Source organism: Pelodiscus sinensis, chromosome 2 (assembly GCF_052426305.1).
Source record: "Pelodiscus sinensis isolate ZL-2025 chromosome 2, ASM5242630v1, whole genome shotgun sequence".
NCBI lineage: Eukaryota > Metazoa > Chordata > Testudines > Trionychidae > Pelodiscus > Pelodiscus sinensis.
Genome location: NC_143053.1, coordinates 128,387,017 through 128,459,105, shown reverse-complemented (window position 1 = coordinate 128,459,105; position 72,089 = coordinate 128,387,017). Strand labels below are relative to the sequence as shown.

At 44.1% G+C, this 72,089-nt stretch overlaps 3 long non-coding RNA genes and 1 other non-coding gene across 5 annotated transcripts; 2 read left to right on the top strand and 2 right to left on the bottom strand.

Moving 5' to 3' along the window:
• Window positions 1-19,764: 19,764 nt before the first annotated feature.
• Window positions 19,765-43,647, bottom strand: LOC112547758 (uncharacterized). Of its 2 annotated transcripts, none has more exons than XR_003091570.3 (5): window positions 43,574-43,647; window positions 43,387-43,436; window positions 38,402-38,515; window positions 36,706-36,873; window positions 19,765-19,884 (listed from the first exon to the last, which is right to left on the bottom strand). It is a non-coding gene; the product is annotated as an uncharacterized LOC112547758 (long non-coding RNA). The 2 variants fall into 2 exon arrangements; XR_012901755.2 differs by lacking the exon at window positions 19,765-19,884 and adding an exon at window positions 26,397-26,770.
• A 2,030-nt stretch (window positions 43,648-45,677) lies between these two features.
• On the bottom strand, window positions 45,678-55,535 carry LOC112547761 (uncharacterized). Its single transcript, XR_003091571.3, has 3 exons — window positions 55,348-55,535; window positions 52,529-52,734; window positions 45,678-46,127 (listed from the first exon to the last, which is right to left on the bottom strand). It is a non-coding gene; the product is annotated as an uncharacterized LOC112547761 (long non-coding RNA).
• LOC142827204 (uncharacterized) lies at window positions 46,074-59,991 on the top strand. The gene is made up of 3 exons (XR_012901754.2): window positions 46,074-46,207; window positions 59,243-59,520; window positions 59,826-59,991. It is a non-coding gene; the product is annotated as an uncharacterized LOC142827204 (long non-coding RNA).
• A 3-nt stretch (window positions 59,992-59,994) lies between these two features.
• On the top strand, window positions 59,995-60,133 carry LOC112547776 (small nucleolar RNA SNORA76). Its single transcript, XR_003091589.3, has one exon. It is a non-coding gene; the product is annotated as a small nucleolar RNA SNORA76 (small nucleolar RNA).
• Window positions 60,134-72,089: the final 11,956 nt, after the last annotated feature.

Below are 72,089 nucleotides of genomic sequence, written 5' to 3'. Positions count from 1 at the left end.
TTCCCCAACATATTGTGTCTGGCAAACCTGTTGTTCACTACCAATTTGCTTGTTACAGAAGTTAGGCTTACCAGCCTATAATTCTCAGGATCCTCTCTAGAGGCATTTTTAAAAATCAGCATTACATTTCCTATCCAGAGATCACCTGGAACAGAGACTATTTTAAGCAGTAGGTTACATACCGTTTAGTAATTCTGCAATTTTATATTTAAATTCCTTCAGAACCTTTGGGTGCATATCATCTGGTCCTGGTGACTTATTAATCTTCTTATAAATATTTCTGAAAGTTTGTTTGTTTGTTTGTTTGTTTGTTTGTTTGTTTGTTTGTTCTGAAAGATCTCGGAAACGGTAAGAGCTAGAAACACCAAATTTTGCACGGATACTACTGATTTTGTAACTTAAATAACTGGATTGGTTATATCTCAAAGTTGGTTCCCCCAGTTTCCCCAGAGCCCTAATTAGGCCCACTGATAATTCCAAAAGAACTCTGAAACGGTAAGAGCTAGAAATGCCAAATTTGGAGGGGATACTCCTGATTTCCTAACTTCAATAACTGGCTTAGTTAGATCTTGAAGTTGGTTCCCCCAGAGCTCCAATTTGGCCTCCAGAGCCCCAATTGGGCCATGAATTAGCTTTTAGTAGCACTTGATCATAGTCATTTGCTGGACTCTTCTGATAAGCATATGACATAAACTGCAACTACGATATCCTTTCCCTATGATAACATAAAAAGTACTAGCTATGTTAATTTCTTAAAGTAATATATAAGAAAAAAGTATTTCCAATAAAATATGCTATGTTAACGTCATCGACGTAGTTCATTCATCACACCTTTTACTATATTTTCCCCGGGAGACGCCGGGTATTTATGCTAGTATTTAATATAGTCATGTGCTCCAAAACCTCCTCTTCTGCCACCTCTGTCTGTGATACACTCTCAGATTTGTAATCTAAAAGAAAAGTCTCCAGTGTGGGACTATCCTTGACATTAAAAGGAATGTCTCTGGTGTGGGAATATCCTTCATATCCTCTGCAGTGAAGGTTGATGACAGGAATTCATTTAGCAACTCGGACATGTCCTTATATTCCTTGACTATTACGTTAGCACATCCATTGGTCCAAATGATTGGTTAGTAGAGTTCTTGCTTTTGATATATCATACATACTCATTCATAAGCCAACTTTTTTGGAAAAAAAATCCCGCTGTGAAGAGCGGGGTTGGTTTATGAATGGGTTCTTCCCAAGCTGCTGGGAGCAACGTGGGCTGAAGGACATGCTGGCTGCTGACACAGAGCCTTTCAGCCTGCACTGCTTCCCAAGCCACAGCCTGAAACAACAGCTCCTTCACCCTGTCCCAATCCCAGCAGCAGATATCAGGGACAATTGGGGCAAGTTTGTGAGATGCCATGGTTACACTGCAAGCAGCAGGGGAGGTGCTATGCCCTTTCCTTATTGTGGGAAACTAGGAGGAAACAAATCAACAGGAGCATGTGCTGTCCTGGAGAGGACTGCAAACCTATGCAGTGCACAGGCTAACCCCAGGATGCTTGCTTGGCCACAGGAACAAGCATTGGGCAGTATCCAGCCTGCTTGTTATGTGCTCCCACCCTGGGCACTGTGTGGTAATTCCAACTAGCCCCATCCTTCTGCATGCTGCCCCTGCACTTACCTGCAGTGGCAGCTCCTGCTCCCACACAGCCAGAGACCCACCAGGTGGGCTCCTGTGTGCAACTCCTGGGGGAGTGGCACCTACCTGCAGCAGGAGGAGTGGCACAGGGTAGTGGGGCTGGAATGGCTGGGATGGGAGAAGCTGGCTGGCAGTGCACAATGCTATGTGCACACCCTCACCCTACTGACCTGTGTGGCCCAGCCCCGAAGCTGCCTTCCCAGCCAGCCCAGCCAAGGCAGAAGCTGGAGGCAACCATGTGTAGATCCGGCCTGGGCCCTTTCTCCCTCCTATGGCTGTAATGTTTTGTTCAGTGTACTGCACATTTCAGAGGTAGGTACAACCTCCCTTCCCCCTGTGTTTATAACACAGAGGTTCTACTGTACAGCCAAAACACCAGCAGCAGGGATTGGGCAGAATATTGCCCTTTAATTGGTGGCTGCAGTCACAGAGCCTTTCAGCTCCCATTGGCTGGAACAGCTAACAACAGCCAATGGGAGCTGAGAGGCTCTGTGTCTGCAGCCTGCAGTCCTTCAGCCCTCACTGACGCTGATGAGCTGGTGATGGAAGTCTGTACTCTGGAGTCAGCTTATAAACATGTCAGTGATGTTTCACCATTTTCTCTGTAAGTTTGGAGGGTCGGCTTATAAATGAACAGGCATATGTTCGATTATAAATGGTGTACTTAAAAATGTGCATTTTTCCCCTGTCTTTTACTAGTTGCTCTTCTAATTTTTTTTGCTTGCCTAATTGCACATTTTCATTAGACTCGACAGAATATATTCTCCCTTATATTTTCAGTAGGATTCGACTTCCAATTTCTAAAAGATGGCTTTATGTTTCAAATTTTTTTACTCTACTGTTTAGCTATGGTGACATTTTATTGGTCCTCTATTTGTATTTGGGGGTGTATATTCAGTTTGAGCCTCTATTATGATGTTTTTTTAAACATTTCAATACAGCTTGCAGGTATTTCATTCTTGTGACTGTTCCTTTTAATTTCCTTTTAACTAGCCTTCCTCATTTTTATATAGTTCTTTCTTTTAAAGTTAAGTGCTGCTGTAATGCGTTTCTTTGGCGTGTTCCCTCTTATAATGATGTTAGATTTAATTACATTATGGTAGCAACTATTGAGCAGTTCAGTTGTATTAGCATATTGGATTACATCCTGTGCTCCATTAAGGACTAAATCAAAGATTGCCTCTCCCTTTGTGGGTTCTAAGACAAACTGCTCCAAGAAGCAATCATGTATGTCTTAGAAATTTTATCTCCACATCATGTTCCAGGAAATGAAGAAATAGTCCCATTTTCATTGTGTTTTCTGTTTTTGTAACATCTGAACATTTCACAATCACCATCACCAATTCACTGTACTGGAGAGGTGGTAGGTAGAAGATTCCTACTGCTATACTCTTTTATTCAATAATTACATTTCTATACATAGAGTTTCTGTGTCATGCTTTAATTCATTGAAGTTTTTTTAGTACATTTGACTATGTTTTCTTTCACATCAAGTATGTCTACACAGCTGCGTTATTTTGGAATAACTGATGTTATTCCGAAATAACAAAGAACACATCTACAGAATAAGCCATTGTTTCGAAATAATGGTGAACTGGAAGACTTCTTATTCCGATTCCTGTAACCCTCATTTTATGAAGAGTAAGAGAAGTTGAAGGAAGAGAAACTGAAGTATCTGAAGTTGCATAACTTATTTCAATGTTTTTTCCTGCTGTGTAGACGTGCCCATGTAGTACCACTCCCCTATTGGCATGACTGTCATTCTTACATATTTTGTACCCTGATATAACTATGTTCAATTGATTATCATTATTCCACTATATTTCTGTGATATCATTTATATCAATGTCTTAATTTATTAACAGGCCCTCATTTCAGCCATATTAATATTATGAATTCTAGCATACTTTAGTGTAGGTTAGTGTGTTACGGATACAGGATAGCAACAGCAGTGTCAGATTGCTGCCCAACTTGAGGAGGAAGGATACGTTTTCCCCCACCTCATCACCTACTGATGCCTGATATCACAAAGAGGGTTTGCATCTAGAATATCTTATCTATCTAAATAGGTAATGACAATCTGTCTTCAAATACCTGTTGACTAAGGCCAATTTTAAACATCAGAGCCTAAGATTAGGCATCTAAATATCCATATCAGGCATCTAGGTACCAATTTATATACCATAAAATAGACTTCCGAAATGATCACTGCTTGTTTTTTTCTTTATTTAGGGACCAAACTGTGGAATTAGACACTTTCGAAAGAGAAATGTAAATTAGACATATTGAAATTGCAAAGGAAGCTGGGATTTGTAAACCTCATTTATTGAGGAGTACAGGATCTTTCAAAAAAGGCTTTTCTTTTCAAAAAAACTGTGTCTAGACCGCGGTTTCACTTTCAAAATAGAGTTTTTCAAGAAAACACCATGATGTGATTAAACAAATGAAGCATGGAAAATTCAAATCCTGGCTTCATTTGCAATTTTGATATGTCTAATTTACATTCCTCTTTCGAAAGAGGGATGTAATTTAGACGTATCCTAAATTTCAAAATTAGACCCAAAATGATTGCATACCACACTGACTGAAACCATTTTCTCTCCAAATTATGAATGTAGTCCTTTAGAAATTAAAGCCACTTCAAGAAATCAAGCCTAAAAAACAAGCTAGGAAAAAGATATACTCAATCTGTAAAAGAATTGTTATTGTGTTCAGTGCCTCAGCTTTAAGCTATTTAATTTGTATTCCTGCAGCATTTTTCATGCAATCTATAATGATTTTGTTACATATTTGGCTCCTAAAACATTGCATTATGCTTTTAATTATTTACGTTTGGAAGCAAATAGTGCTGTCTTCTCAATTCCTGTGAACTAACTCACATCAGCTGAACCGAACTGCTTACCAAAGGATTTTTTAAATTAATATATGCATGCAGGTTATCAGGACTGCCCTTATCATTGAAGAAATGGAAAAGACAGAAGGTTAGTACTGTAGCTACAAGCCCTATCTGAAAAAACACTTGTGAGGTTTCCTGGGGGGAGGGGAGGAGGTTAAAAGTAGCAAAAAAACCCACTGAAAGTAAAGCAACATTTTTTTCGTAATTTAGCTAAATCTCTGTTAGATTACACTAGATAATGTGTTGGATCAGTTATGTATAATATATAGACATGTAAGTCTTAAACCTAAAAGGACTCTGCATTCTAAACAGCCACGAAAAACAGTTTCAGTTCTACTTGTAGAACACTAGCAGGATTAGGCCTGTTACAGAATTGTTTTGGTTTTCCTAAGCCCCTATATTCTGCGTAAAAAACCTGTCTGTACCATTGACTCTCTACACTGAGGTTGCACAAGGGAACTGCAAGAGATTCTTCTCCATATTTAATAGTGCAGTGGTTGAGAGCACTGTCGTGTCCCTGATAACTAATAGACATCTGTAGTTCCATTAGCAGTCTGGAGCAGCAAAATTATGTGATGAATACATCCCCAGACCCTAATACCAGTTCATATGGTGGATTCCACCTTCTCAGTGGTCTCTTATATTTCTTGCATATTCAGACATCACAGAGGGAAGCACATTGTCATTGATAGCACCATCAATACTTGAAAGTAGGAGTGCAGAGGGGACTATAAGGTGGGTGCACAATGCCTGGATAACCATTCTCAAAAGGTAGTTATTAATGGTTCACAGTCATGCTGGCAGAGCATAACAGGTGGGGTTCCTCAAGGGTCAGATTTGGGACTGGTTCTGTTCAATGTCTTTATCAATGATTTAGAGAATGGCATAGAGAGTACGATTATTAAATTTGTAGATGATACCAACCTGGGAGGGGTTGCAAGTAGTTTGGAGGATAGGGTCATAATTCAAAATGACTTGGACCAACTAGAAAAATGGTCTGAAGTAAATAGGATGAAGTGTAATAAGGACAAATGCAAAGTATTCCACTTAGGAAGGAACAATCAGTTCCACACATAGGCTATGTCTACATTGGCAAGATTTTGCGCAAATACTTTTAACGCAAGAGTTTTTGCATTAAAGTATTTGCGCAAGACAGCGTCTACACTGATATGTGCTTTTGTGCAAGAGATGTGCTTTTGCGCAAAAGCATCCATGCCACTGTAGATGCTTTCTTGCTCAAGAAAGCTCCAATTGCCATTTTAGCCATCAGGTTTTTTTGCGCAAGAAATTCTTGTTGCCTTTCTACACTGCCCTCTTGCGCAGAACAGTTGCACAAGAGGGTTTATTTCTGAGCGGGAGCATCATAGTTCTTGCACAAGAAGCACTGATTTCACACATTAGAATGTCAGTGTTCTTGCACAAGAACTCCCTGCCGGTGTAGACAGGCAGCATGTTTTGGTGCAAAAGCAGGTGCTTTTGTGCAAAATCATGCCAATGTAGACAGAGCCATACAGACTGGGAAGTGACTGTCTAGGAAAGAGAGTAATGCAGAAAGGGATCTACAACTCCAAGGCTATGTCTACACTCGCGGCTTCTTGCGCAAGTAATATGCAAATGAGGCTAAGCGTGGAATATAGCCGAACCTCATTTGCATACCTAATGAGCCACCATTTTTTTCAGAAGAGGCTCTTGCGCAAGAAGGAGCATCTACATTGCCCCTTCTTGTGCAAGAAAAACCCTTTTGAGCAATGCCGTTCTTCCTGAAAAGTAATAGATGTAACAGCATTGTGCAAGAGGGTTTTTCTTGCGCACGAAGGAACAGTGTAGATGCTCCTTCTTACGCAAGAGCCTCTTCTGAAAAAAATGGTGGCTCATTAGGTATGCAAATGAGGTTCGGCGATATTCCATGCTTAGCCTCATTTGCATATTACTTGTGCAAGAAGCTGCAAGTGTAGACATAGCCCTAGTGTACCACAAGCTAAATATGACTCAAGAGTGTTGTGAGAAAGACAGAAAAAGTCATTCTTCCTCTCTATTCTGAGCTGATTAGGCCTCAACTGAAGTATTGTGTCCAGTTCTGGGCACCACATTTCAAGAAAGATGTGGAAAAATTAGAGAAGGTCTAGAGAAGAGCAACAAAAATGACTAAAGATCTAGAAAACATGACCTATGAGGGAAGACTAAAAGAATTGGCCTTGTTTAGTTTAGAAAAGAGAGGACTGAGAGGGGACATGATAGCAGTTCTCAAGTACCTAGAAGCATGTTACAAAGAGGAGGAAGAAAACATGTTTTTCTTGATCTCTAATGATAGGACAAGAAGCAATGGGCTTCAATTGAAGCAAGGGACGTTTAGGTTGGACATTAGCAAAAACTTCCTAACTGTCAGGGTAGCTAAACACTGGAATAAATTGCCTAGGAAGTTTGTGGAATCTCTATCTCTGGAGATATTTAAGAGCAGGTTGGATAGACAGCTATCAGGGATGATCTGTCCGGTGTTTAGTCCTGCCATGAGGGCATGGGACTGCACTTGATGACCTCTTGAGGTTCCTTCCAGTTCTAGAGTTGTATGAAAGTCCATTCCCCCGTGAAATAGATTCTTTTCTCCTGACTTTGCTGGGAGTTCCATTTTCACTGATGGAACAACAGATCAGTAATAAAAAATTATTCCTCTGCAATGTTTAAGCATTTATAGTTAATAATGTTTGAGCAGTTCCAGTCTAAGAAGCCTTTTCTCTACTCCCTATGGGTACGTCTACACAGCACTGTTATTTCAGAATAACTGACATTATTTCGAAATAACAAAGTACGTGTCTACACACAAGCAGTTATGTCAAAATACTGTCCATCTGGAGGCCTTCTTACTCTGACTCCTGTAACCCTCATTTTATTAGCATTAAGGGCAGTCGGAAGAAGAGTGCTCTCTTTTGATATAAATGCTATGTAGACATACCCACATTCAAAATAAGCTATTTCAACTTAAGCTACGCAATTAGCGTAGCTCAACTTGTGTAGCTTATTTTAAGTTTAGCCCTGCTGTATAGATGTACTCTGTATGTGCATAAATCCAGTGACATTAAGAGGAGACACATGCAGTGTGCAGAGAACAGAATATCTGTTCAATTCTGAGTATTTTAGTAAAATATGAAAACATGCTCTGGCCAGACAATGGCAAATCCAAACCATAAATAAGTTGATTTAGGAAAGGGTTAGTCACTTAAATAACAATGCTAAACAAGATACAACTAGGACTTGCAATTACCCTAGTTCCTTTCTAGCATAACCGCACATTTGGGAGTTTTCCAGGGAAGCAGCATGGGTGACTTTCAACTTTTCTATTTAAATGGCTAGAATGTTTCTCTTTAAAAACATTTAATTTTAATCCAAGCAAGATGCCTAAATCCTTATATATACCTAAGCTCATATAGAGCTTACCAGAAAACTGTGAAGAGCCTGCTATGTGAAGTAGTCATTATTGATTTATTTAAAATGTATGGTAATTCATGTTAACAAAGAAGAAAGTGGCAGTCATATGCATTTGTAATACGAGAAATTATATTTTAGTATTAATGTACCATACAGTAAAATGCTCCTGACTTAGGTACATCAGACTCATTTCCATATAGTAAAGTTATTGAGCTTGAACAGATATTTAGAATGAGGAATGTGCAGAACTCCACAGAGAAGGATTCATGCTTGTTGCAGGATGCTTCTTGAGATACCCAAGTTTGAGAATCAATAAAATTTCAACAGCAACAGAGATAAGAAGCTCATCCATCTAATGCCAGAAACCTAAAGTGAAATTCAGACTCTCATTAAAGTATATGGTATGAGATGATGCTCATCTAGCATAGAATTTACTTCTGTTTTTCACAGCAGTTGGAAAATGTATACTCAGTATAGCTACTTAAATATTACTGGAGCCAATTTTCAAACTTGAGTACATAAAAGATACTCAAGACGGATACATTTTCAAAATGCTGTGGTGACATAGGTGCTTTTGAAAATGTCACACATACACCCCCATCTGAATTTAGGCAAGTAAGGCATCTGGGTGCTGAATTAGCATTTATGTTGCATGAGTACAACTAGAAGGAGAATTTGGATTGCATTACTATAGCTATACAAGGATTGCAGAGGTGTGTACTGAATGCATGAAAAGGCTTAGCTGTAATGATGATTGTTATTATTAGACCTGCTTATATGATATCTAATGCCATAGCATCTGGATATACTTAAATTTGGGTCAATAAAGAGCTTCTTAAAAGAGGAGCAGTTATAACATTACTCTTGCAGCACACAAGTTTAAAGCAGAGCAAATGGATAGTCAGCAGTAAGCCCAGGCATTCACATTAATTTGAAAACACATTTACCAGTTCTATGTGAATGTGATTTGATCTACAATATACTCTTGCTCTGTGTAGTACAATAAGAAAAACAGAAAGGAATGTTATAACTAATTGAAATTGACCAGCATTATTTCCTTTGTTCTTTACTCTGGTAGTTATTTAAATGACTGGCCTGAGACTGAATTATTCTAATTTACTTGAAATCACATTCAACAGCAGCTCAACAATGTGTTGACTTCATTACAATTTGACTTTTTGCCATGAGGAATTTTGTTGACTGGAGAAAAATTGTGGTTTTCCTTTGGATCTAAAACAGTGAACTTTTGCAGATTAATCTTTGGTTTCTGAAGTGGGACTAAAGTTTTCTTTAATCTTCTTGAAGCCAAAATCCTAATATTAGTTTGCGGGTCTATGTTTTTCTATTAAAAATATAGAGAGGGCAATATAGTGGAACCACTAGCCTACAATTAACATGCAAAGAAAATGTTTTCCTGGAGATTTAATATAATTCTAGTGACATGATTTTCAGCATAGAAGAGAACATTCGTAAAAAAATCAATATAATGAACTGGGGGGAAAGGTGATGGAAGAATTACAGAACAACCAAACTGTTAACTTCAATAACTTATTACTTGATTTAAACAATATCAGTAAATAATTTCATATTTACAAAATAGATAATCATGTACAGAGACATTCATCACATTAGGTTGCTTCCAGCTAAAGGACACTTTAATTCTATGATTATAGAAATTAAAGCGGGAAAAACTTATTATGTTTTGTAGTACCTGATCCTGGGAGGCATTGAGATGCATTGAAAACTACAATTATTCAAAGCCTCTTAAAATGAAGCTGTAACTGGGCTCTAAATAATATTATAAACACATTGGATAAGCTTTTCACTAAGAGTAGGAGTCTCAATTAATCATAGTTAATTCACATGATTAACTCATAAATTATTCATAATTTTAAAAATTAACCATGATTAATCATACAGTTAAACAACAGAATACTACTTGAAATGTCTTAACTATTTTGAATTATTTTCTACATTTTCAAATATATTGATTTCTATTACAACACAGAATATAAAGTATACAGTGTTCACTTTATATTATTACTTTCATTACAAATATTTCACTATAAAAATGAGGAACAAACGAAATAGCATTTTTCAGTTCACCTCAGACAAGTACTGCAGCGCAATCTATAGTGAAAGCATAACTTACAAATGTAGATTTTTGTTTGTTACATAAATGCACTCAAAAGCAAAAAAAAAAAACCCAAAAAACCCCCCAAAAAACATGCCTTTAAGTCTGCTTAGTCCTACTTCTTATTCAGCCAATCACTTAGAAATACAATTTGTTTCCATTTATGTCACCAGAAATTTACAACAGGGTTTCACATGACACTTTGGTAGCTGGCGTTGAGAGGCCATGTGCCAGACACACTAAACATTTGTATGCCCCATCATTCATCAGCCATTGTTCCAGTGGACATGCTTCCATGCTGATGATGTTTGTTAAAAAGTAATGTATTAATTATATTTGTGATTGAACTTCTTAGAGGAGAATTGAGGAGAATTATCTAGCTCCTATTCTGTTTCAACCACATTATGCCATATGTTTCATGTTATAGCACTCTTGGATCACGATCCAGGACATATTCATTTTAAGAACACTGTCACTGCTTATTTGACCTAATGCAAAAAAGGTGAAATTTCTTAAAATAGTTACAGCACTACACCTAAGGTTTAAGAATCTGAAGTGCTATCCAAAACCTGAAAAGGACAGGTGTGGAGCACTCTTTCAGAAGTTTCGAAAGAGCAGTTCCTTTATATAGAATCATAGAATCATAGAATAATAGGACTGGAAGGGACCTCGAGAGGTCATCGAGTCCAGCCCCCCGCCCTCAAGGCAGGATCAAGCTCTGTCTACACCATCCCTGACAGATGTCTATCTAACCTGTTCTTAAATATCTCCAGAGAGGGAGATTCCACCACCTCCCTTGGCAATTTATTCCAATATTTGACCACCGTGACAGTTAGGAATTTTTTCCTAATGTCCAATCTAAACCTCCCCTGCTGCACTTTAAGCCCATTACTCCTTGTCCTGTCCTCAGAAACCAAGAGGAACAAATTTTTGCCTTCCTCCTTGTGACACCCTTTTAGGTATTTGAAAACTGCTATCATGTCTCCCCTTAATCTTCTTTTTTCCAAACTAAACAAGCCCAGTTCATGAAGCCTGGCTTCATAGGTCATGTTCTCTAAACCTTTAATCATTCTTGTCGCTCTTCTCTGTACCCTTTCCAATTTCTCCACATCTTTCTTGAAATGTGGCGCCCAGAACTGGACACAGTACTCCAGCTGAGGCCTAACTAGTGCAGAGTAGAGCGGCAGAATGACTTCACGAGTTTTGCTTACAACACACCTGTTGATACAACCTAGAATCATATTTGCTTTTTTTGCAACAGCATCACACTGTTGGCTCATATTCAACTTGTGGTCCACTATGACCCCTAGATCCCTTTCCGCCATGCTCCTTCCTAGACAGTCGCTTCCCATCTTGTATGTATGGAACTGATTGTTCCTTCCTAAGTGGAGCACTTTGCATTTCTCTTTATTAAACCTCATCCTGTTTACCTCTGACCATTTCTCTAACTTGCTAAGGTCATTTTGAATTATGTCCCTATCCTCCAAAGAAGTCGCAACCCCACCCAGTTTGGTATCATCTGCAAACTTAATAAGCGTACTCTCTATCCCAATATCTACATCATTGATGAAGATATTGAACAGTACGGGTCCCAAAACAGACCCTTGAGGAACTCCACTTGTTATCCCTTTCCAGCAGGATTTAGAACCGTTAACAACAACTCTCTGACTACGGTTATCCAGCCAATTATGCACCCACCTTATCGTGGCCCTATCTAAGTTATTTTTGCCTAGTTTATCAATAAGAATATCATGCGAGACCGTATCAAATGCCTTACTAAAGTCTAGGTATATGACATCCACCGCTTCTCCCTTATCCACAAGGCTCGTTATCTTATCAAAGAAAGCTATCAGATTAGTTTGGCATGACTTGTTCTTCACAAACCCATGCTGGCTATTCCCTATCACTTTATTACCTTCCAAGTGTTTGCATATGATTTCCTTAATTACCTGCTCCATTATCTTCCCTGGGACAGACGTTAAACTGACCGGTCTGTAGTTTCCTGGGTTGTTCTTATTCCCCTTTTTATAGATGGGCACAATATTTGCCCTTTTCCAGTCTTCTGGAATCTCCCCTGTCTGCCATGATTTTTCAAAGATCATAGCTAAAGGCTCAGATACCTCCTCTATCAGCTCCTTGAGTATCCTGGGATGCATTTCGTCAGGACCTGGTGACTTGCTGACATCTAACTTTCCTAAGTGATTTTTAACTTGTTCTTTGTGTATCCTATCTTCTAAACTTACCCTCTCTCTGCTTGTATTCACTACCTTAGGCACACCACCAGACTTCTCGGTGAAGACCGAAACAAAGAAGTCATTGAGCATCTCCGCCATTTCCAAGTTCCCTGTTACTGCTTCTCCCTCCTCACTAAGCAGTGGGCCTACCCTGTCCTTGGTCTTCCTCTTGCTTTTAATGTATTTATAAAAGGTCTTCTTGTTTCCCTTTATGCCTGTAGCTAGTTTGATCTCATTTTGTGCCTTTGCCTTTCTAATCTTGCCCCTGCATTCCCGTGTTGCTTGCCTATATTCATCCTTTGTTAGTTGTCCTAGTTTCCATTTTTTATATGACTCCTTTTTTATTTTGAGATCATGCAAGATCTCCTTGTTAAGCCAAGCTGGTCTTTTGCCATATTTTCTATCTTTTCTACACAGCGGAATTGTTTGCTTTTGGGCCTTTAACAACGTCCCTTTGAAATACTTCCAACTCTCCTCAGTTGTTTTTCCCTTCAGTCTTGCTTCCCATGGGACCTTACCTACAAGTTCTCTGAGCTTATCAAAATCTGCCTTCCTGAAATCCATTACCTCAATTGTGCTGGTCTCCCTTCTACCTTTCCTTAAGATCATGAACTCTATTATTTCGTGATCACTGTCCCCTATACTGTCTTCCACTTTCAAGTTCTCAACTAGTTCCTCCCTATTTGTTAAAACCAAATCCAGAACAGCCTCTCCTCTGGTAGCTTTTTCAACCTTCTGAAACAGAAAGTTGTCTCCAATGCAGTCCAGAAACTTATTGGATAGCCTGTGCCTCGCTGTATTAGTTTCCCAACATATGTCTGGATAGTTGAAGTCCCCCATCACCACCAAATCTTGGGCTTTGGATAGTTTTGTTAATTGTTTAAAAAAGGCCTCATCCACCTCTTCCACCTGGCTAGGTGGCCTGTAGTAGACTCCTAGCATGATATCACCCTCGTTTTTTACCCCTTTTAGCTTAACCCAGAGACTCTCTACACAGCTATCTCCTACGTTCATCTCCACTTCAGTCCAAGTGTGTACATTTTTAATATACAAGGCAACCCCTCCTCCCTTTTTTCCCTGTCTGTCCTTCCTGAGCAAGCCGTACCCTTCCATACCAACATTCCAATCATGCGTCCCATCCCACCAGGTTTCTGTAATACCAATGATATCATAGTTGTATTTATTGGTTAGCAATTCCAGTTCTTCCTGCTTATTACCTATACTTCTCGCATTTGTATATAGGCATCTAAGATACTGATTTGATCTTGCCTCCCTGTTGTGCCCTGACCCTCCTTTCTCCTTGCCATTATAGGCCGTAGTCCCCCCCATTTCCAACCCATCTCCCAGTCCCGCACATTCAGCACTTACCTGTGGGCTTTGCTCACCTGCCCCCGACAAACCTAGTTTAAAGCCCTCCTCACAAGGTTAGCCAGTCTGTGTCCAAACAAGGCCTTCCCGCTCCTGGAAAGGTGAACTCCATCTCCACCAAGCAGTCCTTCCTGGAAGAGCACCCCGTGATCAAGGAAGCCGAATCCCTCCTGGTGACACCATCGTCGCAGCCAGGCATTCACCTCCAGGATGCACCTCTCTCTGCCCGGGCCCCTACCTTTGACAGGAAGGATAGAAGAGAATACCACCTGCGCTCCAAACTCCTTCACCCGTACTCCCAAAGCCCTGTAGTCACACTTGATCCGCTCAGTGTCACACCTGGCAGTATCATTTGTGCCCACGTGGATGAGTAGCATGGGGTAGTAGTCAGAGGGCCGGATAATCCTCGACAATGCCTCCGTAACATCTCGGATACGGGCCCCTGGCAGACAGCATACCTCTCGAGATGAGCTGTCAGGGCGACAGATGGGTGCCTCCGTTCCCCTCAGAAGAGAGTCTCCAACCACCACTACCCTACGTTTCCTCCTCGCAGTGGTGACAGGAGACTGCTCAACCTTGGTGGTGCAAGGCCTGGTCTCCTCCACTGTGGGGGGTGACTCCTTGTCTCCTGCTGAAAGTAAAGTGTAACGGTTATGTAACAACACAGTGGGAGGGTTAGGAGCAGGGGTGGAACACTGCCTGCTGCCGGAAGTAACCAGCTGCCAGTGCTCACCCTGTACCACTGCCTCCTCCATAAGTGGCTGGTCAACAGTCCCACATCCTAGGACAGTGACCTCCGTGGATTCCACAGGAATACTGTCCAGGAATTCCTCATGGCTTCGAATGCACCTCAGCCTGGCCACCTCCTCCTGTAGCTCTCCCACCTGCTGCCTGAGAGATTCCACCAGCAGGCACCTTTCACAACGGTTGTCTCCCCCAGCCTGGAGATCACTCAGTGGGAATTGCAAGCCACAAATACAGCAAGACCACACCAGGACCTGGGTAGAGGCATCCATGCTCAGGTTCTCTGTCTGGATACAGGCACAGGTGGAGGAGACAGGAGAAGTACTGGCACAAGCACTTCGGGTCTTCATCACCATCAGTCACTCCCTCTGCCCAACTCCCTCTTGCCTAGGTCAGGCCTGCTCCCTTCTGAGTCACACAGGGGAAGGCTGAGCCTGAGGCTAATCAGAGGCAATCAAGGGAACAATGGCAGGCTCTCAGTCCCAACTGCCACAGAAGCTGAAACTGAAACTGCTAGCATTCACCTGGAATCAGACTCAATTCACACTTCAAACTGTAAAATTCAAACAGTCAGGCACACACACACACTCACACCACAGCTTGTACTCTCACCGGGTAGCCTCTTCGGCGGTGGGGTCGCTTTGCTCTCCCTCTTCAACTCCCCTGTCTGCAGTCCCCTGTCCACTTCGCTCCCCTGGTCGCACTGCTCTGGCTTTTTAAAGCCTGCTTGCCTAGGTCAGGCCTGCCCCCTTCTGAGTCACACAGGGGAAGGCTGAGCCTGAGGCTAATCAGAGGCAATCAAGGGAACAATGGCAGGCTCTCAGTCCCAACTGCCACAGAAGCTGAAACTGAAACTGCTAGCACTCACCTGGAATCAGACTCAATTCACACTTCAAACTGTAAAATTCAAACAGTCAGGCACACACACACACTCACACCACAGCTTGTACTCTCACCGGGTAGCCTCTTCAGCGGTGGGGTCGCTTTGCTCTCCCTCTTCAACTCCCCTGTCTGCAGTCCCCTGTCCGCTTCGTATATAGAAACTATAACACCCAAACCACCAAAAAAGAAAATCAACCTTCTGCTGGTGACATCTGATTCCAATGGTACAAATGAACATGCATTGGTCCACTCTGCTTTGGATCATTATCAGCATTGACATTAGTTCTCTGAAATGTGGTGTAAGTTTAAAGGGACACACAAATCCTTAGTGTCTCTGGAGGGATAAATACCTTGCTATGCCAGCTACAACAGTGCCATGTGGACGCCTGTTCTCACTTTCAGGTGACATTGTAAACAAGAAGCAGGTATTTCATCTCTTGAAAATTGTAACCAAACTTGTTTGTCGATTGACTTGTTTCAATTGGCTGAACAAAAAGAAAGACTAGGAGAACTTTGTGCTCTAAAGTTTTACATTGTTTTAATTTTGAAGACAGTTATTTTGGTACATAATTCTACATTTTTAAGTTCAACTTTCAGGATGATGAGATTGCATTACAGAGCTTAAAGTGGGTGATTTGAAAAATACTATTCTTATAGAGAAATTATAGGCAATCAAAAATAAAGTGAGCACTGTACACTTTGTAGTCTGTTTTAATTGAAATCAACATATATGAAATGCATAAAACAGTCAAAATAGTTAAATAAGTGGCATTATCTTATTGTTTAGACACATGATTAATTGTGATTAATTTTAATTACACAATTAATCCCTATTAATTTTTTACTGGTTGACAGTCCTACTTCTTAGATTTCCTGCAAATGAGGAACATAAGAGTGTAGATTCACCTTACTCAATATTTACCATTTGGCTCAATAAATCTTGATGGCTCACCTTTTCCAAAGTCAATAAGTACTTAATATTCTTGTAACAGATTAGGGAAAGAACTCTGTGTTGCTGCCATGGCATTGTAATTAAATGAAGATGGTGAGCCTGATTCTCCTTTCATTTACACCATCATAAAACAGGAGTAATACTATTGCTGGCAGGAGCTACTGCTCTATGAAATGTGTGTGATAAGAAAATTGGGCACTTTAAACTTATTCTTAAGATTTCAGAACAAAAATAGAAACATTTGGTCAAACTTTAATTTAGTTGTTTTTATTTAAATTTTACTTGTTTATTTTTTTTCATTTTAGTTTCATTTTAGCTCAATTCTTGGGACCAAGTTTGGAAGGACTGTCAGGTAGCAGAACTGGCTTCTAGCATGGGGTATGTCTACACTACCACCCTAGTTCGAACTAGGGTGGTAATGTAGGCATACCGCACTTGCAAATGAAGCCCGGGATTTGAATTTCCCGGGCTTCATTTGCATAAGCCGGCCGGCGCCATTTTTAAATGCCAGCTTGTTCGAACCCCGTGCCGCGCGGCTACACGCGGCACGGGCTAGATAGTTCGAACTAGCAAGCCATTCCGCACTCGTTCCACGAGGCGTACAGATAGTGTGAAATGGCTTGCTAGTTCGAACTATCTAGCCTGTGCCGCGTGTAGCCGCGCGGCACGGGGTTCGAACAAGCCGGCATTTAAAAATGGCGCTGGCCGGCTTATGCAAATGAAGCCCGGGAAATTCAAATCCTGGGCTTCATTTGCAAGTGCGGTATGCCTACATTACCCCGCTAGTTCGAACTAGCGGGGTAGTGTAGACATACCCATGGTTTGCCTATTGGCCATGATGAAAATAATGAGGGGATAATGTGGAGCACTGCTGTGCAGATAAACAATCACTGTATGGTCCCTTAAGAAACCCAAATTTTCAAAAAAGCCTGCTATCAGAGTACATGAGAGCAGCCTTTGGGCTTTTCTAATTTATACTAGTTGGCTATGTCTAGACTGGCATGATTTTCCACAAATGTTTTTAACGGAAAAGTTTTCTGTTAAAAGCATTTGCAGAGAAGCGCGTCTAGATTGGCATGGACGCTTTTCCGCAAAAAAGCCCCGATCACCATTTTCGCGATCAGGGCTTTTTTGCGCAAAACAAATCTGAGCTGTCTACACTGGCCCTTTTGCTCAAAAGCTTTGCACAAAAGGACTTTTGCCCAAACAGGAGCAGCATAGTATTTCCGCAAGAAGCACTGAATTCAGACAGTAGGAAGTCTGTGTTCTTGCGGAAATTCAAGCGGCCAGTGTAGACAGCTGGCAAGTTTCCACTGCTTTTGCGGAAAAACTTGCCAGTCTAGACACAACTGTTGGCTATAGTAAACATAACCAACTGTCATAAATTGGGCTGCTTTAACTTAAATAGGAAACTAGGGTCCATAACCATGCCCTTTACATGCCCTTCACAGTATTTTAGACCACTTTCACAAACTAAGAATTCTCTCAAACATAGCTATAGTACCACAGATGAATAAAACTTTCAAACTATCCACTTCATTAGTAATTAGATTCTCCCACTCTGCAATACAGATCATCTTTTTAAGCAGAGTGTGTAATAGGTGGATGCAAGAGCAGGAATTGTGTGCCACTCTGCATTTACATGTGCTACATGTAGAGAGAAGGAAATTGGGGGCAACTCAGCTCCTGTTGATTCACTGACACCTAAACATGGATGAGAGGATTTTGCTGCAATTTGGATTCCTGCCAGGATCTCTGTCAGTCTGGCATGTAGCGAAGATGTTACCCTGGCGTGCATGTTTGTGTCTCTGCACCAGTCAGCTGTGACTACTAACAATGCCAATACAGGAAAGAGAGTAAAAAAGCAACAAAAATAACAAAAGCCCACAGCCCAGGATAAAACCCCCTGACTCTTGGAGACTTTCAAAAGTCACAATCCAAATTTCATACGTGTTCCCAAACTTTCTAACAGCCCTAATTAAAAACCGTGATCCAAATAGCCATCAGCAATATAGGCCATATCCTAAGCTCATGTTAATAAACATCGCTCTATTTACTAAAACAGAACTACACTTATTTATATAAACTGAAGATCAGGCCTGAGAGAGTTAGAATTGGCAGACCATTTGCTGTTGATAGAGATTTTTGCAGTCTATTTAACTTTTAAAAGAATCAAAGGAATATCACGGCACTGTATATACAATTAAAATTGCCTATGTTGTATGTCAGTAATCAATGCAGGACTGGACTAGAAAATTAAATGACAATACTTTTGGTTTGAAGAAAATTAATTGACAGCACTTTTATTAGCGTTTAAAGTGGTAATATTTTAGTTTCTATATCTATACTCATACCCAGACACTGTACTTTAAGCATAGAATACTTAATATTGTTGTTATTGGTATATGTGTGTGTAACCGCCATGGGGCAGATTTGAACCTGGGATTTCTGAAGTGGAGCATAGGATCCTCTATCCTCTGAGCTAAAAGCCAGCTGCCTCCTAGCCCATGCTATAGAGGTCTCTTGAGCTTAATTGTTGCTGTGGTCTAGGTACCACTTGCACTGCTCAGTAACCACACTAGGGGTATGTCTAGACTACATGCATCTGCCAACAGAGGCATGTAAACTAGGCTACCGGACATAGTCAAAGAAGCCGGGATTTAAATATCCCTGGCTTGATTAAAATAAACATGGCTGCTGCACTGTGCCAGCTCAGCTGATCATCGGCACAGCGTGGTAGTCAAGATGTGGATCGGTCGACAGGGGAATCCTTTGTCGACTGCTCCTGTAAACCTTGTTTCACGAGGCATAAGGGAGTGGTCAACAAAGGCTTCCCCTGTCAACCAATCCACGTCTTGACTGTTGTGCTGTGCCGACGATCAGCTGAGCTGGCACAGCGCAGTGGCCATGTTTATTTTAATGAAGCCGGGGATATTTAATTCTCGGCTTCTCTGACTATGTCGGGTAGCCTAGTTTACATGCCTTTGTCAGTAGAGGCATGTAGTCTAGACATACCCTAGGTGTGTGGGTTACATTTGCATTGCTTAAATGTGAAATATTAAATTGGAAATAGGGAAACTCTGAGGTTGGAGGTAAGATTTAATTTACACTGTCAAATAAATATGTAGCATGACTTTTGTTCCTTCTTGCTAGAAGTGCAGAGGACATCAGAGTTGTTTATGCAATTTGTGTGTGTGTGTGTGTGTGTGTGTGTGTGTGTGTGTGTGTGTGTGTGTGTGTGAGAGAGAGAGAGAGAGAGAGAGAGAGAAGAGTATACGGCTAAATTTTCCCTTAATACATATTTCCTGTTAAGATTTTCAGTGAATTTTTCAGGCAGGAAAATTTAACTGTCTGTTTCGAACACAGATAGAATCAATACTGGTATCTTGTATACATGCCTTACTTCCACAATTGAAAAAAAAACCACATTGTGTCTATGTAATTACCTTTTATTTGTACAAGTATGACAGCAGATTTGGGATCACAATTTATTGTCACAAAGAATTTAAATTGGCATTATGCCCAGTCTTCATCTACTCAGTCTGAACATTTTTCCTCTATACTCTGTAAAGTAAAGGAAAAGAGCAAGGGAGAAAAAAATTACTTAGCAAGTGCACTCATTGCTTATAGCATGCTTCTTAATTCAGAGATTATTGAAGTAATCAATAATATTTATTAAAAAAACTTAAAAACAAGGCAAGTGAGGAGACCAAAACAATAAAACATTGAAAACCTATAGAAGTCTTTGGGTGCATCAAGACTAGCAAGATTGGCTTTTGTGCAAAACTTGCCAGCTGTATACACTGGCCGCTTGAATTTGCGCAAGAGCACTGATGTTCTACTGTCCGAAATCAGTGCTTCACGCGCAAATACTCTCATGCTCCCATTCAGGAAAAAGCCCTCGTGCGCAAATGTTTTTGCGCAAGAGGGCCAGTGTAGACAGGCAGCTAATATGTTTTGCGCAAAAGCAAGCTAAATGGAAAAAAGCCCTAGTGGCCGTTTGGAGGCTCCATAGCTGCAGACAGCTCCCGGACTTCCTGGTAACCTGAGCCCCCTTAAGGCAGATGCAGCCTGCAGAGACCACGAGGTAGATGCACCTTTGCCACGCTCTGCTGAGAGCTGTGCCACATGGCCCCTGCCATCTCCAACGCCACCCAGAGCACAATGGCAGCTCCAGGGGGGGATCAACCACCTGCACCCCCAGCGCAGGAGGCCTCAGGGGGCAGAAAAAGAAGGGCCCTGTCCTGGTTCTTGGGGGAGCTGGAGGCCCTACTGGACCTCTGGTAGGAGGAGGGGGCCCTGCACAGCACCCACTCCCGGCGCTGGAACACGGACATATTTCACCTCATGGCCCAGGCGCTCACCCAGCAGGGCCATCCAGCTCGGACCCTGGAGCCAGTTGGGGCTAAAGTAAAAGAGCTGCGCCTGGGTTATGTCTGGGCCAGCGAGGGCCAAGGGGCAGGAGCCAACACCTGCCCCCACTACCAACGGCTCCACCGCATCATGGGCCAGCCAGCACCGCAGGGACTGTACGTCCCTGTGGACACCAGCACCCGCCCCCCCCGTCACCAGGACCACCAAGGCGGGGGAAGGAGACACCAGCAGCGGGTCAGAAGACGAGACCAGCACTGTCACCCTGCAGGCCCCCTCTGGCAGCCCCGACGTCTCCCGTGCACCCTTGGAGGCCGGGGAAGGATCCACCGGTGGGGAGAGGGGGGCGGAAGAAGGGGTACAGCAGGGGTACATACCTCCTCTTCAAAATGGTTCCGGGCTTCTGCTTTTGTGCAAAAGCGTCTCACCAATGTAGACACACTTTTGGACAAAAGCTCATTGTTGTAATGATAACTCCAGGACCAATCTAGACGCACTTTTGCACAAATACTTTTAACGGAAAAACTTTTCCGTTAAAAGTATTTCCGCAAAATCATGCCAGTCTAGACACAGCCTTTAAGTTTAAGGGGTTCTTTTTGATCCATTTAATAAGAATTTCTAACTAATAACTAGCACTTTCATAATAGCATTTTTTGTCCAGAGATCTGCAAGACCTATTGTATTAGCGAAGAAGCCTATGAGTTTGGCAGGAAATGCTATCTGCACTAGGCTAGGGATTGAGTGTGTAACTCACCAAGTTCTGTCAGTCAAGATAGTGGCAATGTACCAGGCATGGTGACACACATTATACAGATGCAGTTATGGGAAACCCACCAGTTGCAGGCAGTGGTATAACAAATGAGACATCATGTGTGTATCACAGTTCATAGACTCATAGACTTTAAGGTCAGAAGGGACCATTATGATCAACTAGTCTGACCCCCTGCACAATGCAGGCCACAGAATCTCACCCACCCCTTCCTAGAATAATCCTCTCACCTATATCTCAGATATTGAAGCCTTCAAATAATTTGAAGACCTCCAAGATGCAGAGAATCCTCCAGCTGTTATCTGTGTCCCATGCTACAGAGGAAGGCAACAGCTGATGAAGCTACGAAAACTGCCATTTGGGTACTGTGACAGGGCAGGTTACAGGCTTGATCTGAAGGGAGAGAAAGGCAGCTCTGGAAAATAGTGGTGGCCCTGGTTAATTAGGAGCAGCTGAGACAGGGCAGCTCTGAAGCAAACAAGGGTCCGCTGAGCTGACTTCAGCCTGCCACAGGATCTCTTTAAAAGCCTTCCCTGTGGGGACGAGCAAGAAGGAGAGTGGAACAGGAGCTTGGAAGGAGGCGGAGAAGAGTTACAACTGATAAGGTTAGAGCATTGCCAAAGGAGCGAGAAGGTGAGGTGCTCCAACAGGGAGTGTTTGGGCTCCCGTGCCCCAAACAACCAGAGAATCCAATTGGTAACTGGGGAGGACTGGTAACCCAGCCCAAACTTACCAAAATCATCTGTCCCAACACCCATTTTTGCTAAGAAACAGACCCTCACAAAACGCTGAAAGGGATAAGCAAAACCTGTGCTGCAGTACCTAGACCGCAGATTGTGGACTGAACAGGGGCCTGGGACCCTGGAGTGGGACTGGCCCTGTCACAGTACTTAACCGAACCAACATGAAACCTAAACACACAAAAGTTCAGCTAAATCACCTGAATCCCCTATAAGTGGAATTAACATTTATATTAAGTAACAAATATTGCTGCTAAGTATGGGTATGTCTACACAACAGCGCTAATTCGAACTAACTTAGTTCGAATTAGTTAATTCGAACTAAGCTAATTCGAATTAGCGCATCCAGACTAAAAAATTAGTTCAAATTAAAGTTTTGCTAATTCGAACTAGCATGTCCACATTAAGTGGACCCTGAACCGGGCTTAAGGATGGCCGGAAGCAGTGCCGGCAGGGCATCAGATGAGGACTTAGAGCGTGGAGCTGCTGCCTCAGGCTAGCCGAGGGCTGCACTTAAAGGGACCCGACCCCCACCCTGGACAGACAGTTCTCAGGGGTGCCCCGCTTGCAAAGCAGTCCTGTTTTGTAGTGCCCTGAGTGCCCACACTGGGCACATCACAGCACTCAGCCATCAGACCGGCTGCACTTGCCGCAGGCTGCCATCTGTGGAGAGGGTGCATTTGGGGGGCTGCAGGAGAGCTTCCACCCCCAGAAGCCCGCAGAGCCAGCCCAGTCCTCCCCATCGGGGGCTCGTACCCCATTCCTCCCTCACCTCCTTCCACTTACCCTTCCCTAGCCCCCCTTCCTGATGTACAAAATAAAGAAAAAGTGTGGTCAAAAATAGAATCTCTCTTTATTGAACAAAACTCGGGGAGACTGGGAAAAGGAGGTGGAAGAGGGGAAGAGAGAGGGTGGAAGAGGGGAGGGCAACTACAATGATCAGAGATTTGGAAGAGGTCCCATATGAAGAGAGGCTAAAGAGACTGGGACTTTTCAGTTTAGAAAAGAGGAGACTGAGGAGGTATAGGATAGAGGTCTATAAAAGCATGAGTGGGGTGGAGAGGGTGCATCAAGAAAAGTTCTTTATTAGGTTCTTCATTAGGGTCGGGGGTCTCAGTGGACCACCTTGATTTTCATGCACACCTGCTCCTGGGTGGCCAGGCTGGCAGCTTTCCTGTGCCTAGTACGGAGGTCGTGGACAAGGTCCACGATGTCCGCACTAGACCAGGCAGGTGCCCGCCTCTTGCGGTCCCGGGAAAGCTCCCGGGAGCCGCCAGCCTGGTCCCGGGAAGAGGGGGAGGGCTGGGGGCATCAGGTGGCTGGCTCGAGCCGTGCCAGGTGCAGGGTCTGCTAACTGGGTGCTGGCAGGCTTGCACCTGGCACGGGCATCGTAGCCAGCCCGTGCCCCTTTAAGGGGTCCGGGGCCGGGAGGGGGGCATACGAGTTTCCCTGGTGTTGGCCAGAGTGGCCACCAGGGAAAGCTGGGGAGGGCTAGCCTCCCACTAGTTCGAATTAAGGGGCTACACATCCCTTAATTTGAACTAGTAAGTTCGAACTAGGCTTAGTCCTCGTAGAATGAGGTTTATCTAGTTTGAACTAAGCACTCCGCTAGTTCGAATTAAGTTCGAACTAGCGGAGCGCTAGTGTAGCGCCTATCAAAGTTAATTCAAACTAACGTCTGTTAGTTTGAATTAACTTTGTAGTGTAGACATACCCTATTATTGGTTTAAATGTGTTCCCTGGGAGATGTCCCAATTAAATAGATTTCTAAACTAAGTATGTCTCAATTAATCATAGAAGACTTTGAGTAACTCTAAAAAAAAAAGTATGCAGCAATTTAGATACACAAAAGTCCACTGAAAATAAAACTGGTAATGGATCAATGATTATTTTTAACACCTTAGAATGCTAAATTAGCATTTATTTATGAAGAGTAATTATCTGAATGTATTCACAGTGTCTAGCTTGATACCCAAATGTGGATTAGTAGTCTTCCTTGATGTTGATTGCTCAAATATTTCTAAGAGTTTTCTTCAGGACAGGAAGTTAACATATACAGCTTGGATCTTCGCTTAAAAAGTGACATTTGCAAAAGGACCATACAGCGCTCCAAATCTTTTGAGTTGTTTTTGGCACTGATCTCTGCTTGATTTCTGTGAATCTCCTAACTGAGATCTGTTTTGGAATCCAGCCAAGTAGAATCTGTTTTGAATAGCCACACCACTACATGTATTTCCAAGAAGAATCTGCTGTCATGTTGCCTGGTGTGGGACATAGCTAAGAGTGCCAACCTTGGGTCAGACTGCCAGAATACAGGACACGTACCCCAAAGGGATGGAATACTCTGCCGTTAGACTTTACCCAGCTAGTAACAAATGTGTCCCTACAAAATACTAACATAATTATAATGAAGTCACAGACAGGCCCCTTCAGGCACTCTAACCCCTCATGAACCACCCAGACATGCTAGACTTCTATGGTAAATGATTAATAAAACCAAATTCACAATTAAGTTCTTCTAGTTCTAAACAACCCGACATTGATCCTGGACAAAATGAAATTCGGATATTACCCAAAAACCATGCTGATAGATATCTTTTAGCTAATCTTTAATACATTAAAAATTATCTATCTAATCCTAATGGATTATTCAATGGTTAAAATGCAATATAGTCTACAGTTGATTTCAGAATTTGTATATCAGGATAGTAGCAGTGATGTGAAATCTGCTAGTTTGTTGTAAGTCCCTGGTTCATTCCTAAGGTCCTTAATCCATTATTCAAACCTCTCCTTTTGTTAGAAAGCATACTCCAGAGAAGTGGTACAGGAAATAGGCAAGGTGACGATGTCATAATCTCCAGTTTATATCCCCCACCCAGCCCATGCACATGAAATGTCTTAAACATGGAATCAGCGATCACATGTTCTATGTTCCTTGCTGAATCATGAGGCCTCCTTTGTCTCTGTGCTTTCTGAGGTGTCCTCTGGAAGAGCCCATTGGAAAAGTTTATTCCCCGTAAAGGTCTGTTAATCACAGATGTCAAGCTTGATATACTTCTTTCTAATGGGTATTATCCAGGAACACAATGGCTGCATCTAGACTGGCAAGTTTTTCCACAAAAGCGGCTGCTTTTGCGGAAAAACTTGCCAGCTGTCTACACTGGCTGCTTGAATTTGCGCAAAAGCACGATGTTCTACTGTCGGAAATCAGTGCTTCTTGCGCAAATGCTTTGAAGTTCCCATTCGGGCAAAAGCCCTTTTCCGGAAATCTTTTTGCACAAAAGGGCCAGTGTAGACAGCTCAGGACTGTTTTGCACAAAAAAGCCCCGATGGCGAAAATGGCAATCGGGCCTTTCTTGTGCAAAACCACGTCTAGATTGGCACGGATGCTTTTCTGCAAAAAGTGCTTTTGCGCAAAAGTGTCCGTGGCAATCTAGATGCTCTTTTCCGCAAATGCTTTTAACTGAAAAACTTTTGCGTTAAAAGCATTTGTGGAAAATCATGCCAGTCTAGACATAGCCAATACGTTTGAGGTACAAACACATAGCACGGATTGATCATATACAATGAGAATACCAGAGGATATTGTGAAGATGAGGACTTTAACAAGGTTTAAAACAGAGCTAGATATATTCATGGAGGTTAGGTCCACCAGTACTAATTAGAGAGAATGGGTAGGAATGGTGTCCCTAGCCTTTGTTTGTCAGGGGTGGAAATGGGTGAAAAGAGAGGGATCACTTGATGATTACCTATTTCTGTTCCCTCCCTCTGGGGCATCTGGCATTGGTCACTGTTGGCAGACAGGCTACTGAGCTAGATGGACCTTTGGTCTGACCCAGTATGGCCATTCTTATGTTCTTCACATATGTAAATTAAGATAGCACTGCTGAATACATCTACAATTTTTCCAGTGATGCCTTACAAGGCATATTTCATGTAAGATTTATCACAATTGTGCAACAATCATGAAAAATCAGTGGCAATACATTAGTATAACATGGTTATCTTTTTCTTCTAGAGGAGCGTCACATCTGCTCCTGTACTTGGCTATTGGCAGGGCTTGACAAATCACTGAATCTACTTGCCTATGGCGAGTAGATTTCAGCTGGTCTCCCCATTCACCGGTGGCGCGCACGTGCGCAATGCGGGTCTTGCGAATGCACAGTGTAACTGACACATGGGACATGTAACTGCCACATGGGACAGCAGAACTGGATAATCTGTGATGGGGAAATCTGGCAGCTTTTAGCAGTCCAGGCATTCCTTAGCTTCTCTCAAAATAGAGGCAAGTTACTTGCTATCAGAAAATTATTAATGTATTTCCTTAGCTCAACAAACATAGACTTCTTCTTTGATTGATGTCCCCATAAGTGCTCCATAGTAGATGTCATGCTCATCCTGGTACCACAGATCAGAGACTTTGAGAGCAGTGATTGGGCGGGCTGTGCATCCGTGAGTGAAGAGCGTTGCTCCCGCCTTTGAAATAGCTCATGCAGCCTGCTTCTCCTCAATTCCTTCTTCACCTCCCTTGGCCACAGACAGAGCTCAGTCCTCTCTTCCTCAGTGCACTCTGCAGAACAAAGCAGAACCACTTTATCAGCTTAGAGAGTTTACCTTCTCTTTACACAGAAAAAAAAGCCACCACCACCAGCTTTTATCGCCACATAGCAGCAAGCTATGGCAAGCAAAACAAAAGAAAAGGAAACAGAAACCAGTGACCTACAAGCAGTCTCAGCCGCTTGTACAGTTATAGATAGCTTCTGGCAGACATTCCAAACTCTTGTAAGGAGAAAAGTTGTGGCAAATGCTGAGAATGTATGCCATCCTCTGATGCCCACAGCAAATGAATATGCTGTTTGGGGGACACACATGTAGCTCAGAAATGTGTGCATTGCTGTAGCCTCTCAACCAGAGCTCACAAAGAAAAGGAGCTCACAGTGTGCATGCAGTCTATGGATAGAGCCCTGGACCCCCATAATTATCAAGGGGGCAATAAAGGCTCGAGTGCAACTTCTCCTCAGGACAAACATCTAAACCCTTCTCAGAGAACATGCATGGAAACTAGACCCTCACTTGCCCACTCTCTCCCCTCAAGAATTAGCAAAGGAGATGATCCAGGAACTTCAGGCATGGCAAAGTCTTGAGCCTCCTCAATAACGATCTCAAAGACGTGTTCTAAACATCCCCTGAAATCAGCTACCACAAAAAGGGAACCTAGCAAGGGCCCTGTGGTAACAGAGGCACCATTGGCATTAAGGGCACCTGGCTCGCCGCTGGCACACTCAAGATCACTGGCACATTGCCAACCTATGGCACATTTGCCTGTGGCCCAGAAAACCATTACGGCTAGCTCCAGCCACCCCTTAGTACTCCACACTAACTCTAGATCAGTTGGGGTCATGGCAACACCCATATCACCATCACAAGTGTTGACCCTCATAGCAATGGGTTACAAGCCTGCATCTCATCACTTTTCCTCAGGTCGCAAAACACAAGCACCAGCAGGACATGACAGGAGGTCAGGACCCTGTTCCCTTCTGAGCCTTCACCATGACACCATTCACGATCCTTACTATGAACAAGGGGCTCACCACTGTCACTGTCCTTATCACAAATTCAGTGCCTACCATGTGGATACAGGCAATATGTTCTCCTCACAACACTCCTCCTCAGATAGGGCGCACACACACACACATTATAGGGCATACAGACCACCCAATTACCAATATCCTCCATGGCACACTGATTGGCAATACTATGACACTCATCACAGCCGATGGTCCCCCTATCATTACTGGGCACCACGACACACCTCCACTGTACAATCTACACCCGCACAAAGGTCACTGCCCTCCATGCACTCAGATGCAGCACATTCCCCATCTGAGGGCACGGATCTAGAGGAAGGACAGATTGAGGATGACCCAACCATCCACTGATTTGATATTGCACCCAAAGATAATTCATCCTCTGCTCCTGATTAAGTGGTTATTCCAAATGATCCAACACCTACTGATGATATTAAGCAGTTCCGGGACCTAATTAAAAGGGTGGCTACCAGTCAGGAGGCAGTTTTATCAGTGGTTCAGGAGAAACACCACACTCTCCTAAAGAATTTACAGCTCTCTGCAATATCCAAAATTGCAGTGCCTCTAGACGAAGCAATCTTTGAGGCAGCTGATGAAGTCTGGCAAACACCTGCCACAGCCCCTCCAACTAATAAAAGGGCTGATAGGAAGTATTTTGTGCCATCTAAAGGCACGGCCTTTCTCTATCTGAACCCTCAGCCAAACTGCTTCATGGTTGATGCTGCCAATCAAAGGTCCAAGAACCCACAACATAAAACACATACACAGGAAAAGGACCACAAACGCCTCTATGTGTTTGGAAGAAAAGTGTACTCTTCATCAACCCTCCAGCTATGCATAGCTAACTATACAGCAATGCTTGCTAATCATGATTTCAAGAATTACACGAAATTAACAGAACTGATGCAGAATCTTAAGGAGGGTCACACTATCTCCCATATGGCACTGCAAATGGCCCTGGATGCCACAGAAACTGTGGCTAGGTCCACCACAACATCTGTGGTGATGAGATGTTCAACTTGGCTCCAGGCCAAAGTAGAGGACCTGCCATTTGATAAAGCACAATTGTTTGCTGCAGGTACCAGTGAATCACTGCATTCGAGCAAAGATTTGTGCACTACCCTACGCACATTGGGGATGTATACTCCCCCTTACCGAAAAAAGCGCTACACATCCTATTGAAGACACAGGGACACAACCTTCACTAGACAACACCAATACCAACCCTTTGAGCAAAACCACTTCAGACCTCGAAACCAACTAGAAAGAACCCCAAACAACCGCTCTTCTATGACTCAGGCCTCGATGCAGCAAGTTTGAAAATCTGGTCGAGGGTCTGCCCAACCTCCCCCCAATTACAGTACCAGGCGAGCACAATTTATTTCACCACCGTTTGCGCCCCTTCTATGATCAGTGGGTAGCAATCACTATAGACCGATGGGTCTTAGAAATCATCATCCATAGTTATTCTATCCCTTTCATGGCAATTCCTCCAACCTCTCCACCCTCACTCTCCCTCTTCAGAAACCTCTCTCACGAGACTGAGCTCCACCAAAATAGGAGCCATAGAGTGGGTCCCCAAAAAATACAAAGGGAGGGGGTTTTACTCACACTACTTTCTCACCAAAAAAAAGAACAGGAGGTTGGAGACCCATCTTGGACCTGTGCCAATTAAACAAATACCTTCGCAGGCAATGCTTCAGAATGGTCGTGCTTGCCACAATATTTTCAGCACTGGTTTGCAGCCCTCGACTTTCAAGATGTGTATTTTCACATCACAATACACCCCACACACTGGTGCATCCTACGATTCATGGTAGCCTCAGACCACTTTCAATACCGAGTGCTTCCATTCAGACTCTCCTCTGCCCCCACAGTCTTTTCCAAGACCCTTGTGGTGGGTGCGCCATGTCTAAGATGCCATGGGATCACAATATTCCCCTATCTAGATGATTGTCTTATCTGAGGTCCCTCAGAATGGATTATCAAAGGCATGATCATATTCACAAAGAGTATGCTTCAGTTGCTGGGTTTCATTATCAATAAGCAGAAATCTATAGTATGCCCAACACAATCTTTGGAGTTCATAGGGACTCGTATAGATGCCACAACAGCTCAAGCCTATGTCCCCAATCACCAGTTTGACAATATAAATCTCATTATGACCATTACCACCCACTCAATGGTACCCATCATAACATGCCTCAAACTTATGGGGCACGTGGTGACTACCACATATGTGGTGCTGCATGCCAAGCTGTGCTTCTGTTGCTTCCAACATTGGATCTCTTCAGTGTATACACCAGCCAGCTGTCAGATCCACAGACGCATTTCCCCTCCCCCAAAAGTCCTCATCTCCCTACAATGGTGGACACAGGCACATAACTTCTGCAACGGGGTGCCTTTCCACCAGGATCAGCCGTCCAAACAAATTATGACTGATGGGATGGGGGGCACACTTCCAACAACAGTTTGCACAATGGAAATGGTCTAAGGACAAGTTAAGACTGTATATAAATTTGCTCAAGCTTCGAGCAGTCCACAAGATGTGAAAGCACTTCCTCCCTTACATCCAAGGCTCTGCTATATGGATCCTCACTGACACTATGACAACTATATTTCTCATCAATCGCCAAAGGGGTGCGAGATCCCAGTTGCTATGTGTAGAGGAGATCAGGCTTTGGAAATGTTGCCTTAACCACAATATTACCATTTCAGCAGAATACCTGCCTGGAGACAAGAACATTATGGCAGATACCCTCAGCTGTAACTTCCTCACAGAACACAAGTGGGAACTACACAATCAGATCACCCACAAGCTGTTCCACCAATGGGGGCAAACACAGGTAGATCTCTTTGCCACCAGGCAGAACTTTAAATGCCCCCAGTACTGCTCACAAGCGGGCATAGGACATGGCTTCCTTGGTGATGCCATGCTTCTCACTGGGGGGGGGACACCTATTATACACCTTTCCACCCATTCCTCTCATTCCCAGAGTCCTCCAAAAGATACAGAAAGATGGGGCCCGAGTGATCTTGATAGCCCCGGCCTGCCCCCAACAGACATGGTTCACATATATCTTTATCACCTGTCTCTATGACCTCCCTACCCACTTTCAAACCACCCAGATTTGCTCATCCAGAACCAGGGTTCAATAGTCCACCCCAGACACAAACGCTACACCTGACGGCATAGTACCTATCTGGTTCTTGGAAGTGAAGCAACAGTGCTCCCAACAAGTGAAAAATGTTCTGTTGCATAGCAGGAGACAAATGACACACAAGACTTACCATGACTTACCAGAACACAGCAGTTTTTTTGACTGCAGAAAACCTTGTTTTTTTGAGGAATAAAGCCTTTTTTTTCAAAAGTGCTCTTTCGAAAAAAGGCGCTATGTAATGCAAACTGTGCTTTTTCGAAAGAGAGCATCCAGACTGTCTGGGTGCTCTCTTGCGAAAAAGCGGCTTGCTTTTTCAAAAGTACTGGTTGTAGCCTAGACGCACTTTTTTGAAAGAGGCTTGCAGTCTAGATGTAGTCAAACTGTGGAGCACCTACGGGGACATCACTCGAAGAAGAAAGAGAAGTTACTCACTTCATGCAATAACGATTGTTCTTTGAGATGTGTGTCCCTGTGGGTGCTCCACTACCCACCTTCCTCCTCACTTCTTAGGTCAATAATAGCAGCCCAAGAAGGCATCAAAGAGGAAACAGAGGAGAAACAGGTGGCGTGTGGAACTTCAAAGGTGGGAATGCCACTCTCTGTTCACACATGTGCAGCCCACCTGATCACTGCTGTTAGTCTCTGATCTGTGGTGCCGGTACGAGCCCAACACCAATTGTGGAGCATCCACGGGGGGACACATCTCGAAAAACAATCATTACTACACAAAAGGAGTAAACTTCTCTATCCTAAACACAGCAAGCATTTTCTGGTTTGATAGTCTCTTTTAACATCTTCTCAAAGAAAGGTCTCTTTTCTCCATGTATTTAAGCTAGACACTTTAGAACAGTTCTATCAGTTGGCTGAGGTAAAATGCCATGTGTGCTTATTACTATGAGTTTCACTTAGACCTCTTAAACCAGAGGTGGGATTTTTTTTTTTTTGGTTTGGGTCCACTGATCCACAGAAATATCAGTCGGGGGCAACACAAGTGAGAAGCAAAAAACCTCCCTCCCTCCCAAACAAACAAACAAACAAAAATCCACCCTCATTGACGTGCCCCTGACTGAGAAGGAAAAAGACATTCTCCACATTCCCCTTGCACACCACAGCCTAGGGGGGCCAAGGCTAGTAGATTTTGTGTGCTCCAGCCGCATAGAGGGCCAGCATATGCTCCCCAATGGTGGGGGTGGGGGAGCCCCAAGCCTTGGGGGCTGGGTTCAGGCAAGCTGGGGGCCTCATCCAGCCCATGGGCTTTAGGTTCCCCAACCCGTGACTTAAACAGTTGGTGGCTGTTGTTTGCTTTTCAGTTCCTCAGGAGAATCTACTGATGCAGCTATTCCTGGACCACCCAGTGAACAAGATGTAATGAGCACCCCATTCAATCTGACACCAAGTGTTTGTTGTTCCTTCCTGACTGAGCTTCGTTGTTTATCAAATAATCATTTCCTGCAATAAGGGTAAGTGCAAACATTCTCTTCACTAATTTGCCTATGTCTGAACATCTGATTTGTTAGAAAAAGGAGTGAGAAATGCTGATGAGCTCGGTGACTGCACTGTTTGGTTCCAATTAAATTTTTAATGAAACAAAAGCAAAACCCAACTGTGATTTGTGGCTCAGTTGGATTCAGTAGTGCTCCTTTTATATCATTTCTAAACTATGTGGCCAATGAAATTAGATAAGCAATAATATGCCCCAAATCCAGAAGCTGTTCTGTTTAGTCCTGTTTGGGTGGCAATTTTTAAAAAGTTGACAAGTTTCCATGCCATCAGAGCTAGAAAAAAATAATTTTAAACCAATGAAAAACTACAGAACAAGGAGTATCAAAAACAGGGACCAGGATCCTCAGCTGGTATAAATTGGCTTAGTTCCATTGACATGAGAACAGAGAACAGCAATAGCCAAAGTCAAAAGATGCAATTTAATGTTTATTGGGGTTAGCTTCTAGCAAGAATGAATTCAGTTTCCTTCTCTCCTCCTTTTGCTCTTTTTTCCAACTTACTTCCTGTTTGCCCCCAATGTATATAGTAATATTTTCAAATATATCTTAACCAATCATTTTATTGACATTTAATTAACCAGTCTTAACATCTTGTTACATGATTATCTAACCAATTATATTCCACCACCTAATTTGGTTTACACCAAGACAAATTAATTATACAGCAGACAGAAACAAAGAAATAGAGACCATATAAATAAACTAAAGAGAAGGGGGAGTATAGTAACAAAACAATAAATAAATAGGGATTTCAAACCATCTGCTATTGATAAAGTGGCTCCTTGCCAGACAGAGATCTATCAACCTAAGTTTTCTTTAAATATTCTATGCTTTTCCCTATGCTTTTCCCTTTAACTGGAGGCAATAGGTTGGATATCCTTACTAGCAGCCCAAAATAGCCTTATTTTTTTTTAATATGACTAGTTTTGGATATCTTAGAGCTGGTATACTCAACATGTGTCTCGTGGGCTGCATGCAGCACTTTTGTTTGCGGCTCGCAGTGCCGCTTGGATTTATGAGGGGCGCAACACACAGCCAAAACAAAAAAGTAGTCAATATAATGGTCTTCTGTTGATATATGTTTTAGTAGTTAAATTCCTGGACTGTCATTGCTCATTAAAAGAGCTGTCATATGGGTGGAAATCAAGTCAATATTGTATTTTATTAATATCAGTTGAACTGACTTAAATGGGGCCTGTGTTTTGTACAGTGTTGCCTTAATCTTTATATTCATGCACATCAGTATAAAACATGGGCATATATTTGCATATATATTTACATATATATGCAATCACACTTAAGCTGTGACCCTCGGCAGGTGCTATGAGTATCATTTTGGCCCAGTTCTCAGCTTTCCCACTTGCTTGCCTACCTCGCTGAGGGACAGCAAAGCGTTTTCCTCTCCGTCTGCTTTGGTTGCTCTCCTTTGGGACACCGCAGCACTTGGCACATAGAGCCAGAGCCGCCTCTGGGCACTCTGGTGCTCATGTTGAATGTCTTGCTGCAAGCCTGGCAGCAATTGCTGAAGGCTGCCTGGCACCTTCTGCTGCAGGCCAGCCCCCTGGCCCTCCTCCTGCCCCTGCTGGGGGCCCTGGAGGAGCGGCACCTGGACTCCAGTGTGCCCCGCCGCATCTGGCGTCTGGACACCAGCAGCAACTGGTGGGACCACAATGTCTTGGAGCACTGGGGAGACCAACAGTGGACCCAGAACTTCAGGATGAAGAAGGACACCTTTCTCGAGCTCTGCAAGTGGCTCTCCCCTGCTCTGCAGTGACAGGACACACGCATGAGGCCCACCATTCCCTTCCACAAGCAGGTGGCCATAGCCCTCTGGAAGCTCTCCACGCTGTATAGCTACCGATCCATCGGGAACCAGTTCGGTGTGGGGAGATGCACCACGGAACACCAAGCCTCCCTCTACATTAACCGCAAGGGGTACTTCTCTGTGATCCCGCATGCCATGTCTCATGCAGGTACGGCACTCACTGGCCACTGGGCCAGGATGGGGGGCTGCAAGGAGAACGTAGGCTGCCCCAGGGAAAACGGGGGGGAGGTGGTGTAAGTACCCTCCCTGGGAGGGGTTGGTCCATCCCGGCCGCGCTACTGACCACCCGCGGTTGCTCCTGTGAGTGGGACACAGGGCAGTGGTGGGGAAAAAACACTCCCAGCCACCCTGGTGCCCCAGTGACCCTCGGTTTTGTGTGTCTCTCTGCAGGTGGTCAAGGCCATCAACAGGGTGCTGCTCCGCAGAGTCGTCCGCCTCACTGACCTGGACGTGATCATCCAAGGATTTGGCGCCCTCGGCTTCCCCAACTGCGGGGGGGGACACAATCGATGGAACGCACATCCCCATCCATGCCATGGAACACCAAGGGTATGTCTACACTACCCCCATAGTTTGAACTAGGGGGGGTAATGTAGTCATACAGAGTTGCAAATGAATCCTGGGATTTGAATTTCCTGGGCTTCATTTGCATAAAGCCGGCCGGTGCCATTTTTAAATGCCGGCTAGTTCGGAGCCCGTGCCACGCAGCTACACGTGGCACGGACTAGCTAGTTCGGATTAGGCTTCCTAATCCGAACTAGCTAGTCCGTGCCACGTGTAGCCGCGCGGCACAGGGTCCAAACTAGCCAGCATTTAAAAATGGCGCCGGCCGGGATCATGCAAATGAAGCCTGGGGAATTCAAATCCCGGGCTTCATTTGCAACTCCGTATGACTACATTACCCCTCCCCCCCAATTCGAACTAGGGGGGGTAGTGTAGACATACCCCAAGCCTCCCTCTACATTAACCGCAAGGGGTACTTCTCTGTGATCCCGCAGGCCATGTCTGACCACTGGAGCCAGTTCACAGACATCAATGTGGGCTGGTCTGGCAAGGCACATGATGCATGGGTGTACCGCAACTCCTCCGTGTGCCAGAAGCTGCATGCTGGGACTTTCTTTCCTGACCACCACATAAGGGTCAGGGACGTGGACATGCCAGTGTGCCTGCTGGGGGATGGGGCCTACCCCCTCCAGCCCTGGCTCATGAAGCCCTATACAGGACATCTCAGCCTCTCCCGGCAGGCCTTCAATGTCAGGCTCAGCAGGGCCCGCATAGTGGTCGAGGGGGCCTTCGGCTTACTGAAAGCACAGTTTAGATGCCTCCTCACCCACCTCAGCCTCTCCCTGCACAATATTCCGTACGTGGTGGCAGTGTGCTGTGTGTTCCACAATTTGTGCAAGAGGAAGGGGGAGGCTTTCCTGCCAGCCTGGATGGCAGAGGCTGACTGCCTGGCTGGCCAGTACGCACAGCCGTGCACGGCTGCCAGCTGGGAGGCCGTTTGGGGGGCTGTCTGCAGCTGGGAAGCCCTGTGGGAGAGATTCCTTGTGGACAAGGACTGAAGTCCCCCTGGCGTGCCCCACTGGGGCCTGGGGCCTTACATTCCTCCCCCACCTCCTTCCCCTTTCCCCTCCCTAACTCCCTTCCTGATCTACAATAAAAACAGCTGTGTGGCCCCCCAAAAAGTCTTTATTTCACATAACTGGGGTGGGGGAAGGGGGAGAATGAGGGTGGGAGAAGGGAAGGGGGAAACCTGGGAGGAGGGTGCTAGAAGGGGGGGGCAAAGGGAGGAAGGGGGAGGGGAAGCTTAGGGTTGGGGGTCTTACTGGCTCTCCTATCTCGCAGCATTGTGGGTACAGGGGTGTCGGGGGGGGGAGTGGGTGTGGAGGGTGAGGCAGACGCGACGGGGGGTGCGGAAGAAGCAGGAGGGGGAACAGAGGCAGGAGGAGGAGCGATGGCTGGGGATGGCGTGTAGCCATGCGGCACGGGGTTTGAACTAGCCGGCATTTAAAAATGGCGCCGGCCGGCTTCATGCAAATGAAGCCCGGGAAATTCAAATCCCGGGCTTTATTTGCAACGGTGGATGACTACATTACCCCCGCTAGTTCGAACTAGCAGGGTAGTGTAGACATACCCTTAAAGATTAAATTATTAATACCAAAGTCAAACAATATTAGTCACCTGTGTCTGGCAGAAAGTTACTTGTCAGTTTTGCAACTTTGAATGAAAGGTTCAAAAGAATTTTAATGGCATAGTTAAAAATAAGAAAAAAAATCAAAAATCAAAACCAAAGCAATTCATCTTAAACTTAGAAAAAAAAAGTTTTACTATAAGTGTCAGTTTGGATCCTGAAAACATTACATAATTGCAAAAAAATTCTCTTTTGCCTAAGATCCCTTGCACTGCTGTTATTTTTTACCCAAATGTACCTTGATTATACTTGCATCTTGTACAACAAGAGACAGTTAAGTTCCAACAGAAACCCATTCCTTTGGTGATATTGATCTTCAGTCTGCTTACTGCCTGCAGCAGTCCTTTACAGGACAAATTTTTCTGAGAAAAAGTCCCGTTTTCCTTCAGAATAGTTGTAAAGGTTTCTAGGGACAAAAAAATAGTTATGGTAATGGCTACTGTGCCTGAACTCCATGTATAATTTAACCACCAAGCTTCCATGCAATGTGACTGTGCAGAGTTGTAAATATAGTTACATTTATATAATTAGGCTGTTATAGAACCAAAACACTTCCTTTTTACAACCCCACAATTTGACATTTTTACAGCTGTTACCTTTTACCATTTCTACATCTCCCAAATGTTTACTTTTCTCCAAATTCTGTAGAATTAATTTCAACAACACTATTTGTAATGCTTTACTTTCTTTAAGCTAGTCACTCCTACATTTAGTTCTTTAATATAGTATACGCCCCTGTAACAACTTAGTGGCCAAGTACAATTTTTGCCACACAGCTGCCTTATCCTTTGCTGTGTTTTCCTTGAGACTATTCAAAAAGGCAGCTAAACATTTGTCTTCATGATGGTCCATAGATCTTTTACTCCAAAAATGCCAATTAAATACAGCAGACTTCTCTCATGTTTTGTTCAAAATAATCACATAAGTATCCAAAGTACTCCTCCATTAAAACTTCTGAAAAACAAAAGTGTGGAATGTGGGCTGGAGGACAGAGAGAGATGAAAAACAACCAATTAACCCTGTGAAACTCAGTTTAAAATACAGACTAGCAACAGCAAATTAAGTAAAAGAAGAAGAGAATATAGTTACCTCTGAACCACGACTAGGGTCCCTGGGTTGAATAGTTGGGGAGTATTACTTTTTCCTGAAAACCCTACCAAACACTTTGAAACATTTTTCATCCACTCCCCTATGACCCAGTCCTAGCTCCTGTCACTTAAGGGGACTGTTACATCCCTGGATGGTTGAGTTCACGCAACTCCAGTTATGTTAATTGCATAGCTGGAGTTGATGTACCTTAATTTGATCTTTGGCTCCATCTCCACTGCAGGAGTTCTCCAGGAGTTAATATTCCTGTCGACTTTCCTAACTTCTCATGAGTACAGGTATCGATGGGGGAGCCCTCAGTGTTCAATTTAGCAGGTCTTTACTAGACTGGCTAAATTGAACTCTGTAAGATCAACCACCACAGCATCAATCTTCCTGGTAGAGGAGTGACTCCAAAACCTTTTGTTCCAAACTATCTTTAACCATCCCTGATCCCAATCCACAATCCTTCAGCAGCCCTCGCTGAACCAGCACCAAACTTGAAAGATCACCAGCAGCTTCCCACAGTGCTGCCTCTACTTTAGACCTCTTACCAACAGTCTGCAGTGTTTCCTTTCCCTGGAAGGCATCCTGTCCCACTGGGCATGCACCGTCTTCTGTCACCCATGTACCAAGGACTGTGACCTCCTCTGACCCCAAAACTGCCTCCATTTCCTTTTTAATCTCATCCCAGGTTGACCTCTATGCCTGGAATGGGCCCTGAGGCTTCTATATTCACTTATCAAAAAAATCCTTTACCCTGGCTTGCCATCACGAGCCTGCCATAATAACCCCCTCTAACCAGCTATGTGGACAGATGGGAGCAGAACTTACAGACTGCGACTCACCTGTCCCCTGTGATGTATCTGAGTTTCTACACCAAGATGTTAGAGAATTTATCCCTTCATCTTCTCACTTTCCTGATCCTCCTTACATGAATAGAGAACAGCAATACCTGGAGTCTGGAGATACAAACAATTCACTGTTTATTGGGGTTAGCATCCATGAAGTATGAATCAATTGTTGTTTTTTCCATTTTTTCCCCAACTTACTTCCAGTTTGCCGTGTGATAAGTGATAAGTGGATCCTTTCCAGACAGAAAGCAATCAACCTAAGTTTTCTTTAAAACTGCTAGGCTCTTCTCTATGGGTATGTCTACACTACAGTGTAATTTCGAAATAGTTATTTTGAAATAGCTTATTTCGAAATAACGCGTCTACACACAAAATGCATTTCGAAATGGCATTTTGCTATTTCCAAATAGCGTGTCCACACTGAGTGGAATCTGAATTGCATTTAAGGCTGGCCGTAATCAGTTCCAGCAGGCCACCAGGTCAGGACTTACTGTGTGGTGCTGCTACCTGCGGCTATCTGAGATCTGTGCTTAAAGGGAACCCACTGGACAGCCAGTTCTCAGGTTTCCCTGTTTGCTTGTCTACCTTGATGAAGGACAGCAAAGCATTTTGACTCTGCATGCTTTGATTGCCCTCACTCAGGACACCACAGCACTCTGAAAAATGGAGCCAGAGCTGCCCCTGGGCACTCTGGTGCTTCTCTTGGACATGTTGATGCAAGCCTGGCTGCACTTTCTGCAGGCTTCCATCCGGGACATCTATTGGGGGGCTGTCAGTACCCAGGAAGCCCTGCGGGAGAGCTTGCACCCTGAGGAGCACTAAGAGCCTCCCTGGTCTGCCCCACTGGAGGGCTTGTGTCTCATTCCTCCATCACATCCTTCCACTTACCCCTCTCTAACCCCCTTTCTGCTGTCAAATAAAATACACATATTTTCATAAACACAAACTTTCTTTATTTAACAAAACTGGGGGGAGGGAATGAAACTCTGCTGAGACTGGGGAAAGGAGGCAGGAGATGGAAGAAGAGAGGGTGAGAGAGGGGAGGGGGAAACCTGGGAGGAGGGAGCTGGAAGGGGGAAGCAAGGGAAAGAAGGGGGAGGGGAAGCTCAGGGCTCAGGGTTGGGGGGGTGGTCTCACCGGACTGACTTGATTTTCATGCAAACTGGCTCCTGGGTTCGCTTGTGGCCTTTGGTGGCCAGGCTGGAAGCTATCCAACCATAGATGGCTGCGTTCCTCTATCTAGTGCGGAGATCATGGATACTGGGGGCATCCCCCCCAAACCTGAATAAAGTCCATGATCTCCACCCTGGGCCTTGTCAGGCTCCTGGGAGCTGGCAGACTGCTTCTGGGGAGCGGTGGAGGGCTGGCTGCCAGTGGCTTGCTGGCTCATGTTTTGGGGCCACTGGGTCAGGGGCAGTGACTGCTGGCTCTGGGCTGGCAGGTTTGGAGCTGGCACAGGCACTGTGGCCACAGTCTACCCCTTTAAGGGCTCTGGGGAGGGTGGGAGGGAAAGGAGTGTTCTTGTTTAGGCTGGAGTGGCCACCAGGGCTCCCTGGGAAGGCTGGAGGCCCCCTATTTCGAAATAAGTGTCTACACAGCACTTATTTCGAAATAGCTATTTTGAATTTGGCGTTATTCCTTATAGAATGAGGTTTACCAAATTCGAAATAAGTGCGCCACTATTTTGAATTTATTTCTAAATAGAGGTTTGGCTGTGTAGACACTAGGAAAGTTATTTCAGAATAAGGGCTGTTATTCTGAAATAACTTTGCTGTGTCAACATACCCTATATCTGGAGGCGATAGATTGTTACAATCTGACTGTTTTGGGATGTGTGAGACTATGACCATATGTTTCTCAGCTTATGGCTGCTGCTGCTGCTGCTGCTGCTGCTGCTGCTGCTTAACCAAAGGCCTTAAGTTAAGAACAAGCCCTCAGACTGTCATAGTGAGAGCATACTCATACACAGGCAGAATGTAAGTTTGATTCATTGTTTCTATAACCCTTTAACTAGCTAAATGCTAAGAAAACACCCAGGCTACGTCTAGACTGGCATAATTTTCCGCAAATGCTTTTAACGGAAAAGTTTTTCCGTTAAAAGCATTTGCGGAAAAGAGTGTCTAGATTGGCATGGATGCTTTTCCGCAAAAGCACTTTTTGCGGAAAAGTGTCCGTGTCAATCTAGACGCGGTTTTGCGCAAGAAAGCCCTGATCACCATTTTCGTGATCAGGGCTTTTTTGCACAAAACAATACCGCGTTGTCTACACTGGCCCTCTTGCGCAAAAGCATTTGCCCAAGAGGGCTTTTGCCCGAACAGGAGCAGCATAGTATTTCCGCAAGAACACTGACGATCTTACATGAGATCGTCAGTGTTCTTGCGGAAATTCAAATGGCCAGTGTAGACAGCTGGCAAGTTTTTCTGCAAAAGCAGTTGCTTTTGCGGAAAAACTTGCCAGTCTAGACGCAGCCCTAGATTCTTAAATTATAGGATGTTACAAACAGTCCTGAATATCTGTCATAACATACATAATTATTGCCATGCCAAACCCTAAACATCAAAGAATCTCAGAGGGGTAGCCGTGTTACTCTGTATCTGCAAAAAACAATGAGGAGTCCGGTGGCACCTTAGGCTATGTCTACAGTGGGAAATTATTTCAAAATACGTTATTTTGAAATAATAACTCCTTAAATAACCATTTGAAATAGTGCATCCATACTACAAGACACCATCAAAATAGTGCAGAATTATATCGAAATAGTGCATCCACATTGATTGGAGCCTGACTTGCATTTAAAGGCCCCTGGAATCACTCCAGAGAGGGCATCAGGAGAGCAGCCACTTCCTGTAGTTGCTTCCTGAGGCTAGCTGAGACTCGTGCTTAAAAGGGCTGTTCTCTACAGTTACATCTCACACTCCTCTTCCACACTGCTTACCCCTTTGAGGGACAGCAAACTCATGCTGCACACTCTGGTTGTCCTTGTGGACACCACAGAACTCTCATCATGGAGCCAGAGCTGCTGCAAAAGCAGTTAATGACTCTTGGGCCGCCTGCTGCGCCATGAATGCCCATGTGGTGCTGCAGAAGGACATTGACCAGCATGGACTTGGGGACATTCTCACCCAGGCTTTGGTGCTCATGATGCACCACATTCCCTTTCATCCTCCCCCTGCACACTCTGTAATACCGCTTCTGGCACCAGGACACCAGCTCCAACTGGTGGGACCTCATTGTTATGCAGCGGTGGGATGACCAGCAGTGGCTCCAGAACTTCTGCATGCGAAAGGTTACCTTCCCGGAGCTGTACGAGTGGTTCGCCACTGCCCTCCAGCAATGGGACACCAACATGAGACCCGCCATCCCTCTCCAGAAGCAAGTCACCATCGCATGTTGGAAGCTTGCCATGGGAACCAGTTCAGCATGGGGAGATAGATGGTCAGGGCCATGCTCATGCAGGTTTGACTCTATTACTATTTTACTAGGAGGGTGGTGAAGCAGTGGAATGGGTTCCCTATGGAGATAGTGGACTCTCCATCCTTAGAGATTTTTCAATGCTGGATTAACAAAGCCCTGATTGGGATGGTTTAGTTGGGGTTGGTCTTTTGTTGGGAAGGGGTTTGGACTCGGTGACCCCCGCTCTTGAAATCCTGTGAGTCTATGTTTCTATGATTCTATAAGTGGTCAAGGCCCTCAATGCCATTCTTCAGTGGAGGGTCATCACCCTGGGCAACTAGGGTTGCCAACTGTCTCGTTTTCTCCCAGACAGTCCGGTAATTGCGTCTTCTGTCTGATAAAAAAACCCAGAAAATATAGGACATGTAAAATGTCCGGTATTTTCTGTTTTTCTCAGATGGAAGGCCTGCGGGGACATTTTTCCTCTGCCGGGCCTGGCAGGGGAGGGAGGAGCGGTAAGCATGGGAATTTAAAGGCAAGGCACAGTGAATTTTTTTTTAATTTATTTTTTGCTCAACCAATTATTTTCCCCACCATGTTTGTGATTTTTTGTGAAGGTATCTGGCAACCCTATGGGCAACACAGACCCCATCATTATTGGCTTTACTGCCATGGACTTCCCCAGCTGGGGGGGGGGAGATATGGACAGCACCCACATCCCCACCCTGAAGCCTGACCACCATGCCTCCAACTATATAAATTGGACGGAGTGTTTTTCCATCATGCTGCAGGCCCTCATGGATCACAAGGGCTGGTTCACAGACATTTCCACTGTAGTTCATTTGATGAAGTGGGTTTTGTCCACAGAAGCTTATACCCCAATAAATCTGTTAGTTTCTAAGGTGCCACAGGGTCCACATTGGTTTTTTTTTCCTCATCAAAGAAGTAACTTGTAGTAGTGCTTGGGAGATTGACCCTGTATCCTCCCCAATTTTTAATTACTAACTGGGTTTCCTTCTCATGCCCCCTCCCTCCAGTCACCAGTTATCTCTGTCTCATACCATCAGCATTGTCACCCCATGACAGCAATATGTGTACCAATCTTACAATGGTTTCTCCCTTTCTAAGATACAATACAAAAATTCTTCAGTCATTTTTAACTGACCTTTGAACTGCCTCTTATGAAACAGCATCAGCTGATTTTTTTCTTATACTTCCTGCCATCACACCTTGCTGTCCAGGTTTTAATTGTCTCTTAATGTGCATTCCTGAAATCTTTTACCTTGGTACTTCTTTGAACACACTACTCATTCCTTTTCATGTGTGCTGTGGACCAAACAACTTATAGTCACCTATTCTGGTTTCCTGTTATACTCATTGTCTCCATATATTTCTTGCAATCAAAATAAATGTACTTGCGATGGCTTTGCCTCAGGTTGCTGGTCCTACTTTGTGGATCATAAAGTTACCTTTTATGATGTTTAGAAACCTGTCTCATCTTGCCTCCTTTTTCACTGTCTGTGAAAGATTTTAAGTTTCCAAGTAGCTACTATGTAAAAATATCCTAAAGAACCTTGGTATCTTACCTTCCAAACCCATTCTCTGATAACGTGACCGTGTACTTCGCTAAATAGATCTGGGAAGGGAAGGAAGGAAGAGAGAGAGAAAATAAGAAAAAAAAGTCACACCCTAGACCTCTCCAGAAACCAGGATAGAGGGAAGAGAAGAAAGTGTCCTTGCAGCAGCCAGGAAGGATATATTTGAGATGCTCACTTCTACAAAAGGTCAAAGAGCAAAGACCCAAGTGAAAACATTTCTCCTTCAGTCAGATGGGGAGAGATAATATCAATGCTATTTGCTATTATATTTTGACACTGCATAAATGTGACAACTTGATATGATGTCACAACTCCATTGTCATAATTGAACCTTGGGAAGTAATGACATAATGATCTGATCAGCTCCGTGGAATGTGAGCAATGATTTAAATGAGCAGGTAGGAAAACATGCTGCTGCTTCAACATGCCATCCGCAGTCCCTCCACTCAGGCCACTCATGGGGTATGCTGCACAGAACAGGCTCTGCAAGGATCTGGAGACAGGGCAGGGGCACAAAGTGCTGGGGACACAGACCCCTGAGTCCATATATAGTCAGGCAGAAATCAAAGTCAGAGCAAGTGCTGCTTTAAACAACCTTAATTTCCTTTGCTGCAAAGATATCAGTTAAAATGTGGACCATGTTGAAGTCACATTGCTGGTGCTTGGATCCATCACTTTCTACACTCTCTGCAAGTCCCAAACTTTCCCCTTTTAGGAGGCAATTTTCAGGGAAAACCCTGAAGGGAATAAAAAAAAATTCCTGCTCTCCTGAGTCCTCCCACAAGAGAACAATATGGCCAAAAATTATTTTGGGTCTCTGTGACTTCAATAGAAGCTGTTAAAAGCTGAGAACAACTAGACTCCAGAGGTTAAAGCAAAGGACTAACTAAGAACTGTACTTGGCTCATTTCTGTCTGTGTAACCTTGAGCAACTTATTCAGCTTCTTTGTTCCTCCTTGTGCTCAGCTATACAATTAAATCAAAGCAGGACCCCAATGGAAAACAGATGTTGGCACTGAGTGGAATTTTCTTGGGTAAATAAATTATAAAATAATAATTAATTACTAGCAGTCAGTGCCTTGTAATCAGGAAGTTAGACCCATTACGAGTGGACATAAACAAAATCAATTTTCATTAGGGAAGTTCATGCCATCAAGCAACAGTAACAAAGTCTTGGCAGTGACCCAATGAGGCTCTGTGAATTATTTCCCCAATGAAGCAGAGACATTTTTTTTTCATTCTTCATTTTCATGTGTGTTGTGGACCAACCAAATCCCATTGGGAAACTTGGGATCTTAAAACCAGTTCTGAAAATGTTCTGTTATAGTCACTTTGCACCAGTGAATATTTTCAGTGCAATGAATACCCAGGAGAAGGTTTTGGTGTCAGTTGCAATGATGTAAATCCAGAGTAACAACATTGAACTCAAGGGCATTAACTTCTTCATAGAGTAACTTGATTTACATCCGAATGCTTTGTATTAAATTTTTGTTGTTGTTGTTGCTATGTTGAGGGATTTTTGATTTGGCATGAATGCTGATTTTTTTTATCAGTATGAAAAGTCCATGACTGATATGAATGCATGTATCCATGCTTTCAAAGTACTGCAGTAATAAATCAACAAAAAATAACGTGGCCCTAATTCCAATTTTTTTCTTGTTTGAAAATTGCAGAAAGCTTTGAAATTCCAAACATGTCAATTATACTGAAAATATTTTGAAGGCTGCTTAAAACATGCATCCAATCTGAACATTATTTAGACACTACAGCAATAGATCTAGAAACAGCAAGGATAGTGATGAAGAGCTATGATCAGCTCTGTCTGATGTCATGTTATTAGGCAGCATTTGCTTTGTTTACATTGTTAAATCCAGTGCTCTTGCTTTCATCACATTAACTATATTGCTTTAATGTCAATCAAGATTTCTGAAAGGCTTCAACTGTATCCTGACCTTTACTTGATAGAAAGGAATGGAACTAGTTTTCCATCTGGGTCACTAGGCAATTATATAGAGAATCCCAATTGTTTTTACACCGTACAGTTCAATCAACATCCTGCTTAAAAGTCATTACCTTTACTAATAATCTTTGTGCTATGCTCCATAATCTTCAGCATCCCCAGTGCCTTTTGTTTCACTAAAGGGTTTTTCTTCTAAGACCACAGATTGATTCCTTCTAGCTGCAGTTCAATAGCTTTAGCTGTATAAAAGGTGGGAGTGAATTTAAAGTGTCTGACTGCTAAGCCGTGAGACAGAAACATGGCATCACAAAGCTCAGAATGTAGGATTAGCTCATTTTAATGCAGCTTATTCATTGTATTGTAAATGAACAATGAGGTACAATGATACAAAGCAATGTAACAAGTTGTCTACTTGATTCCAAATCCAAAATGGCAAACAAAGCATTAGAAACATGTAGAGGTCCCAACATTTGGCTGCTGTTCAGATGAATGTTGAGATCTTGAAATGTTGATATATACAGGGTGTTCTCAGCTTGGCTGCAACTCCTTGCCCAATTTGCTTGGACTAGATGGTACATCTCTAAATATTTCTAGAAACAGCAGTTGGGAGATGTTCTTAAAATGCCACTAGGTATCAACCTTCATATTTAGGTGCCTAAATACATTTAAAAATTTGGCCCATAGTTTACTCAATGTTTTTTATCTCTCACTCCAAAGGACATCTGCGGGAACTGGAAAAGCCAGGAAATGTCTGGATTCCTTTTTCATCCTTTAGAAGGGAAGGAACAAACAACATTTTGTCAGTGGAAGGCAACTACTCCTTTCAGACTCTTCAGAAATCAAAGAGTGGTAAGATCATATGAGGCTAATTTCCTTCTATTGTCTTTAGGTCAGTGGTCTCCAGCCTTTATAAGCTGGAGATCACTTTTTTAATTTAAGTGCAATTACTACCTCAAACCCAAACACCCTTGCTCAGTCTCCTTCCCGCCCCTTCCCCAAGACCCTGCCCTGATCACTCCATCCTCCCTCCCACATCTTCACTCACTTTTATCCAGGTAGGGGCAGAGAGTTGGAGTGTGGGGGAGGGGGACGCAGACACTGATCTTGGGCTAAAGGATTTGGAATTATATATTTGGGCCAAGAAATGTTGAGCCCTTGGTGTTTTGGTATATATTTAATTTTGCCTCAGATAATACTGTTCTCAAATAGACAGATTTACCTAATTACCTCTTCAATAATAGCTCTTGTTTAGAAGCTAGACACTTGTAAACTGCAAGAAGAAAACGGGCCATATGCCAAATGAACATAGAGTACAGTTATCTGTTTTCAGTCTCTTCCACTCAAATCAAATCAATTCAGGGAAAGCCATGTTTCATAAAGGTTAGAGTTTGCCATGAGTTTTTCTGCCAGGAAAAAACAGAAAGCAAATGGTCTGGTAGCATTTTATAGACTAACAAAACATTTAGACGGTATCATGAGCGTTCATGGGCACAGCCCACTTCTTCAGATGACTGGAGTTATGACTAGGTTATGTCTTCAGGTGTATATACTTCAAAACGTACAAATGTTCAGATTTCAACAAAAATGTCCACTGAAAATATAGGGGTCAGGAAAAAAAATGTTATTTATCAGAAAACAATTTACTGTGTAAGGCTTGTGGAAGTAAGAGATGTGTGGGGGGTGGAGGGGATGGTGAAAACTCCAAGAAATATATTATACAAAACACAGCAAAAAAATACAAATAAAAACAAAAAATGATACAAATTATGGAAGTGAAGTTTGGGTGCACCAGAATCAGAGTACTAACTGTCACTTTCAGAAAGCTGATTCTTGTTTTCTTCCTCATTTAACTGAAAGAAGAAGAGACTTAATGTTGTCAGAAGGGGTAAGTGTTTTAAGTAGGTGGCGCATCAGCACAGAAGGAGTCACAGCTAACCAAGTGTGAAGTAATGAAAATATACATTAGAGTCACATTTAAAAACCCTGTTCATATGTATTTTGAAAGACGGTGCTGAGCCCAGTGTGATTTCATGATTGTGGACTGAACAGAACAATTATTTGGTTAGATTGTTGGTGCTGAAAATGTAAGTTGCTACTCTGTGGACCACTGAATAGTAATTCAAAGAGGTGAGCTTTCAACATCAAGAAGTGCAAAGTCTTCAAACCTGTTGCAAACAACTACATAGCACTGAGACCTAGTCATCATGGAATATGCAGAAGCAGAGAAGAATGCAGTATCAGTACCAAATAGTAGAAGACAGTACTTGAGGCTACGGGCCAGGGTATCAACTGTGCCCATATACCATGTGTGGGAGTCATACTTGGGACAGAAAGCCATTGCATATACCTTTCCCTACTGAGGGGAGGGAGCAACTTTTATGAGCTTAAGTTTTGCAGTTCTCTGTTTAGCACAAGATGGTAAAATGTTGGTGTTACTCTCAGGGGTTTGTTTGCCTCAGGAAATGGGATGTGCCCTAGCTAAAGCCCTCTCCTGCGGAAGCTAGCTAAAAAGCCTGCTCGCATGTGCTGCAGCTGGATATGTCCCCACCAGTATGTATGCTGGAGAAAGTGAAAGCTAAGTGCTGTTCTTGAGTTGAGACTCAAAGGGACTTAGGGTATGTCTACACTACCCTCTGTAGTAAGTTGAGGTCAGTAACATGGAGTCAGCAGGCCTAAATAGAGGCCTATAACATGAAAACAGCAACAGGCCTGCAATCTAGTGAGCAAGACTTTGGTTCAGTAACAGGAGCCAAGAAAGGCCCTATTGATAAATTATGTGATTGTGTAAGTTAGGTCGAGCATGGAAGGACACAGGAAGGTACTGGGTACAGACTGTGAGCCAAAGGGGAGTATTGGAACATCTTAATAGAAATGTCTTGGTACAAAAACTCCCTAAAAACTAATGCACATACCGACCTAGGTTCAGGACTGGGTCGAAATTGACAGCATGAAGGATAGTAAGTAAGCCCCCCTTCCATAAGGTGAGGGGTGGTAACTAGGCAACAGAGGGTGGTAACCTGGTACGTAAAGAAATGATGTAAGTTGTTTGTACCTGTCTATAAAAGGACACCGCAGAGGGTGCTCTCCGGCCGACCTTGGGGGGGGGCGCACTAGGCGCCTGAACGGCAGGTGTCATTGCCTAAACTTACAGAGTGCACAGTAGCTTAACTTTGACTAACTGCTGTTAATATTTGTTATATGGCAATAGGCCTGCCCGGTGTTGGTACCTTGTCAACGCGGGCCATAGTGCCCAGTGGTGTAACATTGTACTGATCTCTGTTACCAACTGGTAGAGCTTCGCATTTGACAATAAACCTGCTCGATTGATTTCAAACCTTGCCTGCATCTGTCGTTTCCGGGGCCTCTCAGAGATCTCTTGTGTTGACCCAAGTGCACGGGGTCTAACACTGTAGATAAAGGGAGCACCGATTGTTACGCACGCAGCCGAAAGTTTAACAACGGAGTAGAGGTCCTGTCAGGAGCGCGCCAGGACAACCCTGACCAGACGACGCTGACACTGACAGTCCAGACCACCGAAGGTACCGAGGTACGAAAACACCGAGGTACGACACCCTCCTAGTTCGAACTAGGAGGGTAATGTATGCATACTGCACTTGCTAATGAAGCCCGGGATTTGAATTTCCCGGGCTTCATTAGCATAAGCGGGGAGCCACCATTTTTAAATCCCCGCTGCTTCGAACACCGTGAAGCGCGGCTACACGGGGCTCGAACTAGGTAGTTCGGACTAGGTTCCTATTCCGAACTACCATTACTCCTCGTGAAACGAGGTGTACCGGTAGTTCGGAATAGGCACCCTAGTCCGAACTACCTAGTTCGAGCCCCGTGTAGCCGCGCTGCACGGGGTTCGAAGCAGCGGGGATTTAAAAATGGCGGCTCCCCGCTTATGCTAATGAAGCCCGGGAAATTCAAATCCCGGGCTTCATTAGCAAGTGCGGTATGCATACATTACCCCGCTAGTTCGAACTAGCGGGGTAGTGTAGACATACCCTCAAATACTTCATAGAGACTCAGGAAGTGGGGTGCACCTATTGTTAACCAGCAACACAAAAACAAGGTTTGCATAGTCTAAAGAAGTATGTTTGAGTGGCTAACAGGCTGCTAGTATTAGGAAGCTGACACCCAGCTAAGTACAAGATTGACTCCTTCACAGTTCAGGAAGGGGGTAACAAGGTTCCTAGGTACTCTGAGGATCATCATAATGTCTTCATGGAATAGGAACTCCAAAGTGTGGTAAAGGATTTAACAATGCAGGAGTGGAACAAAGAAAACAAAGTAGGCCAACATATCTCTTTCTGAAAAACATGAGCTATGACATTTACAATAACTATAAGGTTACATAAACAACACACCATAGAACAATGCTTGATGAGATAAATCATTGATACAATATACTACCTACACTATGAGTAATGGTTACCAATGTTAGCAAACGCCTAGCAAGAAAAGGACAAAAATGTTGATTTTTTTTTTATGTTAATGCAAAGTTATGAGGTCTGTTTCTGTGAACTAAACATAAGCTAAAGCAGCGAGGAGTCCTGTGGCACCTTATAGACTAACTGAAGTGTTGGAGCATAAGCTTTCGTGGGCAAAGTCCCACTTCGTCAAATGCATCACGACTAACACGGCTACCCCTCTGATACTAAACATAAGCTAGAATTTAACTGACTGTATACATTCAATTTCCAAATTCCCCTGCAGCAGAAAGGTTTTGACAACTATATTTTCAGGCCCTTAGGTGAAAATGAAAGGCTACAGATTGCATCATAAAGCCAGAATGCTCTCTGCAGATTGGCAAGGTTCCTTAGTTTAGTTGAAGGGTTGCTGCTTTTAACCAGTATTGTAAACACCCCTTTGGAGAGAAATGGTGACAATCCAAGTGATAACTTCATTTAAACACATAAATAGACTCCAGATTGGTTAGATAAATGATCCAATCAACCTCAATACAGCAACCAGTAAGAGAAATCAAAAGGCTACATTCACCATTGCATGAAATTATGTTGTGTGCATCTAAGTCGTGTGTGTGTAGTGAAGTGAGAATGTTCTAAACAACTTTATTGCTTCTCTAATTTTTCTGGCTGGAAGAATCATACAGGAACCATTTTGATAGTTGAGAGTCATTCAAAGTGCTTCATGATGAGCTATGCTGGCAATAGTGAATCATCAGCTGCTTCTCTGAGAGTACATCTTATGTTAGGGTCAGTCCCACTCCTGGTTCCCAGATCCCTGTTCTGACCTGTATTCCGCAGTTTAGGGGCCATGGTACAAGTCCCACTTGCCTTTTTTTAGCATTTGGCTTTTGTCCCTTGGCAAAACTAAGGGGTGTTGGGGCAGATGCCCCTGGCCAGTAGGGGCTGAGTAAACAGTCCTCCTCAGCCACTATCTGAAGTTTCTGGCCACCTGGGGAAGGAAGCTTCCAAATACTCCCTATTGGAGCCTCTCACCTCCACCTGCAGCCTTTGGCAGTGCTGGTGTTGTTCTGCTCAGCTCTTCTGAGTCTCCTTATCCGTTGTTAGTTCCTCTCCAGACTCCTTCCCCATGCTCTCTCCCCCTCTCTCTCCCGCACTGGGAAGCTTTTTGAAAGATGTTCTGTGGCAGCTGAAGTCAGTTCACCTGGCCCTTAATCGATTTATAGCCACCCTGCCTCACTGCTTTTAATTGACGAGGGAGAGCCATTGCTGGTTTGTTTGTTTGGTTTTTTTTACAGAGCTGCCTTTCTCCCCTTCTATCAAGCCCTTCACAGTCTATACAACATGCTTATTTCAGAATAAGCTATTTTGGAATACAAACTCCAAAATAGTTTATTTCAAAATAGCCCATCCACACTACAAATGCCCATCAAAATAACATTGAGCTATTTTGAAATAGCGTGTGCACACTGATTGGACATTGAATCTCATTTAAAGCCTCCCAGAATTACTTTGAGCAGTACTTTGAGGCTCATGGTTAAAGGGACTCCTCCCTGTACAGTTGTGTCTTAGGCTCTTCATCTTTGCCTACCTCCTTGAGGTACAGCGAACTTTCTTCAACACATGCTCTTGTTGCCCTCGTGGACACCACAGCACTCCCAGCAATGGATCCTGAACTGCTGCAAAGCACTCGCCAGCTCTTAGACCCTTGTTCAGTTTTTCAGGCTTCCCTCGTGGCACACCAGGAACAGGACCCACAGCTCTCTATGGGGCACCTCCTCTCCCCTCTCCACATGCTGCTAATGCAGCACAGTCCCTCCCACTCTCCCCTGTACACTGTGCACTGCCACTTGTGGTGACGGGATACCAGTTCTAACTGGTGGAACCAGATTGTCCTGGAGTGGTGGGACAACTGACAGTGGCTCCAGAACTTCCTCATGCAAAAGGATACCTTTCTGGACATGTCTGATTGGCTTGCCCCTGCCTTCAGGTGATGGGACACCCACATGTGACCTGCTATCCCCCTCCAGAAGTGAGTTGCATTGCATTTTGGAAGCTCACCACGCAGGACAGCTACTGCTCTGTTGGGAACCAGTTTTGCATGGGAGATCAACTGTTGGGGCCGCATTCGTACAGCTATGACTCTCTGATGATTGTTCTAGGAGGGTGGTGAACTACTGGAATGGGGCTCCATAAGGAAGGGGGGGTAGAAGCTCCCTCCCTGGAAGGTTTGTCAGTCCCACCTTCACAATCCCTGCTGTGGGATGGAGTAAGTAGGGGTTGGGTCTGGTGTGGGGAAAATGGGGTTGGCCTTGGGGACCTTCCAAGGGATCTGGCAACCCTGTGATTCATTGTTTGCATCCTCTGACAGGTGGTGAGGGCCATCAGCACCATCCTGCTGTGCAGGGTCATCATCCTGGGCGACATGGACCCCATTGTTCCTGGCTTTGCAGGGAACTGGGGTGGGGGCATTGATGGCACCCATATCCCCATCTGGGCCCCCAACCACTGACTACATTGACTAGAAGGGGTGCTTTTCAATATCCTGCAGGCCTTCGTGGACCACCAAGGCCACTTCACTGACATCAATATCAGGTCGTCAGGGAAAGCGCATGATGCCCGCGTCTTCTGCAACTCCAACCTGTTCCAGAAAATACAATCTGGCACATTTTTCCCTGATCACACCATCAGGATCAGGGATGTGGACATGCCCATGTGCATCATGGGGGATGCAGCTTACCTCTTGCTCCCCTGGCTAATAAAACCATACACTGGACACCTGGACCCCATAAAGGATGTTTCAATGGCAGGATGAGCAGGGCCCGCATCATGGTAGAGGGTGCCTTCAGGCATCTGAAAGGAAGGTTCGGCTGTCTCCTCACCTGCCTGGTCCTTGGTGGATGGACTGTCCACCCTGCGGTGTTGGCCTGCTGTGTCCTACACAACCTGTGCAAGAACATGGGGGGAAATGTTCCATCAGGGTGCAGGGCAGAGGCCAAGCTGCTCACAAGGGCTTTTGAGCAGCCATGTACCGCTGCCTTGCAGCAATCCTATCAGCAGCTGTGCACATCCAGGAGGCCCTCAGGGAGAGTTTCAGACAAGGATACCTGTGACATACTCTTCTGGGTCTCCTCATAAGGGGCTTCTGCAGTACCTTTAGAGAGGCTCAGAGATGGGGCTGGTACTGGTGCCTGCCTCCGCTGATCCCACCATTTTATGTGTGGGGCCCTCAGCACCAACAGGGAAGCTGGGGGGAGAAGCTGGAGGGGCAAGATCAGGAGCAGTAGCTGAAACAAGAGCAGCAGCAGGAGCGGGTTGGCAGCTGCTGGACCTCTTAAAGGCAGATAGCAGGTGATTGACAGTGGCGGTGTAATCTGCGCATATGCTCTGGGTTTGCTGCAACATCTCCTGCCAGATGGAGCAACAGAGCTCCAGGTCAGCATCCAGAGATCACTGCAGGGAATATAGGCAGGCAACGTGTTCCCACTGCAGGCCTTCCTGGAGTCATTGGCACCTGCGGGTCTTACGGCATCTGGAGATTGGTACGGGAGGTGGACACGTCTCACTCACAGCTTGGTCTAGAATAAAAGTGACAAGTGCAGTCGTCCCAGGAGTCAGGGTGCATGAAGCCTAGTCTACTGTGAGCAGACATTGAAAGGTCTCCATTCAGATAAACACGAAGTGCTTCAAGTGAGGTCATCTGTGGCCTTGACAGCAGGGACTTTCCTGCAGGGGCATGGATGTTCCAGGGGAGCCTTGTCATCCCAATGCCTTAGAAGAAAACAGGCATCGGAAGGTGCCGGCCATGCTAGGAGCTTGTGTGTGCGGTGGTGGTGGGGGGAGGACAACGACGGAGTGGCTTATCTTCCCTCTTGCAGTGGGGTGTCCCACAGAGAGAGGACTTTTATCCCTGCCTGCTAGAGGAGAGGGGGGAGGGTGTCAGGGGAGGTGTGTGTGAGCCGCAGATGCCACTTGCTGGAGAGAGTGCTCAGTGCCAGGCTCAGTGTTCTCTTCCTCACCTTGCTCGCCTGGGAACGTTTGCTGCCCTAAACATGCGTGCAGGCCCGTGTGCTGTGTGTGTCCTCCTTAGTGATGGGAAACACAATAGGTAATCATCAAGTGATCCCTCCCGTCACTCAATATAAATAAATACTGAAAGGGACACAAATCAAGTTGTCCAACATTCTTGTAGTGTTCACCCAGGTATAAATATCACTACTAGAATGCAACATTTTATGCAGGCATTTAGCTTATGATTGGATTCTTTGATGCAAGACCAATCACCATGCCTTTGGAAATGCACACTCTGCATGCACAAATACCACATTTTTCATATGCATTTTAATATGCTGTGTCTTGCCTCATGGTTGCAAAGGCCACTTATTGTGCCTATGTCTCCATTTTTGGTCCACATGGACAAATACTCTCATCAAATGACCATAGCTCCAATAACGTTAAAGGGAAATTTTATGCTTTCATAAAAAGTCAGAATTTACCAGTAACTTTGAAGATGCAAGCAGAGTTTACCAGTACAGGTCTGAGTTTGTTATTAGACAAAATCCAGAAATGACTTGTGATGACATCTTACTCTTATGATAGGGAGTATATTTCTCATGCATATATATATATACAATGAAAAATGTGACAGAGAAGTTAAATATGTATGCAAATAATGAAATATATTAATAAGATTCAACATTAAATAATCCAAAAGTCAGATAGCAGCTACTCTCAGCACCCAAGTGGTTTGCAGGACCATCTTTTTCTAAAATGAATGAATCAGAACATAGATATGGGTACTTTGCAGTTTGTCAGTGTCAGTGCTGTTTCCCACTCTGGCACTCTGAGTGCAGAAGGTGGGGGCCCGCAAAGACTTTAAATATACATTGCAACTACAGGCACTGATTACAAAAACTTTCCCATATTGCACATATTTTTTGGGGGGTAGCTGCTACCATCAAATGATTTTTATCCCTAAAACCAGGGAAAACACTTGAACCCACTCTCAGGGTGCCCCAGGCTCTTCTGTGACAAGAGAGCTTGAAAAGAGAAGAATAAGCTGCAGTCTCTAGTAGCTGTCCTCTGAGCCTGAAGCATGCAGATACACAGACAGACCCCTGTGTTACTTCCCAGAATACAAGTATCAAATCATCACCTTAAAAAAGTGATTTTTATTACAAAACAAAAGATATTCTTGATAGCGCATACTTGGTTGCTAGATGTTACAGAGCAACTAAGGAAAACAAATTAAAACACAAGAGAAAATGTTTAGATGGTAAGTGAGGAGGGGAGTGATAGAAATGTAGCCGTGTTAGTCTGGGGTGGCTGAAGCAAAATGCAGGACAATGTAGCACTTTAAAGACTAACAAGATGGTTTATTAGATGATGAGCTTTCGTGGGCCAGACCCACTTCCTCAGATCAAATAGTGGAAGAAAATAGTCACAACCATATATACCAAAGGAGGGGAGGCATAGAACCACACAGAGAAGCACAAACAAAACCACAAAATAAAGAAAACACCCTGATTGCAACTAGATTCACTTTTTCCCTTTACTTACTTCCAATCTTTTCTTGGTTCAGTCCACTTCCATGCCCCAAATTCCCTGGAGGAATGGTAGTCCTGCTTGAGTTGAAACCATTCTGTCTCTCTCGAATCCTAGTTTTTCTCTCTCACTCGAAGAAAGCAGGCAAGGAATCTTATACAATTCAAATTTCAGCACCTCATTCCTGTTGGTTCTTCTGGCTATCTGAATTTAACCCCTTAGTCACTAGGTGCTGGCCAGCACTCCTCCTGTCCCTTAAAGCCAGTAATTAAAAGGTTATATTAAACACCCCCACTAGAGTGACATTTTTTCTTATTTCGGAAAGTTGTTTCATTATGGGGGTGGGTGAGGTGCCCAAACAGGCACAAGCCTCCCAGGAGAGATGGAAATCTAACAGACACATGAAAACTCTTGCATAATTTGCTCTTGCAGCTTTTTCTCAAGAAAAAAAAGGCAAGCTCTGATTAAACCTCCCGAAAATTACATCTGTAAATTGTTCATTTCACTTAGAAGTCGAGAGCTGTCTCATTGCTATAGCTAAATGTTTTGACAAATCTTATGTTAATGTATTTTAGTTGTATTCTGAACAGACATCAATGGATTCCCCTGTTTGGGGACTTTCAATGGTAAATACAAGAGACAAAGTTGTTTGAAAAAAGTTTCTGTATGGGAACTCTTAAAGAATGCTGATGGTGGTGGTATTTGCTTCAGTACAGCAAAGCACTGTGCCTAAATGCTTTGCTAAACCAAATACAATTACTATCTTGGATGTAAGAAAATGTCTGTCTTTTTAACACAGCTCCCTCCTCACTACCATACACACATATCTCTTTGAGATAGCCTCTCCTGACCTGTTAAATGGGATCAGGGTCTCTTTACTGCAGCTTTCTGTTTCTGAACTGCAGCCCATTTTTTGTGCAGTTTTTCTCTACCAGCACTGTTGTATTGCTGTCCACCTTTCCATGATGGTTACTCTGCACTCAGATTCCTAGATGTTTCTTATCCCCTTTCTTTCCCTCAGGGTAAATCCAGCAGCACAATCTGCTCAAGGGAGGAAGAGGGTTCCAAGTAATTGTGGTAAAGGAAAGGAAGTCTCTCTGTAGAGGAGTTTTACTTTTACTCCCCTCTCTGATGGTCAGATCCTGCTATTTTTTACACTATGTCATGCTATGATGCAGGAAGGAATAGGAATCCATGTTGTTAGAGAGATAAATGTTCTCTGCCTAAGATAGAACTGTGGGCCTGGACTGCCTGTTGTAAAGAAGGATTGTTCAGTCAATGACTATGCTAATTAGCATGGCCCAAGGACAATGGCTCTCTAGGTGGACAATACATATCTGAGGAATGCATCAGGAAACCTGCAACCAATCGGGGCATAATGGCTGCCAGCATGTGAAACACAGACAGGACACTTGACCATGTGACCCGCTCCAGCTTGGAAGACACCAGGAATGGATATAAAATGCCATGAAGAGGACTCCATCTTGTCTTCAATTCTGAAACTGATCCCAGATGCAGCCTTGTGAGGGACAGAGAGCCGGGAAGGATGGCTGACCAATTCTGACATAGGATGTACATCAGAGACTTTTAAGATAGCAGTTTGTAACATCTCTGCTAAGAGCCTGCATCAAGAACTTGGTGTCTGGTGAATGTAATGTATTCCCCTTAATAACTTTACTCTCAACCTTTTCTTTCTTTTAATAATAAACCTTTAGATTTTAGGTTCTAAAGAATTGGCCGAGCGTGCTCTTGTGGGTAAGATCTAAAGTATAAATTGACTGGGAATCTGTGGCTGGTTCTCTGGGACCAGGAGTTGGTGAGATTGGGTTCAGAGTTGGTGAGATTGGGTTTTATAACACCTCACCTGTGTGTGAGGCCCGTGGCTAATTGTGGCACAGGGAGAGCTGAGATGTCTGAAGGGTTTTGCTCGTGAGGATTCCTGCTGGCCAGATTGGCAGCTGGAATGCTCAGAGTGACTGGTTTGTGGCCTATTTGGGAAAGGTCTCCAGACTAGGGCTGTAAGCAGCCCTGGTTTTGAGAAATTTGCCCTAAGCGGATGCCCTCAGCAGTGCCCAGGCCCAGCACAGTCCATCACAATAACAAAATGCTGGTTACACTTCATTAAATAATAGTCTACCTATAGTCAGGAACAAACTATGTTGGGAGACAGTGGGACTAACTATGGGTATGTCTACACTACCCCGCTAGTTCGAACTAGCGGGGTAATGTATGCATACCGCACTTGCTAATGAAGCCCGGGATTTGAATTTCCCGGGCTTCATTAGCATAAGCGGGGAGCCGCCATTTTTAAATCCCCGCTGCTTCGAACCCCGTGTAGCGCGGCTACACGGGGCTCGAACTAGGTAGTTCGGACTAGGGTGCCTATTCCGAACTACCGGTACACCTCGTTTCACGAGGAGTACCGGTAGTTCGGAATAGGACCCTAGTCCGAACTACCTAGTTCGAGCCCCGTGTAGCCGCGCTACACGGGGTTCGAAGCAGCGGGGATTTAAAAATGGCGGCTCCCCGCTTATGCTAATGAAGCCCGGGAAATTCAAATCCCGGGCTTCATTAGCAAGTGCGGTATGCATACATTACCCCGCTAGTTCGAACTAGCGGGGTAGTGTAGACATACCCTATGATTACAGACTAGTTTGGATCTGCTGTAACTCTACTCATTTTAATTTTGTTACTCCTGGTCTACACCAGTGTGGGATCAGGACCACATACAATATGCCTATTTCCCTCTCTAATAAATGACAGTGCTAATCAATAGTTTCAAGACCATCAAAAAAGACCTCTGAAACCCAAGGTCAATTGTCTGTTGGACTTACAATGAAGAACATGTTGTATACAGCACCAGTAATTCTCCATGCTGTCACAGAATATCAAATTGTTCCAAGATCAGGGAGCCAAAAAAAGTATCTGAAATAATAAAATAAAGTTTAGAAATAAATCAGTTTTGTCAATATCTCTTGCTCTGCATAGGGAAGGGTTTTGTATGAGTGGTTTGTTTATTGTGTGTTCAAGCTCACAAAATAAATGTAAGAGGGTATGAGAGAAAAGAGGTTTTGCACAGACCTTGAAATTGTACTAACGGACTATTTTCCCTCTATATTAGTATTTTACTAATATTCAATTAATGTCAGTTAACCTTTTCTATTTTGCAAGGGGACATTTTTTTTGTGTGCAAATTGCCATTTGTATTTCATGTGTGTCATAATTATGGGTCAAATTTTGACAAATTTAATCACTTTCAAAGAACATATTCAAGAGTAATTATCAGTGGTTCACTGTCAAACTGGGATGATACATCTAGTGGGGTCCTGCAGGGTCAGTCATAGGTCTGATAATCTTCAGTATGTTAATGACTCGAGAGTATAATTATAAAATGTACAAGTGACACAAAGCTGAGAAGAGTTACAAGCATTTTGGAGGATAGAATTAAAATTTGAAATTTCAACACATTTGAATTCAAGATGAAAATCAGTGAAGGATAAAGTACTTCACTTAGGAAGGAGAAATCAAATGCACAACTTCCAAATGAGGAATAACTGTAGACATTACAAATGTTTTTGATTTAATGGATACAAATAATGTATCAAATCTTTTAAACTAAGTGTTATTTTAAAAAAAGATAGGTCGAAGCAAAAAATCAAGTAGAAAGAGAACTTGAATAAAATAGGAAAATCATTAAAAGTCTGGAAAAAAATGCATGGACAGGCTATGCCTGGTGTTTTCTCATCACAGTAAACAGCACTGAGACAAAATCAACATTTTGATGTCCACACAAAAATAACCTTTTAGTAGAGGCCAAATTAGCAGAACCTTATAACATGTACAACTGCTGATAGAGATTAGCAAGAGAAGGTAAAACACAACCTTACTGTTTCCTTATGTTCAAACTCAGGCTGCTTCCAACCCAAGGCCCTGCCACTGAAGTAATCTGAGCCCCTCTGAGCCTGACCAAGAGGAGCACAAAGATGGACCCGTTATCAGGGGACTATGTACAGATTGGTGAAGGCCAGTGCAAGCAGGCCCTGCTTGCCCCAGTTCGGGCTGATTGGACCAATGTAACTCCACCCTCTCCTCGTTCCCAACCCTGCCTCATGGGACAGACTGTGCAAAGACCGTCCGCTGACATCAAACTGCTGCGTGTCCTGGGACTTACCTTTTATTGGTTTGCTGGTGAGAAGGGACGGTGCCTGCTGAAGCACCCAAACTATAAATATCGGTGTGGCTCAGTGTGACAGGGGAGCATGGCAGAGGATGGGCCATAATTCACTTTGGGTGTAGGCTCCCATGAGGAGAAGTGGGGGTTGGGTTGGCCTGGCAGGACTTGGGGCAGGCCGTTTGCTCTGGCAGTGGGGGTGGGGTGGGATTGGAGTGGGCCTGAGGTGTCCTGCATAGGATGGGTAGCAGCTGCCATGTGGGGGGGAGGGATCCAAACTGCCAGCGCCAGCTGCCATGGTGATTCTTCTTACACATGTTAGAACATCTGATGCAGATGAAGTAAAGCCAAGCCTGAGCCCCAGAGCCTCTTCTTTCCCTATACATGTGTTGGGCCCGCACACAAGCTCCACCTTGGCACTGCCCCAGCACCTGCTGACGTCTGCTTGTAAACGGGGGAAGAACATTCAATAAAACAGCAGCAAAACATCTGAGCTGGTTTCCTTTGAGCAGGCATGGTGTCCCTCTGATGGCTTCACTGTCTAAACAGCGGCACGAGAGGAAAAGCTTGCTTGTAACTGGTGCTGCTTGGCTAAAACCTGAGTGGCACTTTTAAGAGAAAGCAACAGGCTGGTATTGGGGCAATGCTGAGTGCTCACTTGAAGACCATGATTAATCTGACGATTTAGCCCCGCTGGATGCGGGTGTGGGCTGAAGGTGGGGGGCAGGGTGGCCTAAAGGATAAGACATCAGCCTCCAGAGCCTGGATTTGTGGGTCTGAGTCCCATCCATGTCCCGCTCCTACAGGCTGGAGCACTAGCACCATCTTCCTGCTGGTGTGGAGAGAAAGCCCCCAAAAGAACTGCCTGGAGGCTTTCCCCACTGCTCCCATTGGCCAAATTGCAGTCAATGGGAGCATTAGGAAACAATGCTTCGGCATCCCTCTCATGCCCGTACTCCCATCCCCTTCACACACACACGTCTGCCAAGCCCCTCACCCTCTCTCCTGGCCAGATCTGCCCCCACCTCCAGCCTGCCTCTGCACTCATTAAGGCCAACAGCCACCATGGGTCCCAGGGCAAGGTGGAGGGGGATGGCTCCACATCCCCAGAAGAGGCAAATCTGAGGGCAGTCAGTTGTTAGCAGTGTTGTTTCCCCTCAGCTCCTGGGCTGGAGCTGCCAGAAGCTGATCATGGCTGCCTGGCTGCTCCCAGGGCAGGTGGCTTGCTCTGGGGCTGCACCATAGCCCGGCTTGAGCTCTGATATGCAGCTAGGGTGGGCCACATCATGGCTGCCCAGCTGCTTCTGACATGGCCACAGCTCCAGCCCTGTGGAAGGTGGTAGTGGCTATGGCAGGCAGCTTGTTCAGTGTGTCCCAATGGGGCAGCATCCTGTCCCTGATCCTGGGGCAGGCCCTGTGGTCTGGCTCCCATTTGGCCACTGGAAGGATTGGCGGTGCCCGCCCCCCCACTCCCTGCCCCACTCTGCTACAGTGATCCAGGCCTATCCTTCGTCCAGCTACTTCTGCCAGAGTGCGGCAGCCCAGCTCTGACCAAGTAAGGTAATCAGCTCTCCCCGCCCCCCCATTCTCTACTTCCCACCCTGTCCTGCCTCCTGTACCTTTCACACACCCAGCCCCCTGTCCTGAGCCCCTCATACACCCAACCCTGACTCCTGTACCCCCACATCCCAACCCCCTACCATAACACTCCTATACCCCCCACATGCCAACCCTTCAGTTCACCAGCTGAGCTGAGATAGCATGAGGGAGTCTGTTGTAACTTGCTATAAGAATGGGCCAGCAGCAAATTAGTATCTCCTGAGGAAAGGGAAAACAGGAAAGGGAATTATGCCTCAGGAGCAGCTGTAGTGGTGTATTGCAGAAGAACTTTGTACATGTTAGTTTAGGGGGTGGTGAGGCCTGCATTCCCCCCCCCCCCCCCTTCCCTTTTCCCTATATCTGATGAGCCAGAAGCAAGTCTTTGGGAACATAGGCCACTTAAGATAAGCATTGTTGCCAGTATAGCAAGAACAAGTATAAGATAAGGGTAAAGGGCAAGAATATATAAACAATTCTGTTTACCCTAACGTACTGATCACGTAAACAGGGCCAAAGAACAAGTAGATCCAGATCAGAACCAGATCGATAACTAACAGCTAAGCCCTACATCAGCATGTAATGAGTAATCACTGGACATTTCCAAACTGCAAAACAAAGCAGGGAAAACTGTATTTGCTAGATCTCAGAGCCTACCAAATCAAACCTCACAGATAGGCTTTGGGTACCTGCACCTCGGAAGCTGAGACAACCTCCCGCTTCGTCCGCAGCCTACCCAGGGTTCCAGGCTTGCAGCAAGGGACGTAAGATATGCCACTTCTTTGTTATGTTCTTCCATTTATGGGGCCCAGCTGTTAGCTGTCAGGAAATAAACTACTTGTGTGTGACAGATACTTGTGTGACGTATTTTGTACTCTGGGAGCCCAGTGTCGGACCTGAGACTTACTCTGGCCGGCTACACCACCTAGGACTAGTATTGGGGTTCTGAATCTTATACCTTTCACTCAGAGCTATAATGGAAGTTCAAATCTAGCTTGAAGTCAGTGGGAGTTAAGCAATTGTTTTCAGGGGGAGCAGAATGGCTCAGGGGTGCCCTATTCCATTTTAATTTTTTTTTTGTAGCACTGAAGATTTTTTGGAACTTACATAAAACAAATGTATAAGTATTCACATCTCTATAACATGTATAACAATTTTCAATATAATACGTACAATTAGCTAAATTCAAAGATCAGTGATATGGTTTTAGATTGTATTTTTTTTAAATTAGCTAAAGAGAAATAGAACAATCCAATGTTATAAGCATGGAATACATGCTTTTAAAGGCATAAATTGCAAGGACAGAAGGATTTCATTAAACTGCATGTAAGTGGAAGGCGTCATTTCAATAACGAAGAATAATTTTAATCACTTATATTAATATAACTATAAATGTTTTCATTTTAGTATTACATTTATTTGTTCTGTGTTTGGATTTATAAATTAATAAAGGCATGCCCAATATTAATTTGTCATTTTCCTTTAAACTCTTACTGGTTATGCATTTATTTACTATGTGTGTGTGTATATATATATAGATATATATATATATATATATATATATATATATATATAGATATATATAGTTATATATAGTTATATATATATAGTTATATATATATAGTTATATATATGATACTTGTATATCCCAAATGGGATGATAAATTTTTCAGGCACTATGCAATTGCAGAGGAAGACACGATTTGTGATCCAAATAGTTTACTATATACCTTGAAAAGATAACTTCTTAAACTCTGTTTAATGATTCCTTTTCCCTAGGGTTTACTTTATCCCTCCCTTCCCCAACTTCTGCATACAAATCCATACATTCTAACTGATAAATTATTTCAAAAATGTCTGTTTATATAGGATATAGTTAATTAATAAAAGGAACTTTAACAGAAGAAAAACAGATATATTTATTAGTAGGATATTATTCTGTATCCTGAGAAAAAGAACATGTAAATCAATTCCTTCATACTGAGTGGTTTCAAGTTGTTTGTATTTCAATGTACTAGTTCCTTTGATCATTTTTTAAGATCAGACATGAAGCAGAGAACCTAGGGTTTTGAATCATTTCTGTAAAGAGCACCAGAACACAACATTTCAAGTCTTTAGGACTAAAACATATCCATGTATAGTAATGTGTACTAATAGGAAAGCCATCCTAGGTTTGATTTTTGTGTGTGAACCTTCTTGGTGAGTAACAGAGATAATAGAAATAAAGATGACAAATTTTAAAAGTGCTTAAGTTTCATTTTCCAAAGGAACTTTCACATTAAATAAGAACATAAGAACATAAGAACGGCCGTACTGGGTCAGAACAAAGGTCCTTCTAGCCCAGTATCCTGTCTACTGACAGTGGCCAGCACCAGGTGCCCCAGAGAGGGTGGACTGAAGACAATGATCAAGCAATTTGTCTCCTGCCATCTCTCTCCAGCCTCTGAAAAACAGAGGCCAAGGACACCATTTTATCCCCTGGTTAATAGCCTTTTATGGACCTAACCTCCATGAAATTATCTAGCTTCTTTTTAAACTCTTATAGTCCTAGCCTTCACAGCCTCCTCTGGCAAGGAGTTCCACAGGTTGACTACACGCTGTGTGAAGAAGAACTTTCTTTTATTCGTTTTAAACCTGCTACCCATTAATTTCATTTGGTGTCCTCTAGTTCTTCTATTTAGGGAACTAATAAATAACTTTTCTTTATCGGCCCTCTTCACACCACTCATGATTTTATATACCTCTATCATATCATATCATACCTCACTCTCCTCTTTTCTAAACTGAAAAGTCCCAGTCGCTTTAACCTCTCCTCATATGGGACCCGCTCCAAACCCCTAATCATTTTAGTTGCCCTTTTCTGAACCCTTTCCAAGGCCAAAATATCTTTTTTGAGGTGAGGAGACCACATCTGTACACAGTATTCAAGATGTGGACGTACCATAGTTTTAAACAGGGGCAGTAATATATTCTGTGTCTTATTTTCTATCCCTTTCCTAATAATTCCTAGCAACCTATTTGCCTTTTTGACTGCCGCTGCACACTGCGTGGAAGTTTTCAGAGAACTGTCCACGATAACTCCAAGATCCCTTTCCTGATTTGTCGTAGCCAAATTAGCCCCCATCATACTGTACATATAGTTGGGGTTATTTTTCCCAATGTGCATTACTTTACACTTATCCACATTAAATTTCATTTGCCATTTTGCTGCCCAATCACTGAGTTTGGTGAGATCTTCTTGGAGTCTCTCACAGTCTGCTTCTGTCTTGACTATCCTAAACAGTTTGGTATCATCCGCAAACTTTACTACCTCACTGCTTACCCCTTTCTCCAGATCATTTATGAATAAGTTGAAAAGGATTGGTCCCAGGACTGACCCTTGGGGTACACCACTAGTTACCCCTCTCCAATCTGAAAATTTACCATTTATTCCTACCCTTTGTTTCCTGTCTTTTAACCAGTTCGCAATCCAAGAAAGGACCTTCCCTCTTATCCCATGGCCATGTAATTTACACAAGAGCCTTTGGTGAGGGACCTTGTCAAAGGCTTTCTGAAAATCCAAGTATACTATATCTACTGGATCCCCCTTATCCGCATGCTTGTTAACCCCTTTAAAGAACTCTAATAGATTAGTAAGACAGGATTTCCCTTTACAGAAACCAAGTTGACTTTTGTCCAACAAATTATGTTCTTCTACATACTTCACAATTTTATTCCTTACTATTGTTTCGACTAATTTGCCCGGTACTGTAGTTAGACTTACCGGTCTGTAATTGCCAGGATCTCCTCTAGAGCCTTTTTTAAATATTGGTGTCACATTGGCTACCTTCCAGTCATTAGGTACGGAAGCCAATTTAAAGGATAGGTTACAAACCAGAGATAATAGCTCAGCAATTTCCCATTTGAGTTCTTTTAGAACCCTTGGATGAATGCCATCCGGTCCCGGAGATTTGTTTACATCAAGTTTTTCTATTTGTTCCCAACCCTCCTCTAATGACACTTCAGTTCCTCAGATTCATCACCCACAAAGGATGGTGCAGATTCGGGAATCTCCCCAACGTCCTCAGCCGTGAAGACTGAAGCAAAGAAATCATTTAGTTTCTCCGCAATGGCTTTATCGTCCTTGATTACTCCTTTTATAGCTCAATCATCTAGGGGACCCACAGGTTTTTTAGCAGGCTTCCTGCTTCTAATGTACTTAAAAAACATTTTGTTATTTCTTTTTGAGTTTTTGGCTAGCTGTTCCTCAAAATCTTTTTTTGCTTTTCTTATTACATTTTTACACTTGATTTGACAGTGTTTATGTTCCTTTCTATTTATCTCACTTGGATTGGACTTCCAATTCTTAAAAGATACCTTTTTGTCCCTCACTGCTTCTTTTACATGGCGGTTGAGCCACGGTGACACTGTTTTAGGTCTCTTGCTATGTTTTTTAATTTGGGGTATACATTTAAGTTGGGCCTCTATTATGGTGTCTTTAAAAAGTTTCCATGCAGCTTTCAGGGATTTGGCTCTAGTCACTGTGCCTTTTAATTTCTGTTTAACTAACCTCCTCATTTTTGTATAATTCTCCTTTTTGAAATTAAATGCCAGGGTGCTGGACTGCTGAGGTGGACTTATGATCGTAGGTCTCTTTAATGGTTTTCAGAAGATACTCCAAACGTTAATTTAAAAAAATCTACTAGTTGTCGACTGGTTTGCACCACTGGGGCAGCAACAATCACTCAAACAATATCAAATTCTTTGGACATTATATATCATATAAAATACCTGTCTGTAGCAAATCAGCACCTGTGTGCTATGACAGGGTAGGTTAAAGTACTTGATGAAAGGGGAGAACAGCAGCTCTGAAAAAACAGCAAGGGCCCTGGCTAATCAGAGGCAGCTAAGATAGGGCTGCTATAAATCAATTAAAGGCCAGGTAAGCTCACTTCAGGCTGCCACAGGACTTCTTTAAAAACCTTCCTGGGGGGAGGGGGGAGAGGAGTGAGCTAGAGCTAGAGCTAGAGCTGCAAAGCAAAGAGATAGAGATGCTGAAAAACAGAAAGGTCAGCACTGCCAGAATAGATGGGGAAGGTCAGAGACGCTGACAGGGAGTGTTTATGCTCTCTTCCCCAAGTGGCCTAAGAGCCCAGGCGGTGACTAAGGGGGACGGGTTATTCAGCCAATGCTGACCAAGGCATCTGCACCAGGACCTGTTTAGTTAAGGGACAGAACCCCAAAATGCTGGAAAGGGCAAGTGAGACTGCGGAGTTATGGCCAGAGCAGGGTTCTGGGATCAGGATTGGGTCAGACCCTTCCACAGTGCATAATGGGGTTGGGCAGAGAGATTCTGTATATAATACACAGAACAGATGTCCTTTTAATTAGAATACTATTTTTTTACATTGAATGATCATGTACAGTCTTATGGGTTTCAGTTAGCGAAGGGTGTTCATCCTCGTAGTCTTTCTCTTTCTGACTTAGGCCATGGTTCTGAATTCCTGCAGCAGGCAATTGTCTGGTTGACTTTAAGAGCAAATTTTCTTATAAAGACGGTGCAAGTCTAAGTGTCCTCAGCTGGTCTACAAGACTGCCTTCCCCCTTGGTGTCTGACACCACACTAAAGGTTTATGCAAAGCAACCAAATGCAGGTAATGTAACTACTGCACCATTTTAAAACGGATTGCTTCCCTTTCTGTTTTAGGCCACACATCAGCAGCATTTTTATCCTTCTTCTCAAGTACTACCATGATCTAAACTCTTTTGTATTATTGCAGCATTTCCCAAAGTCTGGTCTGTGGCCCAGTACCAGTCATGCACGATCCTAGTCCGAACTACCTAGTTCGTGCTGCGTGTAGCCGCGGGGCACGGAGTCCGAACTAGCGGACATTTAAAAATGGTGGCACCCGGCAACATGCAAATGAAGCCCGGGAAATTCAAATCCCGGGCTTCATTTGCAACTCCGGTTGCCGACATTACCACCCTAGTTCGAAATAGGGTGGTAGTGTAGACATACCCTGAGAGCCAAAGAAGGTCCACAGAAATAGTCATAGATTTTGTCTCCTTGGGGAAGCTAGAACCCAGTACTTTCAATGTTCCAAAGACATTCTCCCAGTCTACACAAGCCCATAGAATGAGGATTTCAGCAATAAAGAGTTAGAGTTATTGCTTAAGATTTTTTACTTCATGGGTATGTCTACACTACAGCGCTAATTCAAACTAACTTAGTTCAAATTAATTAATTCGAACTAAGCTAATTCGAACTAACGCATCTAGACTAAAAAACTAGTTTGAATTAGCGTTTTGCTAATTCGAACTAGCATGTCCACATTAAGTGGACCCTGAACCCGGCTTAAGGATGGCCGGAAGCAGTGCCGGCAGGGCATCAGAGGAGGACATAGAGCGTGGAGCTGCTGCCTCAGGCTAGCCGAGGGCTGTGCTTAAAGGGTCCCGACCCCCACCCCGGACAGACAGTTCTCAGGGGTGCCCCACTTGCAAAGCAGTCCTGGCTTGGAGTGCCCTGAGTGCCCACACTGGGCACATCACATCACTCGGCCATCAGACTGGCTGCACTTGCCGCAAGCTGCCATCTGTGCAGAGGAGGCAATTGGGGGGCTGCAGGAGAGCTTCCACCCCCAGAAGCCCGCAGAGCCAGCCCAGTCCTCCCCATTGGGGGCTCATACCCCATTCCTCCCTCACCTCCTTCCACTTACCCCTCCCTAGCCCCCCTTCCTGATGTACTAAATAAAGGACAATTGTGTTCAAAAATAGAATCTCTCCTTATTGAACAAAACTGGGGGAGACTGGGAAAAGGAGGTGGGAGAGGGGAAGAGAGAGGGTGGGAGAGGGGAGGGCAACTACAATGATGAGGGGTTTGGAAGAGGTCCCATATGAAGAGAGGCTAAAGAGACTGGGACTTTTCAGCTTAGAAAAGAGGAGATGGAGGGGGGATATGATAGAGGTCTATAAAAGCATGAGTGGGGTAGAGAGGGTGCATCAAGAAAAGTTCTTCATTAGTTCCCATAATAGAAGGACTAGAGGACACCAAAGGAAAGGAATGGGTAGCAGGCTTCAAAGTAGTAACAGAAAGTTGTTCTTTCTAAAGCAAAGAGTCAACCTGTGGAACTCGTTGCTGCAGCAGGCTGTGAAGGCTAGAACTAGAACACAGTTTAAAGAGAAGTGAGATAAAGTGATGGAGGTTGGGTCCATGGAGTGGTATTAGCCAGGGGGTAGGAGTGGTGTCCCTGCCCAAAGTTTGTGGAAGGCTGGAGAGAGATGGCACGAGACAAATGGTCACTGTCTTCGGTCCATCTCCTCCAGGGTCCCTAGGGTTGGCCGCTGTCATCAGACAGGCTACTGGGCTAGATGGACCTTTGGTCTGACCCAGTATGGCCATTGTAAGCTCAGGGCTCAGGGTCGGGGGTCTCAGTGGACCCCCTTGATTTTCATGCACACCTGCTCCTGGGTGGCCTGGCTGGCAGCTCTCCTGCCCTAACGGCCACTTTCCTGTACCTAGTGCGGAGGTCGGGGACGAGGTCCACGAAGTCCGCACTAGACTAGGTGGGTGCCTGCCTCTTGCAGTCCCGGGCAAGCTCTCGGGAGCCACCAGCCTGGTCCCGGGAAGAGGAGGAGGGCTAGGGGGCATCAGGTGGCTGGCTCAAGCCGTGCCAGGTGCAGGGTGTGCTGGCTGGGTGCTGGCAGGCTTGCACCTGGCACGGGCACTGTAGCCAGCCCGTGCCCCTTTTAGAGGTCCGGGGCCAGGAGGGGGGCAGTAGAGTTTCCCTGGTGGTGCCCAGAGTGGCCTCCAGGGATAGCTGGGGAGGGCTAGCCTCCCACTAGTTCGAATTAAGGGGCTACACACCCCTTAGTTCGAACTAGTAAGTTCAAACTAGGCTTAGTCTTCGTAGAATGAGGTTTACCTAGTTCGAACTAAGCGCTCCGCTAGTTCGAATTAAGTTCGAACTAGCGGAGAGCTTGTGTAGCGCCTATCAAAGTTAATTCGAACTAACGTCTGTTAGTTCGAATTAACTTTGTAGTGTAGACATACCCCATGATAGTATTTTGTGTCATATCCTTTTACAAAAAAAAAAAAAAAAAGGCTAGTGGACAGCCACAGCATGTAAACTAATGAATAATATAGAAGCAACCATTTGATTATTCCTCACATATTCCATTTTGAGTCAAGGATGAGAGGGCCCACCAATGAAATTTAAAAAGACAATCTCTTTTTTAAAAAAAAAAAATGAATACTTGTTCCAAAACTTTCAAATGAACTGAGGTGTTCCTTGGAAATCTCTGTCCAAGCGTAATTGAACTAAGGTTATGTGATCTGATGAGATGACAGCCCAAATTAGTATGGCTGCAGGAGCTATCATTGTGCTGTCATCTTTGTCTCCTTTCTTCCTCCACAGAAGTGCACATCAAATAACAAAACAAAAAAACTTGATAAGGTGAAAGGAAAATTAGACACTAAAAGGGTTTGGGGGCTTTAAAATGCATTCTGTTTTCCAGGGTCAGTCTTGTTTACTATGATTCTTCGAGCCGTTAGGCTTACTTCAGGAATTGTACAACAATAAAGCTATTGCATCCTGCTTGCAGATGAATTATGGCTTTCACTTAGAAATACTGGAAGTGATTTCGGAAGTATGTGTAACAAATTGTGTGATTTAAAATCCATAGCGCAAAAGAAACATCCTCTAATACGTGGTTTTATTCTTACTATGCATGTACAAAGGATTCTAAGTCTTTTTTGTGACATGAAATGTAAGAGAATGGTACTGTACACATTAGGTATCATCAAATCAGGCGATCATAAGTTTTTGAGTGTGAATTTTCATACCTTCACACTTATTCATGTGTAGTATAAACTGACATTTTGTATGAATATCAACTCATCTTTTCTGTACACTGTAATCGTGAAGAAATATATATGATGCAACAAAACATAGTACAATGTGCTAGTACCTGTACAATTACAGCCTGCGGGTTGGGGAAGTGCACAAAGTTTCCTCCGCCCTGCCAGCAGCACGTAGCACTTAGAAGTGCCATGTGCTCCTGGCAGGCGTGAGGAGACTTCACACGCTCCCCAACTCCCAAGCCCTAATTGGCCTGGGGGTGGAAGGAGCGCACAAAATTTCCTCTGCCCTACCCTCCCTCTGCCAGGAGCGGGCAGCACTTCAAAGTGCTTCGTGCTCCTGGCAGGGTGGAAGAAACTTTGTGCACTTCCCCCGCCCCAGGGCCTAATTGGCCTTTGGGCAGGAGAGCGGCAGGGCCTCTATGGGCCAAATCAATCTGATTGGCAGGCCGCAACTGGCCCGCAGAGGCCCTTTTGCCCACCCTTGTTCTAGAAGATATCCATGTATATCTCAGTCTCGGGGTCCAGTTCATTGGTCCAGTTTTATGCTGCAATTAATGTACTCATGATTTAGGTCCTTTCTTTTTAATACAGTATTAGCTGACACAAACAAAGATTAAAGAGAAACCAGATGCCTACAGATAGTTTAATATCTGAGGCTTATCTCTGGGGTTTAACACATACTTTCAGTATTCTTGCAGTTCCTTTTGACCTTGTCCGAGTGCTCTCTATGGGTGGCATTGTAATATGACATATTCATCTAAGGTATGTTACCTTGGGATTATTCTTGTAAAGGGACTGTTACCCCTTACTAAAACTCTGTGGGAGTTTTTTGGTTTGCCAGCTCCCAGTTTCAGAAGGGGAAGGGTTCATGAGACTGACAGACCCCAGAGACAATGGAAAGCAGCCAACACTCCAGCTCAGCCTGATTGACGGGTTGGACAGGCCAGTGAGGAAGGGGAGAGGCCAGGCCCCGTCCTCCCTGTAAACTGGGATTGTTCTGGCTCTCTCTGAGCAAACAGAGAGCTGAGACACAGCCCAAGGAGTGCAAGCTGTGTGCAGAAGTCGTCCTGCAAAAACAGAGAGCTGAAAGAATAGTGCAAGCTGTGTGAAGAAGTCCTGCAGCGACAGAACCAGACACAGACAGCCCAAGGAGTGCAAGCTGTGTGGAGAGACAGTCTTGCAACAGCAGAGCCAGGCATACACAGCTCAAGGAGTGCAGACCGTGTTGAGCAGCAGACTGGCAGTGCTCAGAGAGCGAAAAGGAACAGAGAAGCAACACAAGGAGCTGGAACTGGCCAAGCAGCACAGCCTGCAGCTGGATGTGGTGAGCACCTGGGACCAGCAAAGTGTGGGGAAAGGCTCTGGACTGGGAGAGGGGTCTGGCCACTTCGAGCTTGAGACTGTGTGGTCACTACCAGAGCTAGCATGTCCAGTCTGTAGCCCCCCCTGCAGCATATCCAGGGCCTCTAAGAAAGAGACTGTGGACTGTCCTTACACTCTGCAGACTGCTGTTTTGATGTCCCTGTGCTACAGAGCAGGGCTGTGTGTTCTCATTTAACCATTCTCATTTTTTCTTATTTTCTCTTTAACCAGTTGATGTTTAATAAATTGTATTTGCTTTGAACCTTATGAAGTGATCACTGGGCCAAGAAGGCCTGCAGTGTAAAGAGAGCACCTCGGAGTGGGGACACCCTAACTCCTGCCCCCAGTGACTACAAGGTCGGGGATTAAGCCCCAGGAAACCAGGGCCCAGCCTTGTTGGGGTTTCAAGGGCTCTGCTACTCAGGAGAGGGGAGGGGGAACCCTCAGGATCAGGGAGGTCGTGGGGTAAAGGAAGTGGGAGCGGGGACTCAGATCCTTTCGCTGGTCCATTTCACCGGGGTAGTATAGAAGCCAGGAAAGTTCCCCACAATAGCGGGACCATTCCCCCGCTTACATTCTGTTGATTTACAGTAGAAATAACTGATGCGTTGTACTTCTGTAGTTCTGTAGTGTGTCTCCCTGCAGGTTTTCCTGAAAGTACCGATTACCTTGATATTTCCAAAAAGCACATAAGTGCAGGACAATACTTTCCAGTAGTCTTCTTCAGACTATTCATTGACCATGCTGAGAAAAATCAATACTAGTATGTATATTGTCCTTTTTCACTAG